Here is a 72089-nt window from a genome sequence, read left to right on the forward strand (position 1 = left end):
AAAATGTATTTTTCTATAACTGTTATATCGGCTACTTGCGTTATGGCCACATGTGTTTCAGCATGTCTGGGCCTAGTCGAGCTCAGCCGCATGTCATGCCTGATAATCCATTAGAGGCTGAAGATTTTGCTTCAGTTGATAAGATGGATACAGACGATGATGCTATCGAATTAGAGGATCTAGAAGGATCAATAGAGGACCAAAGTTTAGATACGCAGAGGCATTACCTGAGTACGTTCACAAGAAAGGAAAACTTGTGCGCCGATGTGGACAAGGAAAAGGTCCGATGATTTGAGAGGCACTACTGCCTCAACAATCATCCTCAGGTATCATTTAGACATGTGTCTTGTGTTTAAGTAAGTACATTTATGTGTTTTAGTACGAAATACTAAAACTAGAAAACATAAAGTACAGAGATAAAGCATATCCTTAAACAAAACACACATACTAATGAACAATAACTATTAATAAACAGCATAATGATGAATAATAACATAAAAGGTAAATGTTGAATACAGAACAATAAATCCTAATGTGAGGATTAGGAAAACCTTGAAATGGCACAGAGAAGTAGTTTGAAAGAAACTTATTAAAGTTTTGTTTTACAGTTGAACATATAATTGTGCTCAGATGCATTAAAGGTGCATGTTGCAAAAATCACTATAGAAGAAGCATACCTGAATTTTATATATATCATATATATACATAAAATGATTTTGATTAGGGCATGCATCATATATATTGATATATCAGTATATCAATAAAAAGTGAATTGAAATAGCAACTCCTTGGGGATGAGAGATGTCATCACCCTGAAGCACAATTGTATGAAAAAGTTTTGAACCGTGAATTTGAGAATTCACAATTTGTTTGAAAAGTGAGATTTAAAAAGGCCTGCAGGCAGGACAAATTATAATTGTCTCAGATGAGATAAATTATATTTGTCTACCAAATTGATTTGAAATTGTTGAGCGTCAGTGTACGCGAGACAAAACTGTATTTGTTCAAACGAAAACTCTGTGATAGTGACAAGGTAGATGAAAAAAAAAGGGATAAAGAATAACAGTTTTTGTTATAAAGACAAATAAGAAAGACCTAGATTCTAATGTTTCATTCCGAGACATTAGAGATTAATGAAAGTACAGGAAGAGTAGAGTGAGTGAGAATCTATATTCTTACTCAGGTGTAGACTGGCATAAGTCTAGTGATGAACTTTTATGGTAAATAAAAGTTCGAGGGTAGACAATAGAAGATTGTCACGATTAAGATAAGAGAGTAGGATCTAATTAAACACAACTCGATTAGTTTGACTTCAAGTAACTATATGTGAACAAAGTCATACGCATGTGTTTAATTAAAAAGGATATGAGATTGTTCTTACAGACAGAGCAGATGTCAGTAAAGGACATATCTCTTGAATCCATACGAGTGGTTAGATAAAACTAAAAATTCATAAGTCTGAGAAGAGTAAACCTCAGCACTTAAACAATAAACCACAACGAAAAGTCTAAAAGAAAGATGATGGAAGGAAGTGTGAGTATTCTCAGAACCAAGTAGGTACACTACTAGTTCTGATATGAGTAAAGAGGATCAATGAATATGTTAACGACTGATGTAGTTGTCAAGTCGTGTTAACAAATATTCATTAATGAAAATGATTAATAAATCATAAAACGAACAAACAATATACTTAAAAGTATATCAAACCTGGAATCAACATAAGGTAAAGATATTATCAAGGTGAAACGGGGATGAAGACAGTAAATTGAGGAATAAATTTCAGATGTTGTCTGAAAGCTAACAAGGTGTAGTAAAACCCTAATAACTTATGATCGAACCGTTAGATCGGTTTGATATTGGGATATGACAATCCCAAGACGGTTATCTAAGTTTTAACCGTTGCGATCGTCGAACGGAGAGATAGGAGATGCTCGATGATGGAGATGTTGTCATGGAACTTGCGTGAAATTTTGGCGGTAAGCCAAAAGTGCAAGTGACAACGATAAGAAGTATAAACTTTAATTAACTTGGAATTATCAACATAAGCTCCAGATATCTATATAAATGAATTTGAAAGCTGTAATGAGACAGTAATTTCAAAGGATGAAAATTCCGAGAACCGAGCCTTATGACTGTGAGGTCTTGGCTGGCTGGTAACGGAATATACATGTAATGTACATGTATTTTCAATGTCGGGCCAGAAATATGTATAGTATGGCCGACTTAAAATAGAAAAATGTTTAATGAACATTTTGTTTTCAAAATGAAATGTTTTGAAACGGAGCTAAAGTTGATAATCAGTTAATTAAATACGATAGTAACAACTAAAGTACAGTTATGATAACTGTTAGTTGTGAACAAGGAGAGTATGTGTATAGAAAAGAGGTTAAGAAGTCTAGTTAACCTTAGAAATACCGAAAACTAGTAACGAGTATAGTTTTGTGTGATTGTGGAGTAAGTGAGAAAGTGTTTTACGGGGAGATAGTTAGGTTATAACTTACACCTACACCTAGATAACCACATCATTAGTGTAAGAGGAACCCAGTAATTCAATCTGTAACAGGTAGTTACTATAGATTGATAAAGAGTTAGAAGACATTCTATACAAGATATAGAATTCATAAGGAAGTGTAAAGGATGTTAAGATTGAGTAGTCTGTTAGTGAACTAGAAGTTCAAACAGATGAAGAGGGTAAGGTTAAAGATTAAAATACTTAACCAACATTACCCTAAAGTGATTAAAAGATATGAAAAATTTATAATAAGATTAAAAATCTTAGTTATAAGAGGTACAATCAATAATAAAAATGAACTAGAGAGTTCAAGGGAGTAAAAAGGAAAAGTGAATTCAAAAGGTGATATCATAAGACTTAATAATAAGTTGATATCCCAGAAGTGAGTTTAAAGTTTGTACTGTCTGTAAAGAAGTACAACGAATAGGAAAGGTAATAAGATGTATTAAAAAAATACAAGCTTGGCTAATAGCCAACTTTAAGGACGATTTCGGAAACCGAAAAGAGGTCGGATTAAGTTCGAATCTTCACGGAAGTTGTAGATTGGATGTCAAAATATGGGAATTTGAAATAATATTTAGAAAAAGACTGGTTTAAATGCTTGGTTCATTGGCTTCAATAACAGCCATGACATCAGTTTTGCAGTCTTTCAAAATTAGCTCAAAGAGACAACTTTGAGGTCAATTTCCGATACCTTCGAGAAAGAATCTCAACTCGAAGTCTAAACGGAAGTTGTAGAACTCATTTCCGAATATAAGAATACCAAATTTATTTGGTAAACGGACGCTTCATGATAAGCGATCCGGTAGCCAAAGTAGGCCCAAAAAGAAGTAACATAAGGGAATAATTCGAGCTTAATAAATACCAAGACTTCTAATAACAGAAGTCAAGGTTATAGGTTTAAAACCTATAAGTGAAAGTACAGTGAGATAAGATGTAAAGAAATTGAGAGATATAAGATGCAGTCAGAAGAGAACTGCAATATGCTGATATAAGCATCTGTATACTAATAACGGAAAGTATAGGGTCTATTAGGACAAGTGTGGAAATCCCGCGAGATTTCGCTCGAGGCCCCACACGGTTTTGGCGGAGTCCGTTTTTAAAAAAAAAGTGGGAGAACATAATTTTATTTATTTTAAAATTATTTATGGAGTCGCCACCCGGGGTTAACCGGGAAGGAAAAGGTAATTAAAGCATTATAATCATCTTCACCTCTTTAGAGATTCAGGTTCGAAAATAATATCCTATTTAATCCATCGTTTGCTTTTTGATAGTTACGTGTAAACTTTTAACTTCTAACTATAAGGAAAAAGGGTCCCAAAACCAATATACCCTCGCTGTTTATCGAACCCGAATATAACAGGAGTTAGTTTTGAGTGAGAATTTTCACGCAGAGCTTCCGGTTTCCCAAGAAGTTGACGATACTCATTTTCGTTCTAAACTAAGAAAAAAAGGTTTATGGATTGAACACCAATCCATTTGTGAGTGTGTGTATTTAATATATAAAATATAAATAAATAAGCAAGTTAAATAATAGCATAAAGTAAATTAATCTATAGCATATAGATTATTGATATATTAGTGTGAAATAAAAAAAAATTAAAGACTGGACTTGTATCTGGATCCACAGATGCCTACGTATCCGTTATATGCCGGAATCAAAGTCCACGTAGTTCGAGTTGAAATATTTTAAACAGTGATTAAAAAAAATAAGTTTTTAAAAAAATGGATTTGAGTCTCAGTTTGTGTGCCGAGACGCCTACGTATCCGTCAGGCCGGAATCAAAACCCACGTAGTTCGTAGAACTAATACCACAATTGAAAAAGTAAATTTTAAAAGATTCGGATTTGAGTCTCATTTGAGACGCCTACGTATCCGTCAGGCCGGAATCAAAACCCACGTAGTTCGCTTGAACTAATACCATAATTTAAAAATTAAATTTTAAAAGATTTGGATTTGAGTCTCGGTTTGAATGCCGAGACACGAAATGAAAATATAAAATTGGATCTCGGTTTGAAAGCCGAGACGCCGGATAAAAAGTGTACATTTGGATCTCGGTTTGAATGCCGAGATGCCGAAATGCCGAATAAAAATGAATTAAATTTGGATCTCGGTACGAATGTCGAGGTACCAAATAAAAAAAAGTTGTAGATTTGAGATAGAATAAATAATATTCTAACCCTGAAATAAATAAACAAAATATTTAAATTTTAAAATTTGTAAATTAAAATAGAGTGAATAATATTTTAACTTCAAATATTATTCAATTCGGATCCAATAATAAATAAAAGCAATGTATACTTTAGAGTTCATAAAATAAAAATAGATGGAATAATATTTTAACCTCAAATATTATTCAAGCATTCACGAAAAATATAGAGATGTGAATTTTGCAAAATTGAAAATAATCCATGTAGAGTTTAAGAAATGGGCTTGAATCGAAAATACATTCCAATGCCCGTGTGATTGAATACCGGAATATTATCCAATAAAAAAAAAAAAAAAAAAAAACTCCAACTATATTAAATAGTATATAAACTATAAAATATTACCTAATTGAATAAAAATAATAAAAAAACATTATTGCTACTTGGATCGAGCTAAAAAAAAAATCAAATTGCTCTACTTTATCTAAGTATGCAATAAAATGGAATTAAATGAATATCTTAAAAAAAATAACCTTTTTAATGAATGTCAATGAATTTATTATATTTCAACAACAAAATTAAATATTTAAAAAAGAAAAGAAAAAAAAGAAAACAAATCGGGAGCGGAGACCCGAGCCTCAGATTGTGTCTGAGGCAAGTGAGTCCAGCTCCTTTGAAATGGGCTGGAATGCAAGCCACAAGCTGGAAAGGACCAGCATTCTTTGCTGGCCCAAGCACGGGGTCAAGGGCAAAAATGACCTAATAAAAACATTTAACCCTAGCAAGCTAATCCCTTCACAAAGAACACTGAAGATTTTTCACTTTGATCAAACCTAGCCGCACCTCACTTTTTCTTCTACTTCCTTTTGTTCTACACTCCACCACTCTATCAAATTAAATTTAAAATCTAAGCCTAAATTTTAACTTTTTATTTTAATTTATCTTTTCATAGAGATTAAAATCTCTACACACATTTCAAACACAAAAAAAAACTTTAAAATTCGAATTTTCTTAATTTAGTATTGGAGGAGACTTTCGAACCGGACCTTAATTTTTAATGCAATATGTTCATGTGTTTGAGGTAAGTGTTTGGATTACATTTCGAAACGATTTTTTTTTTTTTTACTATCTTTTATTTTGTTATTGTTTTTGCTAGATCTAAATTTGTTTTAATTTTTGTTTTTGTGGTGGTTGCTTGGATCCGGATGAATTAATGAATAAACCGAACAAAACTAGTCTCGATTCAGACTATTCACAGAAGAAGAAAGGTTGATCTATCATTGTGTTATTTTCTGTTTTATTATAAATTAAATTCTCATTTTTCAAATTGTCTTTTTTTTTTATTGTGCAGGAAAAATAAAATCCTATGGCCTTGAAGGTTTTAAAAATAAGGGAATTCGGTTAAAACAAATGCACTGACAATTTTACATATTTATTTATTTTTGATTTTTAATGACTTTTTATAGAAAGTATATCGGCCAAAATCAAGACAAGAAATTTAAACTTCATATTTTTTTTATCTATTTTTCTAAAGCAAAATCATTTTTAAAACTTAATCTTTTTTTTGTACAAATTATTAACAATCTGATTAAATACTATATTATACTCAATTTATGAAAGAGTTAAAACAAAGCTTATATCACATTTAATTATTTTTATACATGTCAATTTTTGTTTCCAATGTTTATTAGCCTCATAAACCTTGAAATTGAACTGTTCGGAATAATTTTTAACTCCAAAATTATTCCTTTCGGTCTTTCATAAATTAAAGTACATATATAAAAAAAATTAATAAAATAATAGATCTTATAAATGCTTAATTAAAAGTAAAAGTTGTATGTTTATACCTTAGCTATTTTTCTTGTAATTGTTGATTCCACCTTCTTTAAAAATAAAGAAACTTATTTTTATTTTATATACTAAGAAGAAAATTTGTTTTCTAATTTTTTTGTGACAGCGTTATTTTTTCCTGTTTTGTTCCTCCCCCTCCTCAAAGGCATTGGGACCTCTCTTTTATAGGCTAGAGCAATGGCATTTATGTAAATAAAGAAAACACGATTTATTATGTGCAATTGTGATTAATTCTGTCTAATTGTGTTTGATTAGACATAAATTGGATTAAACATGTATTACAATCACCTAAATGTACTTTTGCTACAGTAATTTCACTATTCCAAAATACTGTAGCAAATAGTGTCACAAAAGACAAAGTTGGTTAAATATATTTTGGCTCTCAGAATTTGGGAGATGTACAATTCGCCTCCTGAAATTTAAAAAAAAAACAATTATGACTATGTTGTTCCAATTCAGTTCGAGTGTACAAATTGCAGTATTGCCCCTTTGAAAAAGTTTAGTTTGATCCTTGAAGTATTAAAAATAGCCAAATTGGCCTTTGTATCTTAGTTTTGTAGTATTTTTTTGTATATTTTTTTTTTATGTACAATATAGATGTTGGTTAATAAAATAATTTGTTCACTTTTATTTATTTTATTTGTTTACTTGCAATTTAATTCGTTTGATTCAATTTTATTTTCTTTCAAGTTTATTCAATTTATCTAAAAATAAATAAAATTATAAAAATATCAAGTTAGTTCCTAAAGTTTATCACAATTTAATATGATAATTAATTTTATAAATAAGTTCAAAATTGAACGCTTACAGTTTGCCCCTCTGCTTTAAAGAAATTTGTAAGAAATGAAGTCACACTATCATTTCAACAAATTACGATAAAGCATCGAGTAAGTGTGTCATCATTAATTTTAATCTTAACTATAAAATTAACTAGACTAGAGAATAATGCTCGACTTTAAAAGGGGTTTCTATAGATTATGTGAGATTCACTCTTAAAGTTACAAACAATTAGTAGATTGTGGGTACATGAAAATAGTCTGTGCATGGGCTACAAGTTAAGAAATAGTCGGTATTCAGATTATGGGTTAGTGAAGAGTTAGTGAGTAATTAATGTGCCAGCTACGAGAAGGTGAAAAGTTAGTAAATGGCCGATGTGTAAGCCAAACAATTATTAGTAAATAGCTGATGTGCCAGCTACGAGCATATGAAAGTTAGTAAATAGCCGATATGTAAGCCACACAATTGTGAAGGATTCACGACAGCCGTGTGTAGACCGTCTACCCCATAACCGTTGTGTAAGTTATGAGTATCACAGACCGTGCATAGGCCCACTGATAAGACCGTTGTGTAGGTCGGAAAGATTTGCATAGCCGTTGTATGAGCTACCAATTCATAACCGTTGTGTAAGTTATAAATACCACAGGCCGTGCATAGGCCAACACATTATAATAGCCATTGTGTAAGGTACCAATTCATAACCGTTGTATAAGTTATGAGTACCACAGGCCGTGCATAGGCCAACACATTTTCATAGGCGTTATTGGCTGAAAGTTGAAAATTGATATTTTTTTTTACATTGTTTTGTATGTTTTCAGGAATATCCCAAAAGTAACTTTTAAAGATGTTGTGTATGTTAATGCGCCTAATTTATTTAGAGACTACATGCATGAAAATGTGTGAGTATAAGCAGATGCCCCCAATTGGGTCGTCGCTAATGATCTAACTAATCTTTATTCCACATTTTCTCTGACTTCAAAGGTCTTGACAGATCACCATACAGCCACAAATCTGGTTCACTTGCTAGAATTTTTTTTTTATTGATGGTACTTGCATTGATCTTGATCCAAACTGCCCTTTGGGGGTTTTCAACTTAGTGAATTTGTGCTCTGATTTTTGCCTGAGCCGCCCTTTGCGGGTTTTCAATTCAGCGAGCTGCTCTTATTTTTGCTCGAGCTGTCTTTTGTGGGTTTTCAACTCGACGAGCTATTTTTTTTAAGCTCTTATTTTTGCTTGAGCCGCCTTTATAGGTTCTCGACTCAACAAGCTTTGGCCAATTTTACTAAAGTCGCCCTTTGCGGGGTTTCAATTTGACAAGCTCTTATTTGTGATGTAATGGATGTCAACTGAAAGCAAAATTCATAGGTCGAAGAAAAGTTTAAAGACGGTATGTTTTTAGAGAATATGGTTAGGTACTTTTGAATATACAGGTGCATGAAAATATATTTTTTTGTTGGACTTGAACTCAACGATTTGAGCGCCTACGTACCTGCTATTTGCAGGATCAAAGTCCACGTAGTTCGGCCGTTTTTGGCAAGAGCGTATTTGTTTTCTACCTTTCCGCGTTTTAAGCATATTGCGACACCAAATTATTTGCACAAATATTTCAATGTCAATTGAATGTATTTTATTTCATTTTATCGAGGGTACAATACTTTAATAATTTGCACAACTGTTATTAGTCTGCCCATTAAGGGTTTTCAGGCTAAATATTTTCTCTCAAATCCCTAACTTTCGCCTAGGTTGTTTTGGAACATCTCAACCTGGCTGGATGAATCACAACTTTGCTTAAACATAATACTTTTTGAGCCTATCCAAATTGATCGGCTCTGTGAATTCATTGCCTTCTATGTCGGATAATTTGACAGCTCCTTTGGACATAATTTTCTTAACCAAGTATGGGCCTTCCCAATTAGGTCGAAATTTGCCTCTCGGGTCAAATGGTGTTGGTCTCGATTGTTTCAACACCAGGTCACCCTCTTTTATCTTATTTATTTTGACCTTTTTATTGAATGCTCTGGCAACTCGCCTTTGGTACATCTGGTTATTGAACATCGCTCGCATTCTCTTCTCATCCAAAATGGTCAAGTGTTCATATCTTGCTCTAGCCCATTCGTATTCTGGAATTTGGGCCTCCAATACCACTCTGAGTGATTGCAATTCGACCTCTACTGGTAGGACCGCTTCCATTCCAAACACCAAAGAATATGGAGTTGCGCCGGTTGACGTTCTCGCTGTTGTCCTATATCCATGTAAGGCATAAGGCAATTTCTTCGACCAATCTCTATATGTTTCCACCATTTTGGCAAGGATCTTTTTAACATTCTTATTGGCCGCTTCCACTGCGCCATTAGCTTGAGGTCTATAGGGTGAAGACTTATGATGCTCAATTCCATTCTCATGCAATAGATGCCTCACTTCTCATTGAAATTGAACTCCATTATCGCTCACAATATGGTGTGGAACCCCATACCTGTATATTATACGAGTTTCAATAAACTCGGCCATTTGTTTTGCCCCCAGTATCTTGTAGGATTCGGCTTCTACCCACCGTGTAAAATAGTCTATGGCGACTACGATGAATTCATGACCATTTGACACAGTTGGATGAATTTTACCGATGATGTCAATACCCCATGCCGAGAAGGGCCAAGGCGAGGTAAGACTATGTAACTCTGATGGTGGAATATGGCTCAGATCTCCATGAATTTGACAGTTATGGCACCTTCTAACAAAGTGAATGCAATCGGCCTCCATTGTCAGCCAGAAGTATCCTTGCCTCATAATTTTGCGCGACAATTCTTTTCCATTCATATGAGGTCCACAGATACCAGAATGGACCTCCTCCATGAGTTGCTTGGCCTCTTCTTCATCTACACAAAGCAGGTGTAGATCATGGTGACGCTTGTATATCTTTCCTTGTAACAAGAAAAATTGTTGTGCTAGTTTTCGGATCAAATTTTTATCCTTCTTTGTAGCAGCTTCTGGATATTCTTTATCTTGCATGAATCTTTGAATATCATAATACCATGGTTTTTCATCTTGAGTGATGTCTAATACTTTTGTCCCCTCAAAACAAGGAACTTTACTTCTCACCATCACTAAAGGCCTGATAAACAATATTCCCGGATCTTCCCAAACTGATGCTAACCCAGCAAGTGCATCTGCAATCTGGTTTTCTTCCCTAGGGATAAACCTGAACTCTGCTACATCAAAATGCGTCTTGAGTACTTCAATATATTGGAGATATGGTTTCAATTTTTCTTCTTTTATCTCCCACTCTTTTCTCACTTGTTTAATCACCAAACTAGAGTCTCCAAAGATATCCACGTGTTTAACTCCTATTGCTCTCAAAGATTCCATCCCAAAGATGCACGCTTCGTATTCAGACATGTTATTAGTCACCCAAAAATCCAATCTTTTGGATAGTGGCATCCATTCTCCTTCCGGGGATATCAAAATGACACCAATGCCAGCTCCACTTTTATTCACAGCGCCATCAAAGTACATTTTCCACTTTCCAATATTTATTAACCCAATTTCTTCGTCTGGAAAAGAAAAGTCAATGGGCTCATCATCATTTACTGGATTTTGTGCCAAAAATTCAGCCACAGCTCTTCCCTTGATTACTTTCTTGGATATGTATTGTATGTCAAATTCGGACAACAAAAGTAACCATCTTCCAAGCTTTCCGATTAAAGAAGGAGTTTTGTATAGGTATCTCATAGGATCAATCTTTGATACCACATCGATTTGGTAGGTCATAAAGTAGTGCCTTAATTTTTTAGTGAGCCATACCATAGCTAAACACATTTTCTCTATCATCGTGTACTTTTGTTCATTTTCACTTAATTTTTTACTGAGGTAGTACACAGCGTGCTCCACATATCCCACGTCTTCTTGTGCTAGCATAGCCCCCATCGATTGTTCCTCTATGGAGAGATATAAAGTTAAAGGTTTTCCTGATTTAGGAGGCTTGAGGATTGGAGGATTTGACAAATATTCTTTAATTCTGTCAAAGGCCTCTTGACATTGTTCAGACCATATCATTGACTGACTCTTCTTCAATAGCTTGAAAATTGGAGCACACACAGAAGTTAGTTTGGCTATGAACCTACTTATGTACTGCAACATTCCTAGAAATCCTCGGACTTCTGTCTCTGTTTTCGGCGAACGCATCTCTTTGATAGCTTTTACTTTGTCTGGATCAATCTCTATCCCTTTTTGGCTTACTACATATCCTAATAATTTGCACGACCCAACTCCAAATATACACTTCTTTGGGTTAAGTCTAAGGTTATACTTAATGACCCTATCTAGAAATTTTTCAAGGGCTTCAAAGTACTCTTCCTCGGACTTTGCTTTTACTACCATATCATCCACATATATCTCTACTTCCTTATGCATCATATCATGGAATAGGGTTGTCACTGCACGTTGATATGTAGCTCCAGCATTTTTTAATCCAAACGGCATAACCTTGTAACAGAAGGTTCCCCATTCAGTGATAAAGGATGTTTTAGCCTTGTGAATTTGGGCTGTTAATACTTGATTATAGCCGGAGAAGCCATCGCAACAAGCATACCATAACATTTCTGCAGCTGCATCTACTAGCACATCGATGTGAGGTAATGGAAAATCATCTTTAGGAGATGCTTTATTGAGATCTCTATAATCCACACACATTCTGACTTTCCCATCTTTCTTGGCTACAGGAACAATGTTGGCTAGCCATTCTGGATAATCAATTACTTCTAGAAATCCAGCCTCAATCTGTTTTTCCACTTCTTCTTTAACCTTTTGCGCCCACTCTGGCTTCATTCGTCTAAGCTTTTGCTTAATTGGTTTGGCGTCATCATATGTCGGAATATAATGTTGAGCGATATCTCGATCGATTCCTGGCATATCCTCATAAGTCCATGCAAATGGTACTTGTTTTTCTTTTAATATTCTCTCATGTCTCTCTCTAAACTCAGGAGTGCAATTGCTTCCTAAAAGTATTTCTTTAGGATTTTCGGTTGTACCCAAATTAAATGAGATAGAATGCATTGAGTTGATATGAAATATGCTATGTAAATAATCTAATGTGCATATGCTTCCATCAGGAAAAACATCAAACAAATAAGTAAAGTTGGTGTTTATTGTATTGAATTTGGAAAGGAATACATCATTGTCATCCATTACATCAGAAATAAAAACATCATCATCTAAACTAAGAGTTTTGAAATTATTCAGGACATAGTCCTCCATCGAGATGGTCTCGGCCTCAGCTTGGACACCGACAACATGGTTTAGACCTATCAGCATATTGTTGACATCCCACTTCTTCTTAATGCAAACATCCTTGACGGCATCATTGAAAATTTCCCAACCGGGCCACTCCTTTCGAGGTTTCATATTCTTGTAAACTTGATGGGTTCCTTCCTTTAGAAAAATACCTCTCTCAGTCTGCATTGCACTTTTATAGGCAGTTTCTTGGTTATAACCGAGGCCAACCCTGGTGTTTTGTCCTCGAAGGTCAAGAATGGTAGGGGTGCCTTGTTGATTCTTCCCTAATCCCAGGCCAGGGAAAAATTTCATATTCTTCATCATCACAGCAACTTGAGGGTCCATATAATCCTCATATATTCCAGCAACTAAGTTGAAACCAGTGACTGGAGGAATTTCAGCTTCTAGATTAACTTTAGAACATATGCTGTCCTCCTCAGCTGATATAGTGATAATATCATCATTAAATGGGAACTTAATCTTCTGATGAAGAGTGGATGGAACTCCGCCTAAAGCATGAAACCAAGGTCGACCAAGTAGTAGTGCATAACTGATTGGTATATCTACCACCATGAACTCCACTATAGACTCAATAGGTCCCACTTTTACAGCCGTTTTGAAGGTTCCTTCCACTAGTCTTTTAGACTCGTCATATGCTCTCACTATTAATTGTGTTTTTTGCAAGTCATTTTTAGTCATACCCAATTTGGGTAACACTTTTAGAGGACAAACGTTTAACGCCGAGCCGTCATCTACCATGACTTTGGGAACAATCATCCCTTTAGCTTCCACTTGAATGTACAATGCTCGAATATGATTCCTACCTTCAGATGTTAGTTCTTTATCAGAGAAGATAATGTCTGCACCCCCTTTGACTAATTGAACCAAGTCTTGAGGAGTACTGTTAACATTTATGTTCAGACTAGCGAGTGCTTCAAACATTGCATCTCTATGGGTTTTGGATGCAACTAGCAAATCCCACACGCTTGCATTTGCTTTAGTTTGCCTCAGCTGCTTCAAGACTACATCCTCTTCAGATTCTTTCATTGCATCTCCTCGCGTATCATTTTCTTTTTCCTTCTCTCTTTCGTCATTGTAGAAGCGACCACTCCGGGTAATTGGTTTCACAGCTTCCGTTTCTCCACATTGACTCTCCCAAAAGTTATCTGATTCAGGTGATATACTTTCATGATCAATTTCCATCGACTCCCAAAAATCGGAAGGCACAAGATATCCTGAATCTGGTACTCCTTTAACCATATTGACATGCATGCTTTGTGAATTTTCTATGGTTTGATCGGAGAGTTCCTCTTCATGCTGGTCGTGATTTGGAGAACACCACCTTCTTTTGAAAGCCTCGTACGATGGATCTTTACCAATTACAGATATTGGTAGGGGTTCATATGGAGAGAGCTTGGTTCTTTGTGAATTCGGCGCGTGCACTCGGATAGAGCTTAAGATTTCCTCTTCATCGGTAACATCAGTTGTGAGCATATAAATACCAGGTACAGCTTGATAATTTCTGTTACTATTATTTTGGTGGTTGGGTAAGGGATTGTGTTTAGTTGATGGTCTGTTTGGGTCATCGGGGTTTGGGATTTTTCCAGAATCAATTAGATCCTGCAAGATATCTCGAAGTCTATAACAAGTGTTCGTGTCATGTCCAATTTGTTGGTGGTATAGGCATTTTAGGTTAGGGTTAAAATTTGACGACACTTTGGATGGTAAAGGTTTTGGGTCTAAGGGTGTAATTAGATTTCTCTTTTTAAGCTCTTCGAAGACCTTCGACAAGGGAAGCTTAAAGCTAGAGTATGTTCGAGATGGACTGTTTAGTGCTTTTACGTCAGAAAATTTTGTTGAGGTGTTCGGATTTGAGGTTATGCTTGTACCCTTTCTGTTATTAGAATTGAAGCTCGCGTAAGCCTTGTTTCTCTCTTTTATCACCTTTTCAGCTTGCAATGCAGAATCACAGAGGTCTCTAAAATTTTTGAATGGAAAACATGCTATTTCCTTCTTGATATTAGGTAGTGATCCATTAATCATGAGGTGGATTTGGTCCTTTTCACCGATCTGATTCTTGAGTTGGGAAGCTTTTTGTAACCATCTTCTGAAATAGTCCATAAAAGGTTCCTCGGCCTTTTGAGTAGTCGATTGTAAGTCCATAAGAGTGACTTCCATATGGGAGGTATAATCATACCTTTTAACAAATTGAGCTATCATTTCTCTCCAGTCACTTCTTGCGGCCCGACTCAACCCGTAGTACCATTCTAGAACAGGTCCTTCTAGTGAAAGAGAAAACAGACTCCATATAGTGTCTTCATCAGCACCTGTAGTATCCATATGAGTTTTGAAGTGTTTGAGATGACTAATGCAACAACCGACCCCATTGTACTTTTTTATATCAGGATACTTGAACTTTGATGGTAAGGAGCTTGGAGGAACCAAATTGAGATCATCCGGGTTAAAAGTCCCTTTCTTCTTGTCTGCTACTTGAGTTTTTAACTTTTCAAGTTCCTTTGTGATCTTCTCAATTTCAGAATTGGGTGGTGTAGGATTAGCATTCAATTCCTCATATTTCTTTTCTCCAAATAGGTGGGCCCATGTTTCCCCTTTGTCTGCTATGGAGGCATGTTTTGAGTCTGCTAATGGAGACGATTCAATTGTTACCATGGAAGGTTCTGCAGGTCCTTTTCCTTTCAACTGCTTTAATGCTTCCAAAATTGGAGCTAGCTTGGCATCAAGAGTGTTCTCAATTATCCTTTCCACCTCGTCCCTTAAGACAGGGTCGGTTTCTTGGCTGGTGGGTGATTGTGAGCTTTGCAATTGCGACTGCTGAGCCATTGGAGATTGTCTAACTGGTGTATTAAAATTGATTTCAGTAGGTTCAGGCAATCTGTCAAGACGCTTTTCGGACCTAGACCAGACAACTTGTTTCGGTGACTGCTTACTTCTTTTGTATTGAGTAGTGCGAGGTAACTTTGGAGGCGCAATGATGTTTCCTAAATAAAACAAAATGATGCATGATTAGGAAATCGTGCTAATATGCATACTAGACATTTAAGTGCATGAATAAAGCATTAATATGTATGATATTCTAAAAATTATATGCAAATGCATGAGATGCATGATATGCCACTTTCGGTCATTCCAAATATCATACAAAACAATGCGTAAAATCGGTCCTCCTTGACCTTATATTTCCAATTTATTCTAACATCATAAGACATTGTCATAAGCGAGAGCCTAAATGAAGTTTCTAATTTTCCGCACGTGAGTTTTAGGACATGAAAGGTCAACCAGTAAATAACCATAAAGCAAACGATGAATATTTTCAGAATTATTTCTAACGTCCCCAGTGGAGTCGCCACTGTGGAAATCCCGCGAGATTTCGCTCGAGGCCCCACACGGTTTTGGCGGAGTCCGTTTTTAAAAAAAAAGTGGGAGAACATAATTTTATTTATTTTAAAATTATTTATGGAGTCGCCACCCGGGGTTAACCGGGAAGGAAAAGATAATTAAAGCATTATAATCATCTTCACCTCTTTAGAGATTCAGGTTCGAAAATAATATCCTATTTAATCCATCGTTTGCTTTTTGATAGTTACGTGTAAACTTTTAACTTCTAACTATAAGGAAAAAGGGTCCCAAAACCAATATACCCTCGCTGTTTATCGAACCCGAATATAACAGGAGTTAGTTTTGAGTGAGAATTTTCACGCAGAGCTTCCGGTTTCCCAAGAAGTTGACGATACTCATTTTCGTTCTAAACTAAGAAAAAAAGGTTTATGGATTGAACACCAATCCATTTGTGAGTGTGTGTATTTAATATATAAAATATAAATAAATAAGCAAGTTAAATAATAGCATAAAGTAAATTAATCTATAGCATATAGATTATTGATATATTAGTGTGAAATAAAAAAAAATTAAAGACTGGACTTGTATCTGGATCCACAGATGCCTACGTATCCGTTATATGCCGGAATCAAAGTCCACGTAGTTCGAGTTGAAATATTTTAAACAGTGATTAAAAAAAATAAGTTTTTAAAAAAATGGATTTGAGTCTCAGTTTGTGTGCCGAGACGCCTACGTATCCGTCAGGCCGGAATCAAAACCCACGTAGTTCGTAGAACTAATACCACAATTGAAAAAGTAAATTTTAAAAGATTCGGATTTGAGTCTCATTTGAGACGCCTACGTATCCGTCAGGCCGGAATCAAAACCCACGTAGTTCGCTTGAACTAATACCATAATTTAAAAATTAAATTTTAAAAGATTTGGATTTGAGTCTCGGTTTGAATGCCGAGACACGAAATGAAAATATAAAATTGGATCTCGGTTTGAAAGCCGAGACGCCGGATAAAAAGTGTACATTTGGATCTCGGTTTGAATGCCGAGATGCCGAAATGCCGAATAAAAATGAATTAAATTTGGATCTCGGTACGAATGTCGAGGTACCAAATAAAAAAAAGTTGTAGATTTGAGATAGAATAAATAATATTCTAACCCTGAAATAAATAAACAAAATATTTAAATTTTAAAATTTGTAAATTAAAATAGAGTGAATAATATTTTAACTTCAAATATTATTCAATTCGGATCCAATAATAAATAAAAGCAATGTATACTTTAGAGTTCATAAAATAAAAATAGATGGAATAATATTTTAACCTCAAATATTATTCAAGCATTCACGAAAAATATAGAGATGTGAATTTTGCAAAATTGAAAATAATCCATGTAGAGTTTAAGAAATGGGCTTGAATCGAAAATACATTCCAATGCCCGTGTGATTGAATACCGGAATATTATCCAATAAAAAAAAAAAAAAAAAAAAACTCCAACTATATTAAATAGTATATAAACTATAAAATATTACCTAATTGAATAAAAATAATAAAAAAACATTATTGCTACTTGGATCGAGCTAAAAAAAAAATCAAATTGCTCTACTTTATCTAAGTATGCAATAAAATGGAATTAAATGAATATCTTAAAAAAAATAACCTTTTTAATGAATGTCAATGAATTTATTATATTTCAACAACAAAATTAAATATTTAAAAAAGAAAAGAAAAAAAAGAAAACAAATCGGGAGCGGAGACCCGAGCCTCAGATTGTGTCTGAGGCAAGTGAGTCCAGCTCCTTTGAAATGGGCTGGAATGCAAGCCACAAGCTGGAAAGGACCAGCATTCTTTGCTGGCCCAAGCACGGGGTCAAGGGCAAAAATGACCTAATAAAAACATTTAACCCTAGCAAGCTAATCCCTTCACAAAGAACACTGAAGATTTTTCACTTTGATCAAACCTAGCCGCACCTCACTTTTTCTTCTACTTCCTTTTGTTCTACACTCCACCACTCTATCAAATTAAATTTAAAATCTAAGCCTAAATTTTAACTTTTTATTTTAATTTATCTTTTCATAGAGATTAAAATCTCTACACACATTTCAAACACAAAAAAAAACTTTAAAATTCGAATTTTCTTAATTTAGTATTGGAGGAGACTTTCGAACCGGACCTTAATTTTTAATGCAATATGTTCATGTGTTTGAGGTAAGTGTTTGGATTACATTTCGAAACGATTTTTTTTTTTTTTTACTATCTTTTATTTTGTTATTGTTTTTGCTAGATCTAAATTTGTTTTAATTTTTGTTTTTGTGGTGGTTGCTTGGATCCGGATGAATTAATGAATAAACCGAACAAAACTAGTCTCGATTCAGACTATTCACAGAAGAAGAAAGGTTGATCTATCATTGTGTTATTTTCTGTTTTATTATAAATTAAATTCTCATTTTTCAAATTGTCTTTTTTTTTTATTGTGCAGGAAAAATAAAATCCTATGGCCTTGAAGGTTTTAAAAATAAGGGAATTCGGTTAAAACAAATGCACTGACAATTTTACATATTTATTTATTTTTGATTTTTAATGACTTTTTATAGAAAGTATATCGGCCAAAATCAAGACAAGAAATTTAAACTTCATATTTTTTTTATCTATTTTTCTAAAGCAAAATCATTTTTAAAACTTAATCTTTTTTTTGTACAAATTATTAACAATCTGATTAAATACTATATTATACTCAATTTATGAAAGAGTTAAAACAAAGCTTATATCACATTTAATTATTTTTATACATGTCAATTTTTGTTTCCAATGTTTATTAGCCTCATAAACCTTGAAATTGAACTGTTCGGAATAATTTTTAACTCCAAAATTATTCCTTTCGGTCTTTCATAAATTAAAGTACATATATAAAAAAAATTAATAAAATAATAGATCTTATAAATGCTTAATTAAAAGTAAAAGTTGTATGTTTATACCTTAGCTATTTTTCTTGTAATTGTTGATTCCACCTTCTTTAAAAATAAAGAAACTTATTTTTATTTTATATACTAAGAAGAAAATTTGTTTTCTAATTTTTTTGTGACAGCGTTATTTTTTCCTGTTTTGTTCCTCCCCCTCCTCAAAGGCATTGGGACCTCTCTTTTATAGGCTAGAGCAATGGCATTTATGTAAATAAAGAAAACACGATTTATTATGTGCAATTGTGATTAATTCTGTCTAATTGTGTTTGATTAGACATAAATTGGATTAAACATGTATTACAATCACCTAAATGTACTTTTGCTACAGTAATTTCACTATTCCAAAATACTGTAGCAAATAGTGTCACAAAAGACAAAGTTGGTTAAATATATTTTGGCTCTCAGAATTTGGGAGATGTACAATTCGCCTCCTGAAATTTAAAAAAAAAACAATTATGACTATGTTGTTCCAATTCAGTTCGAGTGTACAAATTGCAGTATTGCCCCTTTGAAAAAGTTTAGTTTGATCCTTGAAGTATTAAAAATAGCCAAATTGGCCTTTGTATCTTAGTTTTGTAGTATTTTTTTGTATATTTTTTTTTATGTACAATATAGATGTTGGTTAATAAAATAATTTGTTCACTTTTATTTATTTTATTTGTTTACTTGCAATTTAATTCGTTTGATTCAATTTTATTTTCTTTCAAGTTTATTCAATTTATCTAAAAATAAATAAAATTATAAAAATATCAAGTTAGTTCCTAAAGTTTATCACAATTTAATATGATAATTAATTTTATAAATAAGTTCAAACTTGAACGCTTACAACAAGTAAATACGAGATGAAGAGTTAAAATACAAGAAGATAGTGCACAGCTGTGCAATTGTGTCACAGACAACAGCAATAATGTTTATGCTGTAGAAAGCATAGAACAAGGAAATAGAAAAAGTATTGTTGTCTGTATAAACAAAAGAAAAAGTGCATGTAAATTCGAGGACGAATTTATATAAGGGGGAGAGAATGTAATACCCCGTATTTTATAAGATACGTGTAAGCTTTTATTAGCCGGGAATACGTAAATTAAATTTAAGCGTAAATTTAATTTATAAGTATTCCTAAAAATATATTGTAATAATAGAAGTTTAAAATTTAAATTAGGGATTTAAATTTTAATAAAAGAATATGAACGGGACTAATCGAATAAGAAATACGACTGGAGTCGTAAGATAAACATATATTGATAATTAATATATCAATATACCACTCTAAATGGAGAGTTTAATATTTCGGAATAAACCCCGAAATTAAAATGTTGAAACTCGGAAGTTTTGACGTGTAATTAACGAATATAAATTAAGATATATATATATATATATATATATATATATATATATATATATATTAAAAAGAAAAAAAAAGAGATGATAAGAGGAAGGATGAGCGGTGAGAAGTGGAGGGCAAGTTTGAAAAAGGACAATTTTAATCCCTAAACTTTTACTTCAATTAGTTTTCAATTATTAACTAATTAAGTATAATTCGTTAGTCCAAATTAAAATAAAATAATTTATAAGTCCCGAGTGAATAATTTTAGTGTCATTATTCGCGAAATAATTTGACGAAGCTATCGTCAAAGTTTCATGAAATTTGGACGTATTAATTTTAGTCAAGTGGGACTGATTTTAACCTAATAAATCTTCAAAGATTTATTAAGAATAAAATATAAGTCGGATGAGAATAAAAATTATATTTTTATTCTTTTTATATTTTATTGATTTTTGGGTAAATTTTCACGAAATTTGAAAGTCGTTTCTGTTTAGGCTACGGACGACTAATTTAGAAGTTGGTTTAATGTGCATGATTGAGCTAGTATTAAACGGCACTTTAGCCATTAACTATATATATGTTTCAAATGGGCTAAAATGAGTACAGATAACTCATTTCCTTATTTCATAAGGAAAGGTTGAGCAGCTTTGCTCTCAACAGTGGCGGGGAGTTAGGGTTTTATGCGATTTCGCGCCGATTCGTCCGTTTCTCGATTCTAACTCTGTTTCTTCGACGATTACTCGAGTAATCGAGGTATTAAATCCATATTAAACGTTTATTTTAATATATTTCAATATATTTTGAATATATATTCGTTTATAAACGGTTACCGTATCGAACGATCGATTTAAACGTCCAAATTGTAATTGAATGGTGTATATGTGAAATAGGACATGAGAATAGCGTTTTTGGATGTTTTAAGAAAGACGGAAAGTCCCGGAATTTCAATTCCGGGGCTGTGCGGAAGCACAGCCCACTGTGCGCATGCACAGTGCGCTGTGCGACCGCACAGCACAGTGTGCGGGCGCACACTGTGCCGCGCGGCCGCACAGTGTGCGGGCGCACACTGTGCCGCGCGGCCGCACAGTGTGCGGGCGCACACTGTGCCGCGCGGCCGCACAGTGTGCGGGCGCACACTGTGCCGCGCGGCCGCACAGTGTGCGGGCGCACACTGTGCCGCGCGGCCGCACAGCATAGTGTGCGGGCGCACACTAAGCTGTGCGGGCGCACAGCAACCCCGACGGGTTGTCGGGGTTCGTTTCTTTCGGGCTTCTAGGGGGACTTTCCGGGGGCGATTCTGACGTGCTTTCGCCTAATAAGCCGAGGTGTTTTCCAACCGAACCTAAAACATTTTTAATAAATGTTTTTAATCAAAGTTAGATATTTTAAAACAATAACTTGTGTTAAAAGAAAGTGAAATGTTTTAAAGCCTAAGCCAAAGACTTTTAAAATGAGATTTTAAAAGTAAAGTTAAACGTTTAAAAAGGACTTTAAAAGAGTTAAAGTCGACGTTTAACCGGTTTAAAAGATTTAGCAAATGATGTTGCTAAATAATTAGTATATGGCTGTGAATTGTTTTGGCAATCAAGTCTATACTATTAAATGATTTTAATTAAGATATTGCTATATCTTAAATGACTTCTAGAGTGAAGTCTAAACGTTTTCTCGAGGTGAGAATGGTTTAAATAGTTTTAAAGAGAAAGAGACCATACGTGCTGTGTGTTATGTGAATTGAATGATTTGATTAAACCTAGGTATCAGGGCCTAGATGTTTATACCAGAAATAGATATTGATGTATTGTCTTGTGTATTTTGTATGTTTGATCCGACTAGCTGTCCAGCAGTCAGACCAGGACTCCAGGGAGTCTGTCACACATACGGCGGGGCTAAGTAGTAACTTAGCAGTACTGTGAGTTTACGTGTTTACTTTTGAATATCAGTATTCAACTGTTTTAAATCCATAATCGCAATAGTATAAACTAGCCAAGAGAGGTCCATTGGAACGAGCTACCTATTGGGCGACAATAGGGTTGCGTGATCACCAACACCAATTTTTAGATGTACTTCTGTCGAGGTATAGAGGTATGCATGTCGTGTAAGTCATTGGGAAAGTAGATGCCCTGACTTCACGGGTAAACCCTGAGACGGCAGTAATACAGTTACGGTCGCGGAATAAACCGCGAAGGCAGTTTCTGATTACGGTCCAGGTACCAGAGATACAGAATTGGACGGCAGTGATTCAGTTCACGGTCTTTATTCTGTTGTCCATAAGCTCGTAAGATGAGTGTGTCTGTTAGGACATTTGTGAACTAGGGTTTCATATGGATCGACGTAATTGGTCATATTTTATATATAACTGTTTTATATATATAATGCGATTTTGGTATTTATCTGTAAACTGTTTACTCACTCAGAAATATTTATATTTCTGACCCCGTTGTTGTTATCCCATTTTCAGGAAATGAACTTTGAGGTCAGTCGAGCTTCCACATCCCTTCCTCAGGAAAGCTCTTCTTTGGTAATGTACATAGGATTTTGTACTCTTAGTATGCTGCAATAGTATAAGTGTGATGTGCCAGCAGCCGTGCCACTAGTCCTCTGTTTAGATACTCTGATAGGATCTAGTGCACGTGTGTACCTATTGGGTGGCTGCTTAGTGGCATATCGTGTCTAGTTACCGAGTCGGCCTCGTGTGTTTTTGTGAGGGTCAAAAACAGTAGGTTTTATATTCGCCGGCTATGTGTAACCGGTCCGCTGTGTATTTTAATATGTTTAATACCACCGTTGCGAGACGCAGAGGTGTCCGCTTATTTTTATTAAACATATTAACTGTGGCGTGTGGTTTGGAACGGGGCTGCCAATGTGTTAAGGCAAGCGAAAGATAAGTCCCTGGTTTCCAGTACCTACCACGCCAGGTTTTCAGAAGGAAGCGAGGGTTGGGATAACGAGGTTATCCAACCAGTACTTCTGAAACCAGATTTCGCATATATGTGTATTTTCAGAAATCGGGTTACGCTAAAAGAGAAAAGTTTTAACGGTATTTTCTGAAAACGGATCGTACGCGAGGTGCGATCTTTTAATAATATTTGCGAAAAATTTCTAGAGGTTCTAGGCTTGCTACGGGTTTCGGAACAACCATTCCCATTCCCTAGCGCCGGTCGTGACTTGGATTAGGGTGGAATTCGGGTCGTGACAAATCATGCACTTTAAATTTTTTCATTTTCATGCACGAACTATCACTTTTTCTCAAATTCATGCACGGTGCTGAGGTGTCACGGCTCCATTGGTGTAATTCGCTGAAGTAGAGGTCATTTTACAGCAATGAATGAGTGCCACCTCAACACCGTGTATGAATATGAAAAAAAGTAGTAGTTCGTGTATGAAAATGAGAAAATTTAAACTTCATGATTAAAATGAGAAAACGTGTAAAGTTCGTGATTTTTTTGACATTAACCCTTGATTTTATGTTGATGTTGTATATTACATTTTCAAGCTTGTGTTTATCTTTTTTCTGTATGTTTTATTGTATATTTTTTATTTTGAAATGGTTTGATTTTATATCGAGTTGCTGATTTTGAAAGACTTATTAATCTTTATTTTTTTCACTTGTTGACATGTTGTTGATATGATATTGATTGTAACAGTCACTTAAGACTATGTCAACTTCTAGTTCTTCGAAAAAGAAACCTTATAGTAAACCTGAAAAAGATTTGGATGATGTCTTTATCAAGGTATTTTATCTTTTCTATTTTGTGAAATGGAATTGTATCGTACCCGAATTTTTTAAAGTTTGGTTAAGTATGAGAGATGGAAGACGAAAAACAATTACACAAGTGAAGTTGAAGGAACTGTTCAGCTGCGAAGAGAATTGAGGAAGAAAAATATTTTGAAATAGATTTTTTAATTTACGAACTATTGTGTTGGTTATATGTATATTATTGTTTTATTTTTATGTGTAAGGATGATTTTAATTTTTTATTTGAATTGTTGTTATTGTTTTCTCATATTGTTTTGAGTAATTACTCTGATAATTTTGGTTCATTTATTTTGAACTTTTTGTACTTTATTCTTCTTTAATAGAATTATTATTATCATTTTAACAAGTTATCAACATAATGCCAACATGATATCAACAATTAATGCCGATTTAGTCAAAATGTTTGTAAAATGAGAATATTGATTGATTTAAGTTAAAAACAATCAACATATTATCAAAAACATGTCAATAGCTCATTAATACATCAATTTAAGACTAACTTTATTTTTTTTCAATAATTGAAAAATCAACATGTTATCAACAGTATATCAACAACATGTCAACATAAAATTGAAATCAAAAAAATTGAAATACATATCAATATAATGTCAACAATAAATCAACAACGAATCAACATAAGGAATAAAATAAAACATAATTTTTGGAATAACTGTGACAATCAACAAAATATAAACGAGAAATCAACAACATTTCAACATGATAATGCTAACATATAATTATCTAGTCTCGGTTAAATTTTATTTTATTCTGTTTATTTTACCGACAAAGTTATCTAATTTGCCAAATTTTAAAAATAAAATAAAATTTTTCAATGTTAAAATCAAGAGAATACCAACTGATTATCAACACAAAATCAACAATATTGTAACATTATAATAATTCAGCAATCAACCATCATCAAAAAAACGAGCTACAGAATAAATAAACACAGAAATACAACCAAACACAAAAACAAAATGCAGAAATAACAAAAAATGATTTCATTTAACCATAAATTTATTTTACATAGCATGAAATTAGCATTATATTTTTTAAATATAATCTGTATACATGTTTAATCCTGAAAAAACAGTAAAAAATTGTAGATCTGAAAATAAAAAAGAATAAGAAGAAGAAGAAGAACAATGAATAAATTGTAGATCTGAAATCAAGTAGATGACGACGATGAGTAGAGGACATGATGGCGTTGGCAAAAATGACGACGGAGACGATGATAAGAACGATGACGGAGGAGCGGAGGAACAGAGAACGACGAAGCGAAAGACGGCGGAGCAGAAAAATGGAGAACGGTAAAGAAGAGTGAACTGAGAATGAAAGGAAGAAACATGAGTGAAGAGAGAGAAAATTGAGTTGAGAGGAAGAGAAAATTGAATGATGAGAAGAGAGAAAATAAATGAAATTATGATTTTTGTGCTATTAGAGTTGAATATATACAATCCGTATAAAAGTAATAATTCACTCTGCACATGGTAGTTTAGGAAACTCAAATTTGCACCTGTATAAAAGTAAATAGTTTGGCAATGTAGGTTGTTTGTATAAAAAGCCCTATTTTATTCTCAATCTGGTCCAAGTCCGAACTCAAAGAACCCGTTATTTTATAGAAAAACTCAAATTGTATGAAATTTTTCGTGTAAGTACATCCAAATCCGGTCTGTGCCACATATAAAGAGTGTAAGAGTCGGATTTGAATAGCAAATATGAAACCCGGTCTGAGCCCTGCTTATAAGCTGGTTATGTCATATTCCAAAAAAAAATGAAAAGACCTTTAACAAAAGAATGCCGTATTTCAAACCAACATGGATTTCCTTAAAATAAATTGAGAGTTTTCAAAAATACCCATACTGTGTATAAATATTTTGAAAAATACGGTTTGACCAGTTTGAGTTGATTTTTACGGTTTGACTTTTAAAAGTTGCGAAATTACACTTTTTGAGTTGAAAAATACAGTTTTTTATTTTAAAAAACCAGTAAATTTACTATCGGGTTACTAACAGTTTACCAACGGTTTACAAACAAAAAGTTTACTAACGGTTTACTAGCAGTTTACTAACGGTTTTTATTTATAAAAATACGGTAAATCTCCTATCAGTTTACTAATAAAAAGTTTACTATCAAATTACTAACTATTTACTATTAATTTATTTTTTAACCGTATAGTTAATTCATTAATCGTTTACTACCAGTTTACTAAAAAATAAGTTAATTTACCATACGTTTACTAACAGTTTATTAGTTTTACTAAAAATTATAGCTAATTTATTATATATAAAGTATAATTATATTTATTAACCGTTTACTAACAGTTTATTATCGTTTTACTATCAATTTACTATCAGTTTATTTATTTATAAATAAACCATGCCCTTAATTTAAACCCACAGAACATAGTATTCATAATAAACCATGCTCTTAATTTAACAATGAATTTAAAAGAGGCAAATTGCCTAATATATGGATATTTTAATCAAAAACTAAACAGAAGAGAAGAGATTTTATCTCTGTTTCTATTTTCTCATTAATGGTTTCTCTAAAATAAATTTATAAAACTTTTAGTAAACTACTAATAAACCGTTAGTGAACTGTATACCCACTTACATTGCTCACTGCCTCCCAAAATTATCAACTACCCCATTTTAATCAAAAATCCAGCACTGATTTCATCAGATCCACCGGTGTAAGCAAACCACCGCAAACCCATCAATTCCAACAAATCCACGAAATCTGGAAAACCCTCAGCCGCCACAACCATCGATCAACACCCCATAAATCGACGATTGTTCCATTTTCATAAGATTGAGTTGTTGTTGCAGATTTAGATATTTAAATCGACAACCAATCACCGCCACCATCGCCGGCAACCTATGAATCAGCAACTCATCGCCGTTGTAGTCGCAAAATCAGAGGGAAAACTGCTACGCGAGGAAGACGAAGATCAGAAGAAAGAAGAAAAATCCACAGCCATTGTCAAATCCACCGTAAAATCAAAAAGGAAAAAGTCTAAAATTCAAACACGCTGAACTTCAGCAGTATTTCTGAAGCCGGAGATGTTGAACAGTAAAAGTGAGATTATTTTGGGTTTCAACAGTACTGGGCCTAATTTTCTCAAAAAAAAATCTACATGGATTATTCAATTAATTTTTGAATAAATTTTGAGAACTCGAGACAATATTTGAATTATTCAATTAATTTTTGAAAGAAGGGGCACCTCATAAAAAAAGTATTTGAATTATTCAAAACTATATGAACATACAAAAAAACAAGAATTTGTTATCTCTAAGTGTATTAAGAAAAAAAAACTTTTTATTTATTCAAATGACGATCAAAACTATATATAATATTCAACTAATTTACACTTTTTAATATAAAATAAACAGTGCAGATTAATAAATATAATGTATACTTTTTAATATAAAACGTTCATTTTATAATGAATAATGAAATTAATTGAATCTGTTAACTTAAATTTAAAATGATCTTAATCTTTAAATAAAAACTAAGGTGAAATATGTTCACGTTCATCATATGATTATTTTTAGCTTGTTTCTGGCATAAAACGAGTCCTATATTTGTATAGAAAACATTTTTATAGGGCTTATTTTGAATCTTTAATCTTAAACCGATATAATCAACTTGATATATTGCATTCTCTTTTAGGTATTCTCGCTGTTTAAAATTGATATAGGTAGTTTAGAACAAAATAAAAAAATTATTATCTAGACAAAATGAATACTTTTAAAAAAAGCAGTTTTCTTTATTTAATAAATGAGACTTTCTATAATTTGGTATAAAGAAAAAGTAAAAATAATGTTTATTAATTTTGGAGGGCGAAAGTAGTACGTTTTTAAGTGAAAGATAAATCATCGTATTATGCTTCCCAATTTTAAATATAATAATAATAAATTATTAATATTAAGGATGCCAAGAACTGTATGTATCCGCCAATTTATGTGAGTTGATTTAGCATTATATTTAATATATTTTTTCATATCATAATATATTTGAAACTATAACTTATAATAATATAAGATCACATTTAATTAAATATAATAAATTTGTGTGGTAAGAAAAGGTTGATATACGGTTACATCCAAAAATTGAAATACATGATTTTTATCCAACAACTAAACAATTGTAGATTTAAATTAGAACAATAAATAATAAAATTAAATTAATTATTTTATAACAAAGTGAACTCAAATATTTTCTTATCTTATTTTTGCCTTTACTGCTTCTTTTACAATCTCAACAACAATATATATATTTTTTTATTATTCTTTTTTTTCTAAGCAATTTCAATGCATTGGTTTCACAAATGGCACAACACTCGTTTACTAAATTTTTCTTTAATTTCATTTTGGTCAACAAACTAGATTCAATCATTTACATCATTCATCAAATTTAAATCTATCAAGTCAATTAGGTGAGAAAAGAGATAAACTGTTCAAAAGGTAAAATGGGGAAAATGTGGAAAACCAATAAAATGGCTGAAAACTCAAACGTGTGAATCTAGTAAATAAAGAGTAGGCTTTTAAAATGGTCTAAATGGAAAAAAGGGTATTTCTAATTGCCATAGTCATCTAATTGTCAGAAACTCACATTGCAATTTTGAATAGACACCGAGCAAGTTTTATAAATAAAACATGCAAATGAAACTCACAACAATAGATATGGCTCGAAAATGCTCAAAATAGTTGTGTTTTTTCATCTACTCAAATTCTATGAAAATCATATCAATTATCCTAAAAGTTTAAAAATAACACCATTTTTAACAAAATTATCCAAAAATGCTTCATTAATCACAAAAGTCAAGCAAATGAATTTACCCTAATTCTATCGAGTCATGTCATGCAATTCACATTTCATTTGACAAGCATCAATAATCAATTGCTAGCATTAAAAACCGCATTAAAAACATTCAAAGGTCGAGAAAATCAAAAAGTTGACAATTGTTCAAATCCATACCAAAAGGTCCACTAGCATGCTTCTAAGTTACAAGCCAAAGATTTAGTGATACCAAATTACACTACCAAAATAAAAGTTTAACAAACAATCTACCATACAACATAAAAATAAAGAGCAACAACTAAAAAGATGTAATTCTAACCCCCCCCCCCCCCCCCCCCCCTTCCTCACACTATTTCTAGTTATGTCTCCAAACTAAGAAATATTAAAGTAAAAATAGAAAATTAAATTGAGTAAGGATTTAGAAATCAAATCTCGCTAGTCGAACGTCGGGGAGTCCGGAGATGGTTCGGGTGATGGATAGTCACCGGTGTTTGTCCCTCGCAAATATCGCCAGAGGTAGCTCTCATGAAGCTTTTGAGCTTCCTTCCTCCTAGCTAGCTCATAGTCAATCTTTGCAAAACCCTGCTTTTGCTCGGCTCCTCAAAGCTTCTCCTACTCTCATCCCTCCATTCGGTAACTTGATGCATAATTTTCATCAAATTGGGTTGCACAATGTGACCATTGAGCTTCGCTTCCTCTGCTTCGGGATTTTCCTCAATCCGAGATGTGGTTCCCTTTTTTTCTTTCCCTTTGCGCCTCACCGGTTCCTTTGCTTACCTTTGGTAAAATTGTGTCTCATTGCTTGGCTTGGCAAGAGGAAATTCCGCTCTAAAAGCCGCTTCGTTTCCATGGATATACTAAATTCTTATATATCTAAATTATTTACAAGTTTGACATCAATAATAATAAATAGTCATAAAATTATAAATTTAGTATTGTATTTAGCATTTTACAATGGGTGAAATTCAATAATATGTGCTATATTTAGCATTTTATCTTTTTTTGTGCTAAATATAGCATTAAAAAATAAAACATACAATGGAGATGTTCTAATGCTAATTTGATAGAGGATATAGCATATGCTAAATTTAGCATTAAATATAACATTATATTGAAGTTGGATTTTAGAACTTAATGCTAAATTATAGCATTAGCATTGCTAATATAGCATGGCATTGTGAATACTTACTATATATGGGTTTATTCTTATTCAAATGTGATACTTCTGTAAAATATTGTTTGAAAATCATCCACAACATATGAATTTCAAATCCTAATTTTCTTATGTATCTTTTGAAAAACTAATATACAGTTTTAAAATATTTACACACATCTCATATTCCTTAAATTTGTTGTAGATTTAAAATTTATTTGTTATTTCTTTTAGATTATAAATTATTATTGGCCATTCGGTTGGATCGATTATAGGATTTTATATAATATATCATTTTAAATGGAACTTTAGTTGATCGTAATGCTCTGCATTATCTAGTCTGATAATGTGGTTGAATTTGAAACTTTCGTAATCAATGATAAATTATTTTTGGTACAAGAATCATTCCTGATTTGTTAAATTTGTAATGCTCTTTCCGTCTATACTTATTAATCTACTTTTTATTCTAAAATAAAAGTGTAGGTATGATTGAGTGATTCTAAGTTCCATCTAAAAGTGGTTGAATTGAGTCATGCAACTCCCTATTAAGTCACAAATTCAATACAAACTAATGTTATATATTCATCCAAAATTTGGGTTCCCATCTAAGAGTAGTAGTATTGCTTAATGACTAGTTACAACTTGATTTGCCATAGTGTTTTGCTATGGATGCACATTCCCGGCAAATATGAATATAAAATAGTTCTCCATATCCCTCTCAAATCCCAACAGCATGGCCGGCGTTGATAAACCAAAATAGCTTAGCTACCTCACGTGCTTGCTTCGAAACAATCAAATCCACAAGTGTAACGACATTACCGAGGACAAAATTCTATTTCCCATGTTTTGGAGTCAAAAGGATTGTGTCTAAAAAGACTTCAAACAACTTAGGATTTAGTACCTAATCACCCAAATTCAGCAACATGTAGCATTGACTCTAAGCCCAAAGCTTCGTATTCAGATCAACATTTAACAATCCCCAACAACATACTAATTCACTATATTAAGAATTTCTCAACTCACTTTAACCCTCAATGTTAGTGCCCTGGCTCGTTTTCAAGGATGGAACTAGGTGGAGCAGGATGAACGTCCCGTCAAGTCCGCCTCCCCCACTATCCGTCGGCGCGTCGCTCCTTCCCTCTTACTATATTTTTTTATTTGTCCATCGATTTCTTTTTCTCCATTCCTCTATCCGACTAATATTCTCATGTAAATTCACCCTCTCTTAATATTCTAGTTCAGCCATTGTTTGCAATCCGTGGCAAGTTCAGCCTCTATTCTTGTCTCTACCTTAATTGTTTTTTTAGACTATGCTCTCACTTTTCATTTGCTAGCTACTAAACTAAAATCTACATATACAAGGCTAAAAGGTTGAATTCATACTCTCATTTCGCCACGCTTTCGATTTTCTCAACTTCAAATCTTTTGCTTCCTGGTTGACTATTGATGTTACTTTCAGTATCGCCGGTCTCTTTCTTGATTTGGATTGCCTTCGGCTTCCTTGGTATGCACCTTGTTCTTGTTCCCTCTACCTCCTTTTCCGCCAATTGCAAATGCGTACTCCTATCCAATAAAGAACCCAACATTAATCCATTACCAAACTCAATTCAGTAACCTATTAACAGAAGCAAGTACTAAAAAACTTAAAAACATGTGACAAGCAAATCCACTTTGTCTGCAATGACTTAAAAGCCTCACATGCTTGAGATTTCAAAGAAGTAAGTAATAATTCAACTGAATGGTCCCAGAACTTGGAGAATTCAGTAGTGAGCTCAGTATGTAGCAGAATGCAGATGACAGAAATAGAAATAGAAAGGCAGCATCATTAATTTGGATGGTGAGAATTTAATGAAAGAAATTAGTTACGTACAAAGTTGAATGAAAGACAACACAGAGTATTACGTATGGTATGGCTAGCTTTAATGTATTACTATTGCTGTGCAGAGAAGTGAATCAATGGCTAGCTGGATTCTTATCTATCATTTATCTATGTATAAAAAAGAAACCCGTACGAATCTTGCATTCATATCAAGCCAAAAAGATAACACAGAATCATATGTACTCTAAAAAAGTAAAATTTCCTATGAGCGGAGCAAGAAACCAAGAGATGCATCTTTGTAAGCAAAGATTGAAGGGCTTAAGCACCATTTACATCAAATATTTGATTCCATTTTACATGAAGTTAGTAATTTTAAAAATTTATATCTAAATTCATAAGTAATTAAATTACAATCTAACATTAATTTTTAATATAAAACAAATCATGAACTTCAGAGCAAAACACAAACTTTTAATTACGGCAATTTAAAACACAAACTATCAAGTTTTTCTAATTCAGAACACCGAATAATCTTCCCATGAAATAATAATAATGATGCGGAAGTATTTTTCATCAGAAAATTGATTGGTATAACGAATTGTAAAAAGTTGATAATTTGTGTCTTATATTGCCAATATTAAAAAAAAAGTATTAGAATAGCAAACCAAACTAAAATTCATGATATTTTTTGCAATCTACTAAAAAATGTATACCAACATAAAGGAACCCTTACAAAAATGGGGGTTTAAGTTAACACAGAGACTCTAAATTTGGGGAATTCAAATCTCATAATTCTCTATTTAGGTGGAAGACTATCATTTATATCACATTTATTGTTCTAAATTCATGACTAATCTTGCATTACTGACAAATTGATCAACACAGTGAAATCAAAGTCTCAAAAATACCAAACTAATTGAGTATTAGCTAAAGAAAAGTAGTAATACTAGTAAATACTTACCGATCAGCATTATAAGAATTAGACTTCTTCAAAGCAGGCACTAGATCAATTTTCTTGGTTTCAACCAAACTGCCACTAAAATACTCTTTATCTTCCAATCTTACCCCTCCAAGACCACCAAATTCCTTCAATATCCCTTCCCTACTTCCACCACCTCCACGTGGCAATCTCCCTTTATAATGTCCGATCAACGACAGACCTTGGTCTTTAACCGCCGTGGCCCCACAGTCTCTAAAAGAAATAGAACCGCACGAGATCAGTTGCATCAGAACCGTCGATGCCTTAATCCTCCCGCAATTCTCCACCGTCCGATTTAGACTCTCCTCGGTTTTATTATTACTATCACCACCACTCCCTAATATTAACCGTCCATCAGCTTTCATCAAGGACTCTAAAGTCTCGGGACTCGAATCGGACGGTGGAGGTGAAATCTCAATTTCTTCTCTGCTCACTACTTCAAATTCCTCCTCTTCTTCTTCTTCCTTGACCTGCAGCTTCCTTCTCCTCCTCTTATCATCAGTTTGAGTCGCCGCATCAGCAGCGAGTTTCCGATTCGACTCATTTAACGACTCAGTCTTATAAACTTTGTACTCATTGAGATCAATAGGCGAGCTCCACGACTGGTTTCTCCGCCGTGTGATCGCCGGAGGAAAATCTGGCGACTCCTGATCGCTTGACGACGACTTATGGTTAATTAGTGGTTTACTTGACGGAGACGACGTCGCTTCGAGAAGGAGTAGTTTATTACTGTTAGGGTTTACAGCGCCTAAAGAAGAAGGTTCTTGAACCAGCTCTGATCCTTTGAGCACATACTCGTGGCCGTGTGCTGGATATATAAAATCGTTTTCTGCTAAGTCGTGCCAAACGAAGCCGTTTTTGTAACTCCTGATGAAATCAAAGATTTACGATAATTATGTTTTAGATCAAACGGCTGTGGATTGATTAAATAGACATTTTTAGTTACCGTTTAGATGACCAGGAATAGAGGCTAGCCATGCCTTTACCACGAAGGATGTTTAAACGGTCGATAACATCTGCAAAATAGAGCGGACCTTAATAGTCTGTTTGGTTGCTAAGAAAATGCGAGAAAATATGAAATGAAGTAATGATGATCAAAATGCACAGTGTTGACTAAATTCAAAAGTAATCAAAAGATGAAAAAGAAACAGTAAAATAATATAAAATCCAAAATTTCAAGTAAAGTAACCAAAAAAGAAAAGGAAAAGTTTCCTAAAAGCCAAACAGAAAGCAGTAACGTTTGGATTTCAAATGAAAAAACTAAAAAAACAGAAAATTGATGAGATACCTCTGAGATAGAGACCATGAGAGGAGTTAGAGAGAGGAACTTCAATGAAATGAGGATGTTCAAGCTGACCATTTCTGGAAAGATAGTAAACAACGTGAACTCTCTTCTCTACGGCGCCGTATTTGGATTTATGTTCAGCATTATTAGTTGTTGTTGAATGATTTGTATCTCTAAACTTGTTGGGAACAGTAGCGAGTGAGTTTCTGGGTGCTCTAGAAGAACTGACTGCCATTGGAGCAGAGAAGAAAACAAAAGGAAAATGAGTTAGAAGTGAGTAGGTAGCAGAGAAGAAAGCGAAAGCAGAGAGATTCAATTTATAGAGAGAGAGAAGAATTTGTGTGTGTGAAAGGGGAGGGAGGGGGAGAGATTTCAAAATGGGGATGCGGCAGACAACAGCTATAAAACAACAACAATTATTTCATCCTAATTAATAAAAGGGAGACGAGAGACAGAGCTGCTGCAGGTTTATGGCAGTTAATTCTTTTTTTTTAAGATGGGTCATTGACGTTTTTCATGTGGAAACGGTGTCGGTTTCGCCCCGGTGTTTCTGTTTTTATTCGGCGGATTCCAAGTATATGTAACTCATTGGTCTCTCACCACTTCAATTCTTTGCAATTTTATGGCCGTAATTTCAAAGAAAATTCTTGTATCAAATTAGTTCAAGACTTGGGCTTATGACTATTCATATAGTATAACATATAACTAATAAATTATAGTATTTGATTTTAGGTTTAAATGTGTAGATTGGACCCTCATGTTTTGGTTCGGTTTTGAATTTGGAACCCATTAAACTTTTTTTTCGATAGAGGTACTTTAAAATTATATTAGGTTCGATGGTTCACATCTGCTAATCATTAACGGACATGTGGCATTTTAGGTTCGGAGGGTCCAATTTGAAATTTTTTATAACGTTAAGTACCTTCATCGAAAAAAAAGTTCATTAAAGTCCTAATTCAAAACCGAACCAAACGTGAGGGTCCAATCTGTACATTTGGCCTTGATTTTACTAATATTATTGATTGGTTAATTTTATTTAATATTAATATAAGTGACAATATATTTTAATTTAATATGATGAACTAAATATATATTAAAAAAATTATAATTTTAAAGTATCTCAAATTTTCTTCCTTATTAAAATTCAATTCATAGCTAAAAATTCATAAATTTTGAATTCATTAACATAAACGTCTTTCTTTATCGATAAAGCATATTTAAATGGCGTGGCAGTTGATTTATTAGCTGATATGGTTTAAAAATACTTAATTGAATGTAAATATTAAAATATAGGACAATCAATAGCATGTATACATTAAATATGAATAAAAGTTAAATAGTATTAAAATTAGGCAAAACCCTTAAAACATACCAAAACTTTGCACTTTTTGTCACTTACGACCAAAACCTTTCAAAATTTGTAAATATTACCGGTTTTGGCAAATTATGTTTCTTTTATAGTCAAATTCGAATCAAACCGATTTTCTTGCCAACATAACAACCATGTATATAAGATTTAATTACAATAAAATATCAAATATTTGCGTGTTGTGTCATAATAAAAGATTTAATCACAATAAAAAAACCAAACCGATTGAAAAATTGCTATAAAAGAAACATAGTATACAAAAACGGATTATATTTGTAAATTTTAAAAGGTATGGTTATAACTAACAAAAATCGCAAAATTTTAGTATTTTTTTAGAGTTTGGCCTTAAAATTTCTATATTAGAATATAATCTTCATGATTTCCTAATAGTGTATTTTATTTAAAGTAATATTCATAATGCCCTACAAAATTACCTATCTTTCAATTTTTCAATATTTCAAATAATTATGTATAAGTTTTTATTATATTTCTCATTAATATTCAACTTAAACATACTTATATTATCATACTAATTGTAATTTATACAATTTTAAAAAATAAATATATAATAAGGTGAGTTGATATGCTATCAAATACATAAAAAAATTGTACATTGTGAAAAATTAATTGTGCCAATCCTTTTGTGGTGGGAAGATGCAATTATTTGCATTATGCAACAAAATTAACACCTTTTCTCATAATATTAAGCAGTCACTTGCAAATAATTGGTATATCATAAGTGCAGAATAAAAAATTATGATTCGAAGTTCCTCCCTGATTATATTTCACCTCTCCCTTTTAATTATTTTTTTTAAATCACAAATTTTAGCGTGATTAGCAATTACAATACAAACTTTAAAAATTATCAATATTAGCCATCAATTTTAATTTTTTGATGAATTAATACACCGATCAATGATGCATCAACAAAAAAATTGGCGTGGCTACATATTATAATTTTCAGGTTAGCATTGTTTTAGCTTAGTAATCTGTTTTGTCAAATAATGAAAATTGATAACTGACATTATTAAATTTCGAAATTTGTATTATAATTACAAATTACATTAAAATTCATAATTCAATATACAATTAATTAAAAAATATATTTACTAACTACACCTTCAATATTAAAAATTATTATTGGGAGATGTAAACCTCTATTATTCTAGTTTAACTAAGGGGAAATTTATTACCATTATTATTATGAATTTAAAAATTGTGATGAGTGAGGTAGTTGAGCAAGTTGAACTCTTTTGACTTTTCCAAACTGGGGTATAAGCTTAAAATTCAAAGTTTGAAAGGGTTGAAAAAGTTTCATTTGCCTTGATTTTTCAATCTCTAGGGGCCATATGTCTTATATTATACTCCCTTCATTTTTTTTAATTGTCACTTTTGAAATAATTATGAGGATTAAAAAGGTGGTTCCTTTATCTTAAAATTACAAACATAAAAACTAATTTAACCCTATTAAAGAACTCTATTATTAAAAAATTTAGTTTTAAAAATAAATTTTTAATTATATTATTGAATAATTTAACTTTAAAAGTTGAACTATTATTTAATAAAGTGATTTAATAAAAAGGTTAAACTTTAAAAATTATCATAAAAGTCACATAAAAATGAATATATATTAGTTTAGAGTGAGAATTAAAAAAAATAGAAGGAGAATTTATTTTGGGAAAACTTATCCAAATTCAAAACTCTTCTGCAATATTTTTGACCAATCCAACAATAGTGACTTAAGACTAATAAAACACTTTTTGGATCGATAATTTTTTAAAATTATAAATTTTATAAGATTTTAGTTTTTACTGTGTGAATTAAATATAAAATTTATAAATTTATCACATAGTTTAAGAAAAACAATTATTGTTTATAAATTTTATAAAATTTACCTTACTTTTTTTGTCATACCTCTATTTAATATGGGGTACACTTATAATTTACTTTCAATTAGCTCATTAGTGGATTTTTAATAGGGGTAATATAAAAAAATTGAGTGTAAAAATTAATTATTTTTTGAAAGTGGACAAGAGTTTTGGGACAAATTTTTTTTTGAAAGTTGACAACTCTATTGGGACGGAGGAAATACTACAATTCATCTTAATTAAATATCACTATAATCATATTAAACATTTATATGATTATCTCTAAATTGATAGACGTTTAATAATCATCGGATACTCTATAACTCTATTCAAAATAAAGTTTATATTTGTCAATTCCAGATTATAAATTAGCATTAAAGTTGACCTATTTGAAAGTTTAAATGGTCCCCACCTAATTCTGACTTATGAAGCACTAAAAAATATGTTTTGTTAAACAAAAAGAGGTTCTTTCAGTTTCAGCAAATCTTTTCTTCAACTAAACAAAACCGTCTTTTCAAAAGGATTTTACTAAACGTCGCCTCTAGTTACTAGGCACCGCCCTTCGCAATTACTCTTTTGCCCTTTAAAGTAAAAATAAATAAAAATTCACTCAACCTTATTCGAATCTTAATACCGCAATGACAGATAACACTTTAAATTTGTCGAAAAACGAGAATCAAAAACTAAAAATGAATATCCCTGCTTTTCCCGAAATATTTTTTAATGTTTAATCGATTTTTTTATTGTTTGTATTTTATTTTTCGAAAAACAATTGAACCGACGTCCCCGGATTGCGTCGGTCCAAGTCAGGAACGTCCTCTGGAGACGTCCCTGACTTGGACCAACGCCTATATGGGCCATCGGACCCCTAGGAAGACATTTTTCTCAAACGTCTCCCTAGGTGGGAAACACCCTCCCCAGACGTTTCCCCATGCCGCCGCCACCACCTGTAATTTTTTTTAAAAATAATTTAAATATTTATTTTAAAAAATAGTTTAGATTAATTATTTATTTATGAGTTTAGTTTAATTAAATATAATTAGTTTAGGGTTTAATGTTTAATTAATTTTTTTTTTGCAATTTATTATTTAGCTACTTATCAATATTAGTTATATTTTACAGGATCAATTTGATGTTTTAGGCGGTGTCGATATCTATTACTGTAGACATCTTTTTTTCAAAGACATATGTTTGAAAGTGATTCTGAAGCCATTAATTGGGTAAAAGGAATTGCTATTCGTATTGGCTTCGAGTTGGTGATTTTTTCTCACAAAAATAGGAGGACACAAAAGATTCTAAAATGTGCACGGCATATAAGATCGGTCAGTTGTTCAGAATCCTCTATAACGGAAGAATACCAAAACGAAAGCGTGCAAATATAAGTTCAAGATTGTGATAAAATTGTTTGGCAATGCTCGCTGCACAACTTGGGGACACGCGTATGCACAACCATGCCTTAGCTGTATATCCTGAGGGATACTGTCAGATGAGTGGACTGAGTCTTGCGTCCAAACTGATTGTGCGGCACAAGCTAAGCCATGTGCTATTTTTGCGGTCCTACAAGAGAAAAATTCATCAGACAACCCTACTAGAAGACAAGTGAACTACTACAGAGATAGTATGAGGAAGTCTGGTTTTGAGGGTAGAAATGTGGTGTGTCAGTTTTATCATTTGGCTTTGGAGAGCAATTATGCACATTGGACGCTTGCTGAGGAGGATACAATTTTATCATGGCGCATCCAGATTCTGTGAAGTTACTCTGAGACTACAAGTGGGTCATCAGTATGGATTCCACCTACAAAACCAACAAGTAACACATGTCTTTCTTTGAGATTATTGGAGGACTCCATGCAATAAAAACTTCCTCATAGCATATGCAATTATGAAGGATGGGACTAAGGGGAGCTATAGATGGGTGTTGGAGAGGTTGAGGTGCTTGATTGACGAGGATGTGCAGCCGACAACTATTGTGGCTGATTGGGAGTTTGGGCTAATTACACTAGTGAGGGCGGTATTCCCGCATACTTATCATCTGCTTTTTACGTGGCATATAAATATAGATGTAGAAGAGATAGTGCATAGATTATGTGGGAAAGATAGATCGTTCGCTGAGACTTTCGAGAACGGCAAGTGGAAAAGAATCATTCAAGTTCATACCAAGGAAGAGTATAAGGAAGCTGTGAAACAGATGAAAGATTGGACTTGAGCGTTCACAACTGTGATAGTGTATCTTGAGCGCACATGATTGGTACATAAAGAGAAGTTTGTTTTCTATTGGACGAACAAAGTTCTACATTTTGGAAACATCGCTACATGTAGAGTGGAGAGTGCACATGCTCAACTAAAACAATGGCTTAAATCTAGTACCAATGCACTTGATACAGTTTGGACAAAGGTGGACAAGGTTCTAGAGTCACAAATGACTGATATTCAATATGTTATTATTATCATTAATACTGCTAATAATGAGAATTATAATTTTTATTATTTTTAATATACATGTTATTTATATTGGCATGTTCGCACTTGAGGAGTCAAGACGGAATATAGGCGTAAGGGTGTCAGAGTTACCCTTTCAACTACTTATCGTGCAAAGTCTCACATTACTGTTTGGATTTAATATGTGAGGAACTAGAGCGTATGAGAGATTTGAGTACATGTTGTATGCTGAGAACAACATATTAGTTTTCATGTGCATGTTAGCTGAAAGCAATGGTTGATTTTCAGCAATGGTTGATTAAGTAACTTTAATTAAGTAACTTTTAAATAATTTTTTTTACATTTATACATATAGTAGTTGTATAGTTATTTTTAGGTTGTTTAATTATGTGATTGTTGGTGTATATATATTTATATATGTATTTGCAGGAATTTTCTTAAAAATGGGTGATGCTCGTATTATAGAGGAAATGCTGCCGAATTTTAGTAGAATTGTTTTTGTTTAAAATTGTATTTGGTAATGCATTTTATAGAGTTGTAATTGTGTTGTATTATTGTCAAGTGAGCCGATCAGTCTGGACAATATCCACTCATTTTGGAAAAGGCTTGTTATTAGTGATGGGGTAGACAAATCCGAAGAGGCCGGTTGTGTTGCCGAGTCAGAGGATCACTAGTTTTTTCAAGGGGTTGTTGGGGAGGTGATGACTCAAGATCGTTCTGTGGTACGTGGTATATCTTTTATGATCCGCGATCGACTCTACCCAGAAGAATTAGGTTGCAAGGAGTTTGAGGTGAAAACCACAGTTAGAGGTAGACGGAAGGGGAGTACATCTACCAAGCGAAAACCGAGTGGTTGAGAGTACAGTTTGAGGGGTCGGGCGACTTGAGCTCATGCATCAAGACATGATTTATCAAAAGTTTAAATAAATATAAAACTTGAATTGACCGTTTATTTAAAAAAAAAATTAGTAATGAAACCGAAATTCCGGCATAGGTCCTACTTAGGATTGGAGCAAGTTGACTACCTTAATCCATCAGAAACTGATGTGATACAGAGGGACCCATCATAACATTTTTGGACAACCGTTCCTCACTGCTATAAGAATCATCATGCCGAAAGCAAGCAATCAATCACAAGATAATCAGAAAACGGATGGACGGTTCAGGATCCAAGATCAGTTTCTGTTTATAGAAGTGAAAATGGCCAAAATTATTAGGTGAAAAGCTGGTGAGTGAGTAGATCATATGGTGAAAATCTGCTCCCTGGTTTACCTAAGCGTAGCGATTGAGATTGGTTTGTGTTTCACGATATAAAAGACTGTAGGGTTAATGTCATTATATAGTAAAAAAATTAGCGTTTTTTTCGATTTAAACCCAACCTTTAAAACATCTCAACTAATAGCACCACCTTTCATTATTTGTCATATATTAACATAAATGCCTAAAATGACGTCGTTTTGGTCGTTATTACGACCAAAAACGACGTCATTTTAACAAAAAACAGAACATAAAATGTATACCGTGTTATAAAATAAAAAATTTGAAAAAGTTGGGCTAATGGATGAGACGTTTTAAGGGTTGGGTTTAAATTGAAAAAAAACCCGCTAAAGATGGTGCTATTTGGTGAAATTAAACCAAGAATGTAGCATGTAAAGTATAAATAAAAAACAAATTCTATATTTTATAGAACATTTTAAAATAAAATATTCTCTATAATTATGAGACAGAAAAAGTATATATAAAATTATAAAGATAATAACATATTTATTTAATAGTTTTTTCTAGCTTATTAATAAATTATCACTTAATTTAAGATTTTATAATTATTTAGAATTTAATTATAAAATTAAATGATTTTTAATTAGTAAATTTTACTGAAATAAGAAACTAGTGAATTTTATTAATATTTTCTCATATATTTATAACTTTATAATTATTTATTAATTAATTACAAAATGAAATATTTATTTAATAATTAAAGATATAAATTTATAGAAACGGAAAAGTAGTAGTTCATATATTTTTAATTAATTAATATAAAACATGGTTAAGCTACCCTATTTTTAGAAAACATAATTATATTACTAAAAAAATACAAAAATTAGGGTCTTTAATTCCTAATTACATTCAGTATCCAATTTCATACAATATTTACAAAATTGTATTTTTTTATTCAGCGTTTAACACCACAAAGACACTATAATTACACTATACATAGTAAATACACCATAAATTTGCTATAACTACACCATAAATATATCAACAAAAATTAATAAAATACAATAGAAATGATATTTTTAAAATAAAAGATAATTTAAAAAATAACAAAAATACGCGATATAATTATTTTTTAAAAAATAGATATCATTGTAATTAAAATTTTAGAAAAGATGCCTCAGGAAATTTTCCATTAGATCAAATCACTTAGGCACCGTTTGGATTGATGGATTTTAAACGATGGATTCTAAATAATTCATGAATTTGGACAAAATCTATCGTTTGCCTAGAAAAAAAATTAATAGAATCCATGGATTTATAAATTCCCTCATTTTCTACAATCCATCATTTTTTAGGGTTTTGATTTCCCACCTATTAGGTGGGAAAGTCCAAATCCACCATTTTTTATAGATGATGGATTTTTATACTATTTATTATTTTTTATAAATAATATTAAAAATCCATTGATTTTATATTCAATGCAAACGATGGAATTTTAAAATCTATGGATTTAAATTCTATTGATTTAGAATTCATCGATTTTGTTAAAATCTATGGATTTTAAAAACCCTCAATCCAAATGGTGCCTTAATGAATTATGATATAAAAAAGTCCTCGGCCTGAAAATATATATTTTTAAAAATAAATAATAATAATAAAATAATGTTCATTTTCATATTATCATATTTGAATTCAAAATATGTAATGTGAGACACTAGATTATGCATAATATACGATTTCTTCTGTCTTAAAGTACAACTTCATTTTTAAAATATACATTCTAAAAAGAAAAATTATTTTAATATTATTTTATTTTTGAAAAGTAATTACAACTTTTTATGATTTTTTAATTTCATTTGGTATCCATTTTTATAATATATTTATCAAAATATTTTTTTAACACATGTCTCGATCAAGACATTCTTTACTTTTCTAAAAATCATAAAAAATACCATCAAAACACCATCAAAACACTATAAAAGCACAATTCGATCGAGATATGCCTTATTCTTCATTCTTCTTTTTATATTCATGTCTCGATCGAGACATGTCTCTCTCGATTGAGAAAGTAAAAAGGTATTTTGACAAATAAGAAGGTATAAAAATAAAAGTGTCAAATGGGGTACCGCTGTAATTTAATTGAAAAATGAGGTATTCTGATAAATTTTCTCATTAAAAAATATAGTTATTAACTTATTATAGTTATAAAATTGTTATTCTGATAAAGTTTCTCATTAAAAATATAGTTATTAACTTATTATAGCTATAAAATTGTGGTTTTTTTTACTATAGCCCTAATAATAATTAAGTTAGATAATATTAAATGATGGTTGAAAAGTATAAAAATGTATTAATAATTGATGGATACCGAATCCTATCTTAAATACAATAAAGCCGGCTCGCAGGAGATTCACTCTTAGACAATACCGGATTCCCGTCCAAAGGGCTAAATCAGACAAAACCGCTGGCCGAATCTATAAGATCCGCCTCGACTGAAATATGATATCATCCACAAGGATAAGACCGAATTCCTGAGGACTCAGACAAAGCACGTCGACCCTGGGATTCGAACAGATTACTATATCTACGTATATTCTCGAGTAGATTTCCTATTTGGATACAAACTCCAACTTAAGAAGATAGCCTCTAACTTAAGAAGATAACCTCTAATTTAGAAAGACGAGACTATTTAGGAAAACGTTCCTAAATAGGACTCGTGTCTAAATTAGGAATAATACTCCTAATCAGGGTCAAACCGTACAAAATAGGATTCACCTTCTTATTCCAACTCTATTAGGTATATAATCATCTACTATATAAAGAGTTTGAGGTATGCCTAAACACACAACTACATTCATATACTCAGAACGCTGCTCAAAACCTAAACTGACTTTAGCATTGGAGAGTTAATCGGACAATCAACGTCCGGTTAGCTTTAAACCTGTTTTGCAAGTTACATCAACGGATCAGAAGGCAGACTCCATCAATTTGCGCCGTCTGTGAGAAAAGCTTAACAAACTTCGAACTTGAAGGAGCTTTTCTAAACTCAAACAAATTCTATTGAAGAAGATAACTTCTGATTGATTAAAGCTAAAAGACAAGCAACCGATGGATCCCAAGATCCATCAACACACACAAGAGGTCACCAGAGACGGTACCCATAGCACTGCTGGAGGAAGTAACACCGGAGGAACGTCCTTCTCCACTCCTCAGTACCAAACTAACCCAATAAGGGAAAGCAACCCTATTGCTTTCCCCAACTTAGGAGCTAACGATGAACAAACGCCAGGAATGACAGCGCCAGAGATATACAATGAAATTCTGAAGAAAGTACTGGAAGCCGTCCAACAAATCTGGACAGATTGGCAAATGAAGCTAAATGAACGAACGACAACCATGACGAAACCATGAAAATCCTAAGGAAAAACTTTAGCCCATCTTCTGTCCGACGAAGGCACAGAACAGAAAACACAAACCCAAGTCATCAAAAACCAACCAGAGGAAAAAACGAAGGAAGAAACGCCAACCTATACCATTTTCCTTTTTTTCATATTATTTTACAAAATTTTCTTTATTTTATAATATTATTTTAAATTATATCAATTAGACTATTTATATTACTTTAACAATGACAAGTGATGATTATAGATCTTTCTGGATCTTTGATTGAACCTGGAAAATAGAGTAGAAGGTCAATCAGACAGTCAGGGACGAGCCAAGATTTTTTTTAGAGGGAAAAAAATTTATAATTGTTATTCAAAAATTATCATAAAAAATAATAAAACAAAGTTAACTTTATTAATAAAGTAATTGAATATACTTCAACATAATATTAAATATTGTTGAAATTGTACACGTCCTTTTAATAATAAGAGTTATACCTAATTAGGTATGGCGATATATTAATGACATGATTGATTTTGTTACTTAATGAATGACAAATTAAATAAAAATAATTGTATTAGCTAGTGTGTGTGTATATATATATATATATATATATATATATATATATATATATATATATATATATATATATATATATATATATATATATATATATATATATATATATATATATATATATATATATATATATGATTATCGAGTTGAAATTTATGCAAAAAAACATTATTCTTAGAAATATTCTACCACTAGACTTTTTTACTAGACTATTAAAAGAATTTGAATTTTTTGCAGGGGCAAGTGCCATGGAATTTCCGCTGCCTATCTTCGTTCTTGCGGACGGTGGTTGTCTGATTAATTTTCCGAAACTAAAGTCAGTATTGAGTTTTTAGCTGAGTATTTGCGTATTGAATGTAATTGTGTGTTCAGGCATACTTTAATATCCTTATATAATAGTAGTGAGAAAATACCTTATAGAGTTTGAATAGAAAAGTGTTTCCTATTTAGTAGTGTGATTGAATAGGAAGAGAATTCCTTATTCAAAGAGTCCTATTTAAGAGTGTCTTCCTAAATAGGATGATCTTCCAGAATAAGAGTTTGCCTCCGAATAGAAAAGTGATTCTAAATATTCGGTCATTTAGATATTATTTCATTTTCATATAATCTGGTCTCTGGCGATGCGCTTTGAACCTGATTCTAGATTTTTACTGAATTTTTTGGAGTTCGGTCTTAATAGAGATTCAGACAAATTCTCTCTTTAGCCTTTTAGGCACGGCGAGATCTCATTGACTCAGATATTGTTACCGGGCTTTTGCCCAAGACGAGTCCTAAAATTCACTCGGAGGAATGGATCCTATACGACTCGGTTTCATTATACTTAACCTAGAATTCGATTTCCATCAATTATGATAAATTTATAGCACGAAAGTATTTTATTTTTTTTATATTAAATACTCCCTCCGTCCCATTCTAATTGAACACTATTTCCTTTTTGGGTGTCCCATTCTAATTGACATTTTCTATTTATAAAGTACTTTTCACACTACTTTTCTCTTTATACCCTCTTCAATTAATGCATTTAGAAAGCATATTTTTGAAAAGTTGTGATGCATTTAATGTAATATAAGGATATAAAAGTAATGTTACTAAAATTTCTTAAATAATGTGCAATTGAAATTTTCTCAATTAGAATGGGACAGAGGGAGTATTTTTTAGTATTATTTGTTGGTGATTTGGATAATTTTTTTGTTATTTGATAGTTTAAATTAGCATAATTGATATAAATTTTTATGTGTTTTTTTAAATAATTAAAATTATAAATTATATAGATAAATGTATGAATTAATTTTTAGTTATTGTAATTAAAATTAATGAATTGATGATAAATGAATAATTGAATTATATAAGTAAATTGAAAGAAAACTCTAATTTTACATGTTAAATTCTCATACTAGTTTTCTTCTATTAATACTCTAATTTTACATGTTAAATTCTCATACTAGTTTTTGACTCCAGAAGTTTAATTACTGGGTTTTGAGTAAAAGATTCAAATATTCAAGAATAAAAGGTTTAATTAAAAAAAACTGGACTTTTTCTCCGTAGAAATCAATGTTAATTATTTTTGTTTATATAAAATTAGAGTATTGATAGAAGAAAAAAAACAGAATATAATGGAGGAAGAAGGAGTCAGGGTAAACCAAGGACAATTTTGTCAAGTTACAAAATTTTGCTCTTTCCCTAGTAATATCTGCTCTGAAAATAGCTCCACCCTACTTTTAATAAATAAGAAGTAAATTTTTACTTGGTTTTTTTAAAATGTTTCTAAATATTCAGATTCTAGTACGCAATCAAAGGCATTTTAAAATATTTTTAAAATAAGAAAAACTGACGTTTTGAATATTCATATGTTAGCTATTTCGATCCTTAGATGTTTTTTTTTATTATTATAAAGCTTGATATATGCAATTTATTAGTCTAGATTTTTATTTAATATATTTTATTTTTTTATTGAGTATTTTAAATTAGAGTCACATATAGATCACGTTATAAAAACTTACTATTTACCGTCCCAAATTACTAGCCACCGTCTTTAAAAATTATCATTTTATCCTTAAAAAAATCTTAACTAAAAAAAATTTCAGCGTTTTTTTATTTAATTTAATGTCCTGAGATTGCGCCGGTCTAGAGTGACAAAGCTCCCAAAAGCGCTGGCCCATAAGGACAATCGTTCAAAGGGGACGTTTGTCCTTCAAGTCAAACGTCCCAAATGGATGTTTGTCCCTCTGGGCGGCGCGATCCCAGAACGCTAGCCCAATAAAAATATTAAAAAAAAATAAAAAATGTAAAAACGTAAAACCGATCATTTATTGAAGATTTCCGTCTTCTATTTCGACTAAATTTTGATATGTTTATTGTAAATCCACTCGGATTTTGGTCGGTTTTAAATTGAGCTGAAAGGATTGAGTTTTTTGTTTTTAAATAAGAAATTGGAATAGAGATATTTAGATAAAATTTAGAGCGGTGGTTAGTAATTTAAGGTGATAAATAGTAATCCACTCTAAAAATTATAAGTAAATTGATGTATAAAAAATCCAATTTGACAATTTTTGTCATTTTTATATTTGCAAGTACTCCATGAGTTTGACAAAACTCTGGGTAACAATGTGAACAACAACAATCCGAATCCCCAAAAGAGAAGCAAGCGAAACACTTGGACCATGTCAAACCGTCACGCCCTAATATTTAAAAGGTGGGCTGAATGATGCGCAAAATCTGACCAAAAATATTTGAGAAATGGTCGGCAGTAAATAGTCCAAAGGAAACAAAATGCATAAGACTCTTGTTTTCTTCTTATGTGGAAGCAACCCACATGATCCTTTGACTCCTATAATTTTCACATGTTGCACTTTATTTGATATTTATTTATTCCAAATTTGACGTTCTTTTATAACATAGATAGATGCTTAGATGTTCAATGTTAGCGATAATTGTTTCTTAGTTAAATCAGCCCAAAAATTATCGGCTTATAACACCTATGTTTACCATAAACTTCATTAAACTCTCTGAACGTTTCAAAATGGTCATTAAACCCCCTAATTTTTATAGCGATGCCATTTACAGCCCTTTCGTCTCTAAAAAAATGAAAATCGCTGACGGCGAAAATCATTTTTCAATCTTTTCCTCGCCATCTGTCCTCATGTGGTCATGTTTCTCTCAGTCTATGTCAGGACATGTCTGTTGACATTGAAAAATAAAAATAAAAAAATTAGTAAATTTTCTCTCTCTCTTTTAGGGCTGAGCAGAATCAAATCAAACCGAAAAACCGAACCAAACCAAACTTTATTTTGGTTCGGTTTTTTAGTGAAAACGGTTTGCTTCGGTTCTTAATTTAGGTATGGTTCGGTTTTTTAGTGAAAACGGTTTGCTTCGGTTCTTAATTTAGGTAAGGTTCGGTGTTCGGTTTGATTTGGGTGTTTTGAAAACCAAAAAATTGAAAAAAATCAAATGAACCGAAGTTTAATATAAAATATTTTATAATTTTTTAAACATAATATACATATATACTCATATTTGTATATTTTTTCCTTTATATCTTAATTATTGTTGATATATAAATTAATAATTGTTATTTAAATATATATGGAAGTTTATTATACTCTAATTATTTAATATGTGAATTAATTTTAATAAAAAATAAAAATAAAAAAAATAATCACATTCGGTTATAACCAAACCGAATCGAAATTTTTCGGTTCAGTTCGGTTCGGTTTTTTATTTCCAAACTAAAAGTTCGGTTCGGTTTGAAAAATTTCCAAACCAAAAACCAAAAAAACCAAACAAATTCCCACCGAACTGAACCGAACCGACCGATACTCACCCCTATTTTTATTATTTTCTCTTTTTTTTTTCATTCTCTCTTCTCTCCACCATTGTTGGTTGATTAATACTTTTGGTTCTAAGTTCTAATCTGTATCTTTTAATGTTTGATTTGTCGTGAAAATGGTGTTGATTAATCTGATTCGAAAAATCATTAAAATTCTTGCCATTCATTTGAGAGTTTGATTTGATCTAAAGCGGGTTGCGCCATTAAATCATGCTATTTGATCTCTGTGTTGTATTGGGTTATTTGGATTTTAAATTGAGCGTGACATAAATTAAAGAGAAATTAAAAATTATATGCCTTCTCTAGGTGACGATGAAGGTTTAGGAGAAGGAAGGTTAATTATAAAATGACTCCTTCACATTTTTTATTGTTCACTTGAGTTCTTAATATTTTGAATTTAGCATTTTTAATATTTAATTTTAATTTTTTATTTCATTGTTTTTATAAATAAAAATTAAGAGTTTGTAAAAAAGCTTTAAGTGATTAAATGGGAAGTATAATTTTAAAATTTACAACTGATAAATTTTAAAAGAAAACAAATGATATTTTTTTAGAATTATTTTCCAAATATCTGTTTTTGGTAAAATATTTACACCATTTTATCCTATCCTTTTCTCTTATCCAACGCTACCTAATTCGCCAACTTATTTACCAAAAATATCCACTATATAAAGAAATCTTATCTCATTTTAGGTTAACCTTTTATATGGCCGTCCTTTTTTTCTCTCTGTTCTCTCTCAAAGTTCTATTTTCTTTTCTTCTTATTTTTCATTTGATTTTCAGTTTGTCTCCTCCGATTACTTTTCCGTTCGTCTTTTTCGTTCGTCTTTCCAGTTGCGAATCCATTTGTCTACTTCCGATGGATTTCTCATCGTTTCCGGTCGTTTTTCCGTTCGTCTTTTCCGTTCGCATTTGTCCGTTCATCTCTTTTGTTCGTGCTATGGATTTCTCGACTTGTTTTTAGATTTCTATAATTTTTAGGTTTTTTGTAATGATTTAAATATTTTGTAAATAAATTATAGATCTATAATTTTTTGTTTATAAAATTGTTCTATTATTCTTGTAATTATTTATTTTGTCTTCTCTTATTCATAGATTTGTTTATTGCTACTGATTTGGTAATGAAAAAAAATTGATTTATGGTGCATTTGTAGTAATTTTATAATATATTTACGTTTTAGTGTATTTTTGATGTATTTATAGTGTATTTCTACCGTTTTTAGTATATTTATGGTGCATTTACATTATTTATGGTGTATTTGCAGTGTTTTATGGTGTAGGCCACAAAAAACACTACAAAATATCATAAAATACACTATATACACTATATATACACCACACTATAAAACACTATATATACACTATTGTTACACTATAAAAAATAAAAAAATTCCAGGAAAAACATCTATAAAAAATAAAAATTAACACTATATATACACTATATATACATTATTGTTACACTATAAAAATATAAAAAAAAATTCCAGGAAAAAAATTTATAAAAAAAAATTATTAAAAACTGTCGGTCGGTTCGGTCGACCGAACCGAAATTGGAAACCGAAAAAGATATTTGTAAAATTAAAAAAAAAAAATTCGTAAATGAAAAAAGTTAGAAAAGAAAAAAGTCAAAACTTGCAATGTAAAGTTGTAATTAAAATACCGAAACATATATTTTGGGAAATTATCACTATTTTTTTCTGTGTATCGTTCAAAAAAACAAAACTTATTTGTACCTTAAGAAAAGAATTCAGTATATTTGTTTTTTTACCTCTTATTGATTAAGTAGAAATTTAAATACTCTTATAATATACAGAATGTTTTTTCTCCTTCGAAATTTAGTTTTTTGTTCCGATAATTTATGAACTAAAAAGTTCAATTTAAATTAGTAGGGACCCAAATAGCATAATACATAAACCTCAGTTGTTTTTACTGTCAATTTTCTCTGCGCGTTTCAATCCCCACTCCCAGCAAAAAGGTTGAAAAACAAAAAAATTGCAGAAGTCCGAATTAGAGAAACAAAAATGGCGAGATTGAGCATAACACTATTACAAGAAGCAGGAAATAGGATCAATACTATTCTCTCTTAAAATGCTTTTTCGAATCAGATTAATCAAAAAGATTTCTTTAAAATTGAGAGAAAAGATTTCTAAGTGTTTGATTAAGATTAGAAAAGATTTATTTAAAATTGAGAGAAAATGTAGAGAATGTGTATATATAGAAGTGTTAGTAGTTGATTAGGATTAGAAAAAATTTATAATAATTAAATTCTATAAATTGTGAAGAGGGTAATTTTGTCCGTAAATGGAAGTGTTCTCCCGGCAACTACACTTTTATATATGTTATAGATTTAATAGAAAAAAGAGAAATTATAATGTGTACACTTTTTTTTGACTCTTTTGTAAAAGTATTTTTTTTAATTCTTTGACAAATATATGCTTTTTAATTTATTTATTTTTGGTAAATACATTTTATTAAAAATCTACCTAAAATCTACTAAAAATCTATTGATGACCTACATAAACTGTACTTTTGTAAAAAAAGTGCAAAACATATCTTATAAAAGAAAATAAAACGAGCGCATATTTAAATAGTGTGACAGACATAGATATTTTTTTTTTGATCGAAAAATTGAGCATTGGATTAAAACTCAAAAGACGGAGAAATGTCTCTGTTAGTACAAGGCCAAATGTGACTAGGAACATCCTCCATGATCACAGAAATATCCGAAATAGATAAAGCCCAACGTGCCAAAGCGTGAGCCGTTTTGTTATTCTCCCTACGAGTGAACACAAAACTAATGCAATTAAATCTCGGAATCAAAGCTAGAATATCGTCTATGACAAGTCCTTGGGGAGACGCATCCGCCACACCACTGCAAATTGTCTGGATAGTCGAAAGAGAATCGCTCTCCACCACTATCTCTGTGAAGCCACAATCTAAGGCAATATTCAAGCCAAACAAGATTGCCAAACTCTCACCATAGGACACATCAAGAACCGCAGCCAAGTGTTTTCCTGCAGAAACCATCACCCTTCCTGCAGAATTTCGAACAATAATACCCAGAGCTGCTGTGTTCTCACCTGCGTTTACTGCTACATCTGTGTTGAGCTTGAGTAAATTTGGAGCCGGAGGAATCCAACCCGAAGAAGCAGACGACGGGGGCGCCTGAACTGTGCTAGATTCAGAATAACGAAGAATACCCTCCTTACAGCTCAGAAGCACGGCAGCTACAGAATCAAACTTCCCTTCGTGAAGGAGCTTATTGCGAGCAAACCAAATCTTCCACAACAAAACTACAAACAACTCCAAATCATCCCTATTCAGATTCTTCCCCATAACAGCAAACCAAGTTGACATATTCTGCACATTGAGAGACTCAACCCGCAACCCCAACGGCGAAGCCAACCAAAGCCCACGAACCCATCCACAATCCTTAAAAACATGCATTATGGATTCCGAGGGGTCTCCACAGCGGGGACAACCATTATCCGTCCCAACCCCTCTATCTCGAAGGACATTAAAGCAAGGAATAATGTTAGACAAAACTCTCCACATAAAATGCCTAACCTTAGGTAACACATTCAGCTTCCATAACACTTTCCACACGTCTGAGCTTGACGTTGATGAGACACTGCAATCACTCTCCAATCTAGCTAGGGCCTGACAAGCGTGGTACCCCGATTTAACCGAATACTTGCCGTTCTTTGTATGAATCCAGAACCTCTTATCTTCTGGGAGGCGAGGGCTAATAGCCATTCCCATTATACATTCCACCTCGAAAGGAAGGAAAGACGCTTCCAATACATCACGTCTCCAAGCTCTCAGATCAGGATCAATAAGACAGCTGACCCGGGCATCCGGGGCCAAGTTGCGGTGAACCAACGGGCGCTTAACAGAATCACTACAAATCCACTTATCATTCCACACACTGATCTCCGACCCATTACCAACTCGCCACCCTAAACCCGACTTCAACAAATCAAAGGAAGAACAAAGACTACGCCAAAAGTAACTTGGGGCGTATCCACTTCCTGCCGACAACACATCACTCCGGGGATAATATTTTGCCTTAATTACACGAGCACATAGGGAATTTGGACAAGAGAAAAGGCGCCAAACCTGTTTGGCCAAAAGAGCCAAATTAAAGGAGTAAAAGTTGCGAAACCCAAGACCCCCGTCAATCTTCGAAGTGCAAAGCTTATCCGAATTCACCCAATGCATTTTCCGTTGTTCCTCACTGCTTCCCCATCAAAATCTGTTTATCAAGCTCTGAATGTCATCACAAAATGTTTTTGGGAGAAGGAAGCAACTCATAATGTAGTTTGGAATAGCTTGTGCCACGGATTTGATGAGAAGTTCTTTGCCCGCTCTAGATAACGTCTTCTCCTTCCACCCCTTTAGTTTCTTCCATATCCGCTCTTTCAAAGTCCCAAAGATAACCTTTTTAGACTTCCCAATTACAGTAGGGATGCCAAGGTATTTTGGGAGATGAAGCACTTCGTGAACTGAGAACATATTCTTCACCTCAACTCGCCTTGTCTCCGAAACCTTTGAACTGAAAAACACTTCAGACTTCTCCAGGTTCACTTGTTGCCCGGATTCATGTTCATAATCTTGGAGAATGTTTTTTATCACCTGACATTCCTCCATGGTAGCTCTAGTGAAAAGAATGCAGTCGTCAGCAAATAAGAGATGAGTTATACTTGGGCTACCCCTACAAACCCGTGTACCGTGAATAAGACCCGAATGCTCAGCCTTGCTAATGAGAGCCGAAAGACCTTTCGTACATAGAATAAAAAGATATGGCGAGATAGGATCCCCTTGCCGAATACCCCGGCTTGGTTTCAGAAATCCTTTAACTTTCCCATTGATAAGAATAGAAAAGGAAACTGAAGAGACACAAGTCATAATTAAATGAACAAAATGAACCGGAAAGCCAATCTTCAACATAACCTGCTCCAAATAATGCCATTCGACTCTGTCGTACGCTTTACTCATATCGAGTTTTAGCGCTGCAACTCCGGTTTTGCTCTTGATTCTGTGTTTCATCGAATGAAAAATCTCAAAAGCTATAATAGCGTTATCGGTAATAAGCCTACCTGGGACAAAGGCACTTTGAGATTCATGGATGATACCCGGAAGAACTCTTTTCAATCTGTTAGCCAGAACTTTGGAGATTAGTTTGTACAACACATTACACAAACTAATTGGACGTAAATCTTTCATAGCCTCTGGAGATTGAACTTTCGGGATAAGAGTAAGCCACGTATGGTTCAGGTCTGAGGGCATAACACCATTCTGCAAAAAGCCAAGAACAAACCGAACCACATCTTTCCCAACAACGTTCCAATATGTTATGTAAAATAGAGCTGACATACCATCTGGGCCGGGGGACTTACTTGGGTGCATTTGCTTAAGAGCAGCAACCACCTCTTCTTCTCTAAAAGGGGCCGAGAGCATAAAGTGATTCTCCTGAGTGATAGAGCAATCCAGGGCCTCCACCGTTTTTACGAAGCTGTTGGAGCCTGAACTACTAAACAACTTCCTATAGTAGTCTTGGATAATCTGGTCAACCTCCTGGGCACTATTCCTCAAAACTCCTGCCTCATCCTGCAATCTAAGAATCGTATTACGTTTCTTTCGGTGCGAAGCTTTCATATGGAAGAATTTTGTGTTTCTATCACCCTCTGCAAGCCAGACAGCTCTCGATCTCTGACGCCACATTACCTCTTCAGCTCTTAGAACCTCATTCAACTCAGCTTGAACCGCCCACCTTTGATTCGCTATAGAGTTCGAGTTAGGGGATTGATGCAAAAAATCTAGCCGTTTGGTCAGCTTCTTTTTTTGCTTGTATAAGTTGCCAAAGGTTAGAGAATTCCATCCTTGCAACTTAGCAGCGCAGAAAGCTATTTTGTCCGTGACTGAACTCAGCTGAAACCCGCCCCAACTCTCCCACAACATCAACACAACCAGGATGTTTAACCCATATAGCCTCAAATCTGAAAATACGCTGAGAATCCCCATGAGCAGCGTGTACTTCAACCCCACCGTTAGTTTCGAAACACAGCAGAATCAGATTATGATCTGAGGCAATACGACTTAGGTGAGAAACAGTAGTCGATGGGAAAAGAAGAGACCAGCTCACCGAAGCTAAAAATCTGTCAAGTCGCTCTCTAATATTATTCGAATCCCGCCGGCCATTATCCCATGTAAACTGAAAACCTGTCCAGCCCAAATCTCGCAACGCGCAATCATCTAAAGCTTGACGAAAGGACTCCATCAGATAGTTTTGCTTCGGCCTCCCTCCTTCTTTTTCACGACTGAACAAAATCTCATTAAAATCACCGAAAACAAGCCAAGGCAACGAGGACCCACCACAAAGTCTTCTCATCAAGTCCCAAGTAAGCCCTCTGGATCCCGCTTCAGGCCAGCCATAAACCCCTGTACCACGCCATTTCAGACCATCATTCAAACAGTTATACTCAAAATCTATATGATTTTGGGAGTAACTAGCTATGTTAATATCCACATCTTTTTTCCACATTAATATCAGCCCTCCGCTTCGGCCTCTAGCGTCAACCACAAAATAATTATAACAAGAGAAAGAAAACTTGAAAAAACTTAATTCAAAAAGATAAAGACGAGACTCCATTAAAAAAATAATATCGGGATCATTAGCTCTGACATAATGCTTCAGAGCACGAACCGTCCAAGGATTCCCCATCCCTTGGAGGTTCCAGCTAAAGGTTTTCATAGCTCTCGGCGAGACTGATCCACAGTCTCCGTCGTTTCAAGAGAATTCTGATCAAGTCCAGCATTGGAAAACCTTGGTTTCTTAGTGCAAAGATCGAGCATCACAACATCCTCCATAGTTTCATCTTGCAATTGCAGCTGGGCAGAAAGCTTCCTTTTCGGACCCTTAACTAGCAGCTGATCTGGATCCGAAACATGATCGCTGCTGGACTGCACTTTCCGGGATACTGCCTTTAGGCGGCCTCCACTCTTCTTCGCAGTAGCTGGTTTCTTTAAATTCACTTCTACCCCAGTCGTCCCAACAGAGAATAAGAGCTGCTCTTTAGCCCAATCTTTGCTCATATGGGAGCCATTATGCTGGAGTGCACATTCAGTTGTGTCCATCAAAGTATCCGTCCCCTGGACCTCTGGATTAATAAGAGGTAGTTGTTGAACCCCACGGACCAAAGCATTTATGTTTTCCTCTTCATCCATAACTAACTTCCGTCTCGTCTCTGTAGCCTTCTCCTTTCCCTGGTCTTCAGCATTCTCGTCCATAGTACTAACCTTGGACAGTTGGGAGACAACACCTCTGCGAAAAGGCGAAGCGCGAAGTGCTGGGCAATATGGCCAATTCTTTTCCTCTACTGTCTCTGGTAAGGATTCATTATCATCATGTACGTGCCCTAATATCCCACACCAATAGCAGAAGTTCGGTAAGCGTTCGAAGCGGAAATAAACCCAGACTTTCTCCCCTTTTGAATTACGAATGAAAGTGCCCCGCTTTAGAGGTAGGGTAATATCTATTAAAACCCTAACCCTAATATATTTACCCAGACACAACAGGTCCTCCTCTTTAATCTCCACAATCTCCCCCGCTCTCCCTGCAATACTGCTTATACTCTTTTTATCCCTGCAGTTTAAGGGAACATTACACAACCGAATCCAGAACAGAGAGAATTGTAAAACTATATCAGAAAGTTGTTCATCCCCTTTAACCTCAGCGAGAATAATTAATTGTCTGTCATAGTGCCAGGGAGCCTCTCGCAACACTTTCCCCTTATCTCGAACATTCTTAAATTCACACAGGAAGATCCCCTTTCCCACGTCAGAAATATCAAACCCATTGTTAAGTCTCCATGCACTGGTCATTGCACTGTGTAAAGCTTTTATATTAAACGGTTTGCCTGCTAACATTCGCCCCACCACACACCGTTTAAACTTCTCATCAGGATCACTATGTATTTCTGCGCCTCCAACCTCTACCACGTCTTGTTCCCCTTCTGTTAGTGAAAAGTTTTTCCACAAACATTCCAGTTCGTTCTCCATGGCTGTGGCTATATGGAAACAGCACCGACCACAACCACCACTAATAAAATCTCACAAAGGACAGGTAAAAATCGATCACAACGAAAAAAATCCACAGAGGAAAGGTAAAAATTGAGCTAGAATAGGGAAAACCCTAGTTTAGCCATAGAGAGTCCACAGGGAAAACCCTAGGAAAAAGACATATCTAAAATTGTGACAGACATAGATATTTTATAAGTTTAGAAAAACAAAATCACTTAGGGTCTCATTTCTACTAAAACCGGCCCTGCAAAAACTTATAAAAATAAATTTATATAAATACATTATCATACATGTTCTCTTAATGAAATATTTATGAAAAGTTATAATAAGGTCATGAAACACAATATTTTTTCACCTTATGTACTTCGTATATTCTCAAAGGATCATTGATGTTACTAATATTTTTCTGTTAAGAAACAAAAATATTTAAAACATATATTTTTGATGCAATAATTATGAAGACATTATGAGAAAAATATATAATAAGATTATGAAACACATATCCAATATATTAGAAATCTTTTGTTATATTACATTTACACTTACAATTTTTTTATACAAATATCTCATTATACACGTGTAATACCCCGTAAATTTTTAGCGTTTTTCCGACAACTTTTCCGATCGTTATGAATTAAAAATTTGAAGTTAATGGTCCGGTTCGAGTTGGTTTGTGATGGGTTGATGTGGTGGTTCAACCATTTAATTTTTAAAAATCAAAATAAAAAAAAAAGAAAGTTTAACTGATTCCCGTTCGAGAAAATTGGATTCTCGAACGAGAATCAGTTTCAGGGCCTGGTCTCGTTTGAGACCAGGTGGTTCTCGAACGAGAACCAAGCCCAAGAGGGCTGTTCTCGTTCGAGAACCATTAAACCCATAAGATCCTTCCACCAAGCCCTTTTCGAACTCAGTTACGGCCCGTTTCCACTCGTTTTTTTAAGTCGTTTTCTAAATGAAAAACCTAGATCACGCTGCATACAAACCCTAGCCGTCTTCTGTTTATCCTTTCGCCGAGAAATCACTGTTCTTGATCGCTCTGAAGTTTCAGAAAAATCTTGGGTAAGTTTGTATTGAATTTCAGATTTTGCTTTTGAACGGCTTTCCGTATTTTGATTCGTTCTCCTTCGTTTCTTGGTCGAATCCAGTTCCGTTTCGTCGATAAGATTATAGACACACGCCTCTTCAATTCCCATCCTTGTTTTAGCCAAAACGGTACGTAATTCTATGCGATATGGTCGCCGCCGTTTCATCGTATATGTACGTGTATGTTTCTGTTTCTTGATGTTTTGAGTTACTGCCAATTGGATTTGCTTTGTTTGGTTATGATTTTGTCATGTCAATGATCAAGAATAGCCCGGCATGTTAGTTGTTATTTAATCTAAACGTTTGTTTCGGTTTTGCGTTTATGATATTCAATCTCGGCTCCACGAACGTATTTCTTCGTTCTTCGTCACTGTTACAATGGTTTGTGAGTTGAGTTATTATTAGATTATGATTAATGATATGGATTGATTGTAGTCTTGAGTATTTGGTTTAGTTTTTAGAGTTGAATTCTTGATTTTAAAGCTTGGCAGTAGCTTAATAATGGAGGTTATTTGAAAGGGTTATGTATGGCGGGTTTCTTTTGAATTGAAAGGGAGAAGATGGTGAAAAAGCTTATTTGATCACTCAATTGTTTTGCCTAAATCAAATAAATCCCTTAAGTTAATTTCTTTTGGTTTCGATAATAACTTGATTTTAATTACAAAATTTATATACGTAATTGTTATAACTTAAATTAATATAATTACTCGGGTAATTATAGGTAATTTTAATTGAAATGTCTATTTTGGCTAATTGGCGATTTAGTCCCTAAAAGTTTCTAAAGCTATTTTTTTTAGCAAAGTTATAACTCTTGGACTTCTAATTGAGTTATTATTTAGTAAATTAAGAATGGAAATTTATTTGATTTTATATTTGACTAGAGTATCATTTAGTCCTTAGTTGGCTAAAGTACAGTTTAGTCCCTATTTGGCTAAAGTACAGTTTAGTCCCTAAACTTTTATTGACTTAAAATATTTGAGTTTTGTTTGTAACTTGGGTTACTTGAATTTATAAGATATTAAATTCTATTTTAATATAGATAATGCTTTATCAAGTATTTTAATTTATTAACTCGGGTTTATAATTTAATACAGTTTTGGTTTGGGTTAGACTGTGGTCGCCCAACAAGTGGGAAGAAGCTTGGTAGTTTTTAATAACTCGGCTGACTCACTAATATGGATTTTAACTCGGATTTATTTAAATTAATTTATGTACCATTTTAAATGTGATTATATGATTTGTACCTTATAACTTGGGTTATATTTTGGAATGCATTTAATATAAGTGTTTATTAAATGTGACTTGGTTTTGCATTGTGCTAGTCCTATGTGGTGTCTAGTACTCTTTAGAGTTATGGTCTGATTTTAATTATGATTTTAATATTTTATTTAGACCCGTCGACTGTTCGTACTTCAGAGGCGAACCAGAGTTAGATTGCTTGTCAGGATCACGTGGATTTAGCAAGCAGTGAGTTTATATCTCTATTTACCTCTTTATTAAGCAACTATTATATTTTGTATGTATATATATGTATAAACAGCTTTCGAACTGTTTTCCCGCATTGTGGATTTGATTTGGAACGTGCTACTCGATGGGCATCATCGGGACTGCGTGCGCACCGGTAATGATTATGGTATTGAGGTAGGTTTGAAATACGTCTCACCTTAGTGAGGGCACCGGTGGAAGATACGTCTCCTGGGCTCACTATTTATTAAGTGATAGTTGGGGATCGGTTATTGAGATACGTCTCACCGACACGACAATGGATTTAGAATTGTGGTTTAGGGTTTCATTGATAATCCATAATGAAAATGTTTTATTAAACGTTTTAAAGGTTTTTAACTTAATAAATGTAAATGGTTATATAAACTCTACTCAGTAAATCTGACCCCGTTGTTTTCCCAAATTTTTCAGGATTATGATTTGAGCTTTGGTCGATCTCCGTTTCTTCATTCTCGGAGGTTCTTTATTTATTTCAGAAATAAAGTGTCGAACTATTTTAAACTCTTAGACCGCAGTAGTAGTTTCATATTATTCATGTCTTAGTCTTACGTTTATATTTTAGACTATTGTTGTTGGATTGGTCCAACTATTACTTATCGCTTGTGGCATGATTACAGTGTTATGGCATTTATATTATATTGCCATGTTGGAGTTTATTTGAGATTAAGCGTACTTTAAATATATGCTGTTTATCTGTACTGCTAGATTAGGCTGAAGTCTCGGTTGCCCCCGAGCATGTGATTTTCTGCAGGTACTTTGTTTTAAATGTATCTAAGTTGTTATCCGCAAGGCTTGCTACGGGTTTTGGTACAACCATACCCATACCCTAGCGCCGGTCACGATTCATGAAAATGGGTCGTGACAACACGTTTCTTATTTAAGAAAATAACAGTCACATATCACCATTTATTCTAATGCTATGAAAATTTTATGAAATGAAAACACATTTTTTTTGGTCTAATAGTAAAAAAAAAACTAAATCTTTACTATTTGTTTCAATTTAAACTAAACTTTTTAATTTTTATAATAATAGTCAAAATGTTATTTTTTTATTACAATAATAGTCAAATTGGTGGCCAAACTTGTTGTTTTCAATTAAGATATTAGGCTTTTTTTTTGATGTATAATAATATATTAAAAGTCACAAAAGTGGCAAAAAACTCAAAAAATTTCACATAATGTGCAATTTAGCTATTATTGTAAAAAATATATATTCAATTTGACTATTATTACAAACATTAAAAGATTTGGTTTAAATTACAACAAGTTGCAAAGGTTTGGATTTTTTTTGCCATTAAGCCTTTTTTTTACTTAGTGAACACATTATGAAATATACTCACAAATATGGTTATATTTTATAACTAATGGAACAATAATTGTTAAATGAGTTATTTTTTTAAAAAAAATTATACTAGTTTCATAAGAGTTTCTCACTATAAAAAAAAGTTAACAAATTTTGTAAGAATTCAAAATCATTTTAAGTTGAAGCTCATGCTAGTTTTATAATAAATTTTTAAAAATACAGACCAATTAAAAAAGTAGACCATGCTCATTTTTTTTTTATAATCACTTTAAGTTGAGTTTTATACAAGTTTATAATAAATTTGCAAAAGTAGAGACCAATTTAAACAAATTTCATTCTCATTTTCTCTAAATTTCATAACAACTTATTAGTTAAGTTGGTAAAAATACCTATTTGACACTATTTCTTACCGGTTAATATATTATTTTGTTCATGTTTTAATTAAATGAAAAAAATATTCATCTTGTTTTCTATTGATTAAAATACTATTTTGATCATGTTTTAGTTGAATGATTAAATACAAATCTGACCGTCTGGGAGCTTTGGCCTGATTGGTAAAGCTCCTAGGACATCCTTCTGAGATCCTGGGTTCGACTCAGGCCTCAGCAGCCAGTGAGCTGATTTAAATAGGATTGTTTATAATCACAACTAACTCTCGCTAACCCCGCTAACAAGTAAATTATTTGGCAAAAAAAAAGACACAAATCTGACCCATTTTATTGGTTAAAATATCAAGTTGACCCTCTTTTTTGATCTGGAGGGAAAATATAGAGCAGGAAACAGAAAAAGTAGAAAAAAAAATTTATTTATATATTAATAGAAGTAAACATGTAAAGATTCCAAAATCTTTCAAACTGATAAAGTATTTGTGCAGGTTTTTGGCTAAGAAGTGGGCTCTTTATGGCTATGGGCTTTTACTAGAAATGCATTGTAGGTTTCATCATATGCGCACGAAAGAACAGGCTAAAAGTTTGGAATTCAATAAACAACAAAGAGGCCTAAAACAATAGGGGAAGTAATAGAAGTAATCTACACAAATCCCCTAAAAATGGTCCTATCTAATGCTTTTACCTCAGACTTTTTATTTTGACAGTAATCTCTCAAAAAATTAGAAAAGTTTTTATAATTTCCTTATAATCCAAAAATATGTTTGTTTTATATTGAATAGAACATATGTGCCCCTGTTTTTTCTTTTAAACCCGTAGGAATGGCATACAACGCAACTGTCAAAGCACTGCCAGCAGAGTCATCGACAAGGCGGAAGAGACAACGGCAAGGATGATGGCAGACTTAAGCGGAATTATAGCAGCAGTCCGGCGGAGATCTGTTGACAATTTTACGAAGGTCTGTTTCTCTTTGGATAGTTTCACCTACTCTAATTAGATCTGTATCCACCATCGAATGGTTGCCGGACTTCGGTTGCAACTTAGGGAAATGGAGACTCTTCTCTTTGAGTAATTTCTCAGCTCCCATCTCCTCAGTTTGTCTTGATTATATAGGACATCATAAAAAAAAGAAAACTGTGTTTGGTCATGGAAATTGTGGTTTATCAAATGATTCATGAGAAAGATAAGAACAGATGAGTAAATTGGTGGAATTTGATGAAATTGAAATCTGAGAAGTTAAATTGCAGTGGTGATATAAAATTAAAAAAATCTAACTTTTTTGGAGGTGGTTGGCATTAATTTGGTTTTATTTTTTACAAAAATAATGATGTAGAAAATAATGCCATTGATTTGATTCCTCTCAGATTAGAAAAATTAAAGGTTATAGCCATATGGATAGTAGAATTGTAAAACTGTGGAGCTTTTTTGAGTTTTTGAATGATAATTGCATTGGTTATGGTGATAAAAATGAGGAGAATTAGAAAAAGACGATGATGCATATTAATGTGGTGGTGGTGGTTTAGTTGGTGGAAGTTTGAGTTTGAAGAGGTAAAGAATTAGACTTGAAAAATTAGACATTGTTCCGAGTGCTCCTCAAGTCTCTGTTACCTGTAACTTTTTCACGTTTCTGCAATTTTTTTTTTTTTAGGTGGTTGGTATTTTATATAATCAATCGAAGTTTTTTAATGGTTATTTTAGCTCTTTTGTTTTTTGTGATTTGATGGCTATTTGTTTGATGGTGTATGTTGTTGAATAATAAATTAATTTTATTAATATAAATTATGAAATCAGAAGTTGGAATCATATATGTTCATAGAAAATTATACCAAAAAGTTCAGTATGTGATGTTATTTCAGGTTCACAAATGATTCATATCACGTTACTTTTCAGTTTTATAGATTATCAATTACATTAAAAACAGTTATTAAATTTTTATAATAGACTAAATCTCAAAATTCTCTATACATAAAATATCAGGTAAGATTGTAAAGAGCAGTAAGACAATTTTTATAAAAAAATAAGTTAAGATAATTCAGTTGATATAAGTTCATATTAGGATTTTCGGTTTTATAAACTATCAAATATATTTCATTTAAAAAAATATATTGAATTTGTATATTACGCTAAATCTCAAAATTTTATCTGTGTAAAATGTCAGTTTAGATTGTAAAGAGAAATAAGACAAATTTTATAAGAAAAAAATGAATTAAGGTAGTTCAGTTGATATAGGTTCACATCAAATTAACATCTGGTGGATTTTTGATTTTATAGATTGTCAAATACAATACACTTAAAAGAGATATTCAATTTGTATTTTACACTGAATTTCAAAATTGTCTCTATATAAAATGTCATTTAAGATTGTAAAGAGCAGTAAAACAAATTTTATTTAAAATTGAATTAAGCTAGTTCAGTTGATATAGGTTTATATCCGGTTCATATCAGGTTGATTTTCTTTTTTATATTCTGTAAAATATATTTCACTTAAAAAGAGATATTCAGTTTATATAGGTTCACATCAGGTTGATTTTCGGTTTTATAGATTATCAAATACATGTCAATTAAAAAATTTATTCAATTTTTATAATAGACTGTATCTCAAAATCTATATATATATATAAATGTAAGTTAAAATTGTAAAAAGCTGCAAAATAAATTTTATTCCAATTGATATTAGATTGATATTAGGTTGATAAATGGTTCATATTGAGTTCACATTACGCCTATATTAAGTTCACTTCTAGTTTATTTTAAATTCACTTTCAGTTCAAATCCAATAAAACTTTAGATAGTTATTTTCATCTTATAATTAGTTTATTTGTCACTATATAAATTATTTTAATATTATAAAATGATAATAAATTGATTTAAATTAAGTTGACATTAAGTTTACATTGAATTTATACTAAGTTTACTTAGAGTTTATATTTAGTTCACATTCAGTTCATATTTAGTTCACATTGAGTTCACATTAAATTTACATTAAATTCACTTTATAAATTTAATTTTTATAATTTAAATTATCAATAAATTAATTATAAATTTATAATCAATTTAAAAATAAACTCAGCATTTTGTCAAATGCAACAAATAAACCAGAATAGCATTCACAATCAAATGGAATAAAAAGATCTAACTTTATTTTCTTAATAATTATTGCAGCTACACTCGCTCATATGTAATAAATGGTAACCAAATCAAAGCAGCCATATTTGCCATAAAAATCAATAAATTTATGGAATACAATTTTTCAAATTCCGATGTCAATATAATTCTTTGAACAACATATTTCAAAGCTAGCAGTAGATACAACACAAACCAAGAAAGCAAATAAATTGAACAAAGGCTCATTATTACTGGCCAAAATAAATCCCTAAAATGACAGAAAAATGCACAAATAAACTTCAGTTGATTAACCAATTTCTTGTTTTCCACCACTAAAAGCTTCAAGGGTTTGTTTATGTCAGTTTTCTTTAAAAATGAACTCAGCATTTACTAACCTTTTTATGCTCAAATTACGAGCAATAAATATCTATAATTTTTCTTTGTCCCAGCAGACTGCACGATCGTGCAGCACAGCAACTGCACGATCGTGCAGCGTACTGCACGAACGTGCAGCCCTTCAGCGAAAGGAATCTTCGATGTGGGATTTTCGGGGCCCTGACGCGACGCGGAAACTTGATTTCAGACAATTTCAAGTCGCGTAATCAATCGTGATTCGATTGAATTTCAAAACGTAGATACAACACAAACCAAGAAACCAAAAAAAAATTGAACAAAGGCTCATTATTACTGGCCAAAACAAATCCCAAAAATGACAGAAAAAACGCACAAATAAACTTCAGTTGATTAACCAATTTCTTGTCTTCCACCACTAAAAGCTTCAAGGGTTTGTTTATGTCAGTTTTCTTTAAAAATGAACTCAGCATTTACTAACCTTTTTATGCTCAAATTACGAGCGATAAATATGTATAATTTGTCTTTGTCCCAGCAACTGCACGATCGTGCAGCGTACTGCACGATCGTGCAGTCCTTCACCGAAGGGAATCTTCGATGCGGGCTTTTCGGGGCCCTGACGCGACGCGAAAACTTGATTTCAGACAATTTCAAGTCGTGTAATCAATCGTGATTCGATTGAATTTCAAAACGTACACTAGGACATTTTTAAAATAGAAATGTGATTAAGAGATTATCAAAGTTAAGAGTCGTATTTGGAATACGATTGTGTTAACCTAAGTTTATAACTTAGGGTTTTAATACTAAGTTTATGTTTATGAAATAAACGTACGTATGATTTGAATAGGAAATGGATGTATCGCGAGCTGCTAGACCGACGAGATGGAGTAGCTAATGGATCAAACGACGCATGGAACTTACGTTCGTGGAATTGAGATAGTGCAGTTTTGGATAGCAGTTTCTGTGAGTTGCAATTTACTTTTGCGTATTATTATAAAAGCTAATTTCTTATATTACAATTACTATTGTCAAATACATCGCATTTAAATGACTTGCTCGTATAAGATATTGTTATGTTTGATTGATTTGATTATATGAATGATGTTTTATTCATTGCTTTGAATACATGAATCCAGTACGCGATCCGAAGAAACTAACTACCTATTGGGTGTCAATAGGCTTTGTGATCACCAGTACTTGAGTAAGTCTAGCGTGTGTAGATTGTCCTTGAAATTACGAGTACATATGATATGAATATGAAAGTTGGACATATGAAACATAGATACAAGGTTGAACTCGGTGGAACTATCTCGGGACCCGTATCTAGTGGCTTGAACTCGGTCGAACTATCTCAGGACCCACAACTTGGGATTAAGCAGTGACATGAGTTGAACTCGGTTGAACTATCATGGGACTATGCCACGTGGTCACGGTTGAACTCGGTTGAACTATCTCGGGACCGGATCACTCAGATTAAGATGATTCGAAATGAATACGATGTGATATAAATAAGTCGAGTCTGGAGTATAAGATTAGGGTTTCGCTCGGATCTATTACTTGAGAATGTTGTGCTGTTTGCTTATACCATGTATTGAGTTATATATGTTTGAGTATGCAATGTTATATTTTTATAATACCATTAGTAATTCGCATACTCACTCAGTATTTCCCAAAATATTGACCCCCTCACTCTGATGTTTTTTAGGTAGTCAAAGTCAGATCAGACAAACCGTCTTCGTTGTGCCAGAAGTCGATTGACTTGCATAGAGTATGAGTTCCTAGAGCTGCACTAGTTAGTAGGTGTCAGTATAAGATTTGTGACTTGATTTCAAACAGTTTATTTTGAATGTAAACTCTGATATAATATTTTAATATCTATAATTGTATTATCTAAAACAGTTTTATGAAAACGTTTTATATATGATATTATGTTTTTATTTGAAATTTTTTTAGTAGTTTTAGGCTTGTTACGGGTTTCGGAGCTACCGCTCCCATTCCCTAGCGCCGGTCTCGGCTCAATAATTTGGGTCGTGACAGCATTGTAAGACCCTAGTTTCTATGTATCGTTTTCAGAATGTGAATAGATGTTTGCAAGCAAATCATTTTAAAAGCTTTTCTGAAAACGTTTTTCATGATTGCTATTTGATTTGATCGGGAAACGTTTATAGTGGTTTTAGGCTTGCTACGGGTTTTGGAGCTACTACTCCCATTCCCTAGCGCCAGTTTTGGCTCAAAATTTCAGGTCGTGACAAAGTTGGTATCAGAGCAATGGTTTAGTTTCCTAGGTCATTGCCTGTATTTGTTATGTGCTATGTGATCCTAGGATTGTCGAGTTCACTAAGTTGAACTATGAACTACTGTAGCAATAGGATTCGAGTCATGTCATTGATATGTCCTCGTTTGTTTCGAAACTTTCAACTCTCCTCTATAGGAAGTGAGTCTGTTATCTGTGTATGATCGATAAAATGCGATTAGAAGCATTAGCATATATGATTAGTTTTGTGCTTGTGCTTTAGACGATTCGATACCGATGCTTGAATATCAAGCATGAGCTAAAGGGAAGTACTGTCAAAGTCATTCGACGGTAGTACGAGGGCTATTTGCGGAAGAAGTACGGATGCAAAGAAGTGAAGTAACATGAGGAATTCTTACTGTTTACAGAGTTTAAGATCCGAAAGAAACTTACGAAACTGAATGATATGACCTATTATGGTCATTCATTTAAATGATTTTAAACGCATAATTGTGCTTAGACATAATATAAATGAGTATACATGTCATGACATTCATAGGGAATGCATCACTGCATGTGTATGAATACACGCATTAGTAGAACATGCATCATTCATAGAAAATGATAGGTTGTGACAACTCTTTGGGGATGAGAGGTATCATCACCCTATGCACAATTATGCGGATGTTTAAAGAAATGAGTTTTAAACAAATTGTTTTGAAAGTACGCGCGTACATGATTGAAATGTTTTAAACAAATTTGTTTTATCATAAGTATACCTAGACCAGAACTCTGTAACAACAGTAAATACTCGAGATGAAGTAGTAAGTGATTCTCGAGGAAGTAACAGAAGCGTACAAGAGTCGAAGTTGAAGAACATGGTTGCAACTATGAAGTACACAGTTAGTTGTAGTTAAGCAGACTACAACTTGTGTAGGATTGAGATATACGTCCGAGCTACGACAAGCTATAGATGAGATAGTGAAATCCCAAATGCTACCTTATGGGGGGGGGGGGGGTGAATAAGGTTATTAAAAATTAAGAAGAGATTAAGAGATAGAGATTGACACAAGGGATTTAGAGTGGTTTAGATCACAAGTCGATCCTACTCCACTACTCAATCAAAGATTGAGATTTTGATAATTCACTAATATGTGTTTTAAAGCTTAACACAAACTAATACAAAAAAGAGATTTTCTAAAGCTAATCTCAAACTTACAAAGTGATTTTTCAAGGCTAATCACAAACCTACAAACACTTAATGATTAATCAAACAATTGATAATCAACAACAAGAAAGGAAAGCAATCAATGTAAATTGATGCACAATAAATGTTTTGGAAATAAGGAATTGAATGCTTGTAATCTTTGGTTGTTGATAAAGTGTCTAACCTAATTAATGAGGTAGACAATGGGTATTTATAACCCCAACAATCTTCCCTTGAAACCTCTAGAATAAAACAAAACTTTTTGCTGAAAAAGCTATGGCCGCGCCCGCTACTCCCCATGGTCGCGCCCGCGACTCTTCTGTTGTTCTGAAAATCTGGTTGGCAGGTGCCACATGGTACCTCATCATAGGGGTATTCAAATATGACCGTTGAGAGAATGTAACAGATATATTGATCGCGCCCGCGAGGACTAAATGTCGCGCCCGCAACATGTCTTAAGAAACGAAGGGTAAGAACGTTGGAATGTCGCGTCCGTGAAGATACATGGTCGCGCTTGCGACTCTTGAGTCGCGCCCGCGACTACCTCAGGGTAGCGGGCACGAAATGCTTCTGTTTCTCAAGGATATCCAATTTTTCGATTCTCGCTAGAAAGCTCCGATTCGACCCGTGATGGTTTCTATATGTTCCTTCATACTAATAAACATGATTAGACTCTTTAAATTGATTGTCAAACTCAAAATTAGGGTTCAAATGGGACTTGGTCCAACAGATAATAAAGATGAAAGAAGTGGAACAACGATTGTAAGTGAATAAGGATGGAGTTATAAAAGAATAAGAAGTATATGAAAATTCGAGGACGAATTTTTATGAAGATTACTGAAATTTCAATTTTTTTCATTTCAGTCACTGTACTATTTTTTTTTCTTTTTGATCACTGAACTTTCATTGTTTTTCATTTTGATATTTCTGGCCGATTTAAATGGCAATTTGCCCCCTCAACTTGTAAGCTATGGGCAATTAATATATATTTATGGGAAAATTAGTCTTGAACTTGGTAATTATGAGCAATTAACCCCATTTGACAAATTAGTTTACAAGTTTAGGAGGTAAATTGCCAATTTAAGAAACAATTAGCTTACAAATTGAGAGGGCAAATTGTCAAAATGGGGTTAATTACCCATAATCAACAAGTTCGTGACTAATTTATCCACAAAATTAATTGATGTGTTAACTGCCCATTGCTTACAAGTTGAAGGGGCAAATTTCCACTTAAATTTTTTCTGGCTAAAAATACTTAGGTGGCAGCTGGAATTTTTTTCACCTAAAAACTTCTTTTAAAAGTAAAATTTTATACGTGTGATAAATTTTCAAAGTAAAACTAATGAAATCCGGTTACCATATGTTAATTTCCGGCTGATATCTAAATATTTTTGGCAAGAAATACCAAAAAAAAAAGAAAAAAAAAGTTCAATGATCATAAAAAAAATCAGTGATTGAAATGATGAAATTTGAAATTTCAGTGATCGTCAGAATCAATTACTCAAAAGACTCAACTTAAGAATTTGTTTTTAGTTTTTCTTTTATTTTTAATACAACATATTCTATTTAAATTGTTTTTTTAATAATACTAGTTTCGCATTACGTGCTACACACGTGGCTCGTAACTTGACTCGTCAAGTTATATATTAATTAGATTTATTATATTTATTACCAACGTACGTATTTCATATGATTAATTTCAAATTATTTAGAGTTTTTATTAGAAATAAAAATAATACTTAATTTTTTAAATTAATTGATATCGATATTATTTATTTATAATTTATTATAATTATATTAATATATTTTATGTATAATTGATACTAAATTATTTTTGTAGATGAATAATGTTAAATTAATTAGATTATGAAAAACTAATAAATTAAATCTCGACTCAAAAATCCTTGGAAACACTTACATCCATTAACAATTACATTGCTTTTATTTATAATTTGCAGTTGAAATTTGTTTACCTTTCATGATATTTTTATATAATTTAAAATAATATTGAAGAATGGTACTTAACTAATAGAATAATTCATTTATCTAAAAAAAACTAATAGAATAATTGTGTATTTTTATATTTTATCAAATAATTAAAATAGTAGCTAAAATATTGTTGTAATGGTTATTATTAGGAAGCATTATTATCAGAGCAATAATAGGATCACAGTAACTTATTTTTATATCAATAAAATTATTTTTTTAATTTAAATGTAATTTTTCTTTTTAATTATAAAATATAAAAGAAAATTACTTTGTCACTACCGATTACTGTTCTGGGAATCATGAACCAACAGATCGATAATATTACATCTCATTTGGCAAAATTAGTTGGGCACATATCCTTCAACTAAACTAACAGAACAACATCATCACATACTTGCACATATAAATTTAGGTTTAAAATAAAATTGTTTATGGCTGTTTAATTGTTGAATGTCAATAATTTATGTCATGTTTATCATGCATTATTATAAGCTTAACTTTTTTGTTTAAAATATGTCTTGTGTGTTCTTTTAATAGAGAGTTGCAAGGATATTAAGCAAATAATAAACAGACATGTAGAATTTTGGTAATTGATCTCCTTATAATGTAGAGCTTTTGAAGTTTATAGTACATGAACGTAAACAATTAAAGAATTGCAGAAAAATCGAGAGAGAGTTTGTGTTGTATTGATAATGAACTTAGTATTTAGCCATGTCCCTCTTGCAGTATTAAAGTAGTAATAATACATCAGTACTCGATTTTTTAATAATTAAATTGATTGTTTAATTGTTAAATGACTATAAAGTCTTTAAATAGGTTTCTAAATAGTTATAAATTATAAAGGGTTATTTAGTAAATTTGCCTGTCCCTCCTCCCATCCGTGCTTTTATATATAGTACTAGTTTTTCGCCACGTGCTACGCACGTGAGCGATACTCATATGACCCGTTGTATCGATTATATACTAATTTTATTATTAAAAATTATTTTAGTTTTTATTAATTATTGTAAATTATTTTTATTTAAATTAAAATTATAGTACAAGAGTGATATTTATATGATCGTTATACATATAAACTTTAATAAATTATTTTTAGATTTTGTATTTTTATTCTACATAAAACTTCTATAGTCTATTTATAAATTAAAAAAGTTTTTTGTGCTTGTGTGTTGGTAATACTTATATCTTGATTTGAAAAAAATAATTAAAACGTTAAATAATTATCATTAACTATTAAATGTTTATGTTCTATTGAATTGCTATCATTTGAAATTGCTCGATTGATAATTGAAACAATTTAAAAAAATGTTGAATCACCTATTTTCTATTTTCTTTTCCGCCATCAAATTTAACTTGAAACTATTAAATTATTAACTTTATTAAATAATTTAATTTTTTAAGGATCTTATTATTTATTACCTTTACTATCAGCCTAAAATTCCCATAACGTAAATTAAATAAATCTGCACTAATTATGTATAACTATTGACTCCAACTTTTTTTTCAAATAAAGCCAAATAATATAAATTTGATCCTAATATACCAACATCTTAAATCTTCTTTTTTCTTAAATATGCCGAAAAACAAATTATAATTATGAAATGATAAAATGAAAATTTACAGAGAACTAATATAAAAATTTACAAAATTAATCCTCCAATTTCAATTGTTAAGAACAATAATGTCTGATATTGATTTAAAAAAAAATCCACATATATTTAAGTTTAAGATAACTATAGTAATTTTTTCTGTCCTTCCCCCTTCACACTTATAGAATTTTCGCCAATTACATGACTCGTTATATATTTAATAATGAATAAAATTTAAAATAAAATAGTATAGTTATTAAATTTTTTATTTATATGTGTTATACTTATATGACCCGTTGTTTCATTTAAATATTAATTAAATTATTAAATATAGTATTTTAGCTATAATTAAGCGTGTGTGTATATATATATAATTGAAATTGAAATTGTAGCACACAAAATATATTAAAATATTAATTGTTATAACTTAGGTCTAAACCTAAGTTTCATAAACCAGTGTTGTAATCGATGTATCGATTATACTTGAATTTTATTATTAATTTTGTACTTTTTTTAGTTTAATGGTCTTAATATCCAAATTAGATTCATCAACAAAATAATGTCTAAATTAGTATTAAAATAATATATACCTA

The 72089-nt window shown here is 32.5% G+C and overlaps 2 protein-coding genes and 2 long non-coding RNA genes across 4 annotated transcripts; 2 read left to right on the forward strand and 2 right to left on the reverse strand.

Annotated features, from left to right (window-relative positions):
• Nucleotides 1–5746: 5746 nt before the first annotated feature.
• On the forward strand, nt 5747–7144 carry LOC126666129 (uncharacterized). Its single transcript, XR_007637768.1, has 2 exons — nt 5747–5927; nt 6011–7144. It is a non-coding gene; the product is annotated as an uncharacterized LOC126666129 (long non-coding RNA).
• Nucleotides 7145–18116: 10972 nt separating this feature from the next.
• LOC126666130 (uncharacterized) lies at nt 18117–19168 on the forward strand. The gene is made up of 2 exons (XR_007637769.2): nt 18117–18298; nt 18382–19168. It is a non-coding gene; the product is annotated as an uncharacterized LOC126666130 (long non-coding RNA).
• Nucleotides 19169–30459: 11291 nt separating this feature from the next.
• On the reverse strand, nt 30460–34554 carry LOC126665008 (protein SOSEKI 4). Its single transcript, XM_050357658.2, has 4 exons — nt 33989–34554; nt 33647–33716; nt 32683–33567; nt 30460–31465 (listed from the first exon to the last, which is right to left on the reverse strand). Exons 1-4 carry the CDS (start codon nt 34218–34220, stop codon nt 31288–31290), a joined length of 1365 nt encoding a protein of 454 aa, XP_050213615.1. The 5' UTR covers nt 34221–34554; the 3' UTR covers nt 30460–31287.
• Nucleotides 34555–54555: 20001 nt separating this feature from the next.
• Nucleotides 54556–55419, reverse strand: LOC126672395 (uncharacterized). The gene has a single exon (XM_050366346.1). It carries the CDS (start codon nt 55417–55419, stop codon nt 54556–54558), a length of 864 nt encoding a protein of 287 aa, XP_050222303.1.
• Between the last annotated feature and the right edge of the window lie 16670 nt (nt 55420–72089).

Source organism: Mercurialis annua, linkage group LG1-X (assembly GCF_937616625.2).
Source record: "Mercurialis annua linkage group LG1-X, ddMerAnnu1.2, whole genome shotgun sequence".
NCBI classification, from domain to species: domain Eukaryota; kingdom Viridiplantae; phylum Streptophyta; class Magnoliopsida; order Malpighiales; family Euphorbiaceae; genus Mercurialis; species Mercurialis annua.

Bases quoted from the DNA above. Each gene is read 5' to 3' on its own strand.
- LOC126665008 (XM_050357658.2), bottom strand. From the start codon at position 34,220: ATGGCAGTCAGTTCTTCTAGAGCACCCAGAAACTCACTCGCTACTGTT. The intron at 33,717-33,988 runs GTATCTCATCAA...TCTATTTTGCAG, and splicing joins TCATGGTCTCTATCTCAGAG to ATGTTATCGACCGTTTAAAC. The intron at 33,568-33,646 runs GTAACTAAAAAT...TGATTTCATCAG, and splicing joins TATTCCTGGTCATCTAAACG to GAGTTACAAAAACGGCTTCG.
- LOC126672395 (XM_050366346.1), bottom strand. From the start codon at position 55,419: ATGAAAACCTTTAGCTGGAACCTCCAAGGGATGGGGAATCCTTGGACG.